The sequence below is a fragment of the Homo sapiens genome, chromosome 12, assembly GCF_000001405.40.
Source record: "Homo sapiens chromosome 12, GRCh38.p14 Primary Assembly".
NCBI classification, from domain to species: domain Eukaryota; kingdom Metazoa; phylum Chordata; class Mammalia; order Primates; family Hominidae; genus Homo; species Homo sapiens.
Genome location: NC_000012.12, coordinates 55,226,712 through 55,298,800, shown reverse-complemented (window position 1 = coordinate 55,298,800; position 72,089 = coordinate 55,226,712). Strand labels below are relative to the sequence as shown.

Sequence of the window (72,089 nt, the reverse complement as noted above, 5' to 3'; positions counted from 1 at the left end):
TGACTATACATTTCTCCAAAACACACACACACACACACACACACACACACACAAATAACAAAGAAGCATTTGAAAATATCTTCAGCATCACAATTATCAGGAAATGCATATCCAAGCAACAATGAGATACCACCTCACATCTGTTAGGATGGCTATCATCAAAAAGCAAAAGATAGTTCCTTTTGCTGTGCAGAAGCTGTTTAATTTAATTAGGTCCCACTTGTCAATTTTTGTTTTTGTTCCAGTTATTTTTGGTGTCTTCATCATTAAATCTTTGCCAGGGCCCATGTCCAAAGTGTTATTTCCTAGGTTATCCTCCAGGGTTTTTATAGTTTTAGGTTTTACATTTAAGTCTTCAATCCATCTTGCGTTGTTTTTAGTATATGGTGTAAGGAAGGGATGTGGTTTCCATCTGCATATGACTAGCCAGTTATCCCAGCACTGACCTAGCAATCCCATTATTGGGTAAATACCCAAAGGAATACAAATTGTTTTACCATAAAGATATATGCATGTGTATGCTCATTGTAGCACTATTCATTATAGCAAAGACATGGAATCAACCTAAATTCCCATCAACGGTAGACTGGATGAAGAAAATGTTGTACATATACACCATGAAATACTACACAGACATAAATACAGAGCAAGATCATGTCCTTTGCAGCAACATGGGTGGAGCTGGAGGTCATCATCCTAAGTGAACTAATGCAGGAACAGAAAACCAAATACCTTGTGTTCTCTTATAACTGGGAGCTAAACATTGAGTACACATGGATGCAAAGAAGGTAACAACAGACACCAATGCCTACTGGAGGGTAGAGGGTAGGGGGAGGGTGAGGATTGAAAAACTCCCTGTTGGGTATTATGTTTATTACCTGGGTGACAAAATAATCTGTACACCAAGCCCCCATGAAATGCAATTCACCTATATAACAAACCTGCAGATGTACCTCTGAACCTAAAATAAATGTTTTCCTTTTAAAATAAAAGATATTGTTCGGGAGAATGTGGAGAAATTAGAACTATTGTACACTGTTGTTGGGAATGGAAAACAGTGCAGTCATGGGGAAAAACATTAAAATGGAGCTATCATAAGATCCAGCAATCCCACTTCTAGGTACACATCCAAAAGAATTGAAACCAGGATCTCAAATTGATATCTGCACTCCCACGTTCAATGCATCATTGTTGATATAGCATGTATAAAATCAACTCTCTTCTCTGTGTCTCCATATATTTCTATTTATATCTATATCTATATATCTATATCTATATCTATATCTGTATCTATATCTATATCTAATATATATCTATCTTATGGGCCAGTGTAGACCTAAGTAGTCTTCTAAATAGCCTGTTAAAAAAGAGGCAAATAATATCGAAATAATTTTAATGGTTAATGAACGAGTTTGAATTTAATGAAAAAGTTCACCTTTTGTGGGTACATCATTTGATGTGCTTTGCCAAATATATATAGTCATGCAATTCCCCCACAATCAAGATACAAAACATTTTCATTATCCTAAAAAGTTCCCTTCGGGAACTTCTGCAGCTAATCTCTTCTGTAGCTAATTTTCTGCCTCTGGAACTACTGATCAAATATCTGTTCCCGTAGTTTAGTCTTTTCCAGAATCATATAAATGAAACCATATAGTACTTTTATATGATTATAAATCATTTGTATCTGTTTCTTTCACTTAGCATACCATTTTTAAGATTCTTGTTTTTTATGTATCAGTAGTTTATTCCGATATATGTGTAAACCAGTTTGAGATGGTCCGATGTTGCCCTGGACAGTGAACTGCTGATGTTACTGTTAAATATCTCATTGATTTTTCTAAATCACTTACAATATTCCTCTGGGATACTTTTTCTTCAGCTAAAGTAGCCTAGAGTGGTGTCTTTTATTGCTGATAATTAGTGCTTCTGTAACACTGACCCCCAGAGAAAAGTTTGTCTTTGTTTTATTTCAATAGATTCCCTTGAGTCTATAGTAAGTAAAAACGATAAAATTGCAGCATTTTATAAATGCACAATTGGTAATATAGAATATCTCTTTCTTGCAATAATTGTTTATCTTTCATCAAATAATTTCTTGATTTTAATTTTCACTTCCCAATCTTATTTTATTTCAAAGAATATATGTCTATCTTGTTTGAGGCTTTGAGTGTTGGCAATCTCAATTGTAATAACAAAATTTCACAAAGTTTAAGTTACTTGGAATGAAAGATAGATGTCCATTAAAATTATTAATATCTGAGTATCAATCTTTATAGTGAGGATGAAGTTGAGGAAATGTGGAAATTCTCTACAGAAACACAATACGTACACATTGCCTCTCCCCACAAAAATCATTGGTAATAAATGTGCCTATTGGATAATAAAATGTGGTCATAAAATGAGTAGAATTGTCACTAATTATGTTAGCATGCATCTCTTCCGTGCACACAGAAAGAAATGAATAATAGATCCAAAAAAGGTAAGTCAACTATAATTTTAACTTAGTCTAAAATCAGAAATTAAGGCAAATGTACAGTAAGTGCAACTCATGGAGTTAAATTTGGCTACTGAATTTTCATGCTTTATAAATGTGTTTTAATAGTACATTAATTTTATAGTTATATACTAATGAGTGTTGTAATCTGTTTTATTCATATACTGTTGCATCAATATAATGAAGTAGACTGACGCATTTAATATAACAGAAAAATATTACAAACTGGGACTAAATAGAATTCTTATATGTAGAAAGGATAGAAAGTAATATGTCTTCAGGGATTTTCAATGGTGTTATAAAGAATATGGAGGAAGTAAAAAATAGCCGAAATTATGTAGCCACACTAATAAAATGACATTTCAAAAAGGTTAATTGAAAAGAAGACACAATTTTTTATTAAAATATATAACTTCTTTATTTTATCATGTTTTCATTTGTTTGTCCCATAAGCTCTTAAACGACTGTTGATTTGAATATAGAAAAGTGCCAATAAAAATAATGTTAATAATATGGTGTATTCTCAATGCAAATAAAATATCAAAACTATTGAAATGAGGATCTTTAACTATTTATTGCATCAGTGCTGCCATAGTCATTGATCAGTACAGGAATTATAATTTAACCCTAAATCCTGGTTTTGAAACATCATCCTCATACTCGTTATAAAAAGACAAACTAATAGTATAATTTGTACAGATATGTTAGAAATAATAGAGAAAAAAATTTAAAATATTAATATGATTTTGTTTAAATTACAAATGCAGAGTAGAGTTCATCTGACAGTGATAAGCTAAAATTCATATTTACCAAAAGTATATATTATTCAAGTTCTGGAAGAAACTTTGTGAGGAATATTATAAAGAGAACTAGTAGATTAGAGCAAATTTTGAATTCACCTATGGTATGTAATTATGTGTCATCTACAATTTCAGGCTGGAGAAACCATTTGCACATGGATAAATTTAAAAAGATATATTTTTTCTGCTTTAGAAATACATATATGTATATATATGTATAAATTTTGTTTTTCCCTTTCTATGTAGATTTGATAAGGATCACAAAAGAGAAATGAAGAACAAATCAATGGAAATAGAGTTCATTCTCCTAGGATTGACAGATGACCCACAGTTGCAAATTGTGATTTTCCTGTTTCTATTTCTCAACTACACCTTGAGCCTGATGGGGAACTTAATCATCATCATCCTCACCCTGCTGGATCCCCGGCTCAAGACGCCAATGTATTTCTTTCTCCGTAATTTCTCCTTTTTGGAAGTAATATTCACAACAGTGTGTATTCCTAGATTCTTGATAACCATTGTGACTAGAGACAAAACCATTTCTTATAATAATTGTGCAACTCAATTATTTTTTATCCTTTTACCGGGAGTTACTGAGTTTTACCTCCTGGCTGCCATGTCCTATGACCGCTACGTTGCCATCTGCAAACCACTGCATTATCCAATCATTATGAGCAGCAAAGTCTGCTACCAACTTGTACTTAGCTCTTGGGTAACTGGATTCTTAATCATATTTCCCCCATTGGTCATGGGACTCAAGCTGGATTTTTGTGCTTCCAAAACTATTGACCACTTTATGTGTGAAACTTCTCCTATTCTGCAGATCTCCTGCACAGATACCCATGTCCTAGAATTGATGTCTTTTACCTTAGCTGTGGTGACACTTGTGGTCACACTGGTATTAGTGATTCTCTCTTACACTTGCATTATTAAGACCATTCTGAAATTCTCTTCTGCACAGCAAAGGAACAAAGCATTTTCCACCTGTACTTCCCACATGATTGTTGTCTCCATGACATACGGTAGCTGTATCTTTATGTATATTAAACCATCTGCAAAAGAAAGAGTGACTGTATCCAAAGGTGTAGCTTTGCTCTATACCTCAATTGCCCCTTTACTAAATCCCTTCATTTATACTCTCAGAAACCAGCAGGTGAAAGAAGTCTTCTGGGATGTATTACAAAAGAATTTGTGTTTTTCTAAAAGACCATTTTAAGAATCTGCTACAAATTACAACTTTACCATAAAAACTGGAAAACGGCCTGGCATGGTGGCTCATGCCTGTAATCACAGCACTTTGGGAGGCTGAGGAGGGTGGTTACCTGAGGTCAGGAGTTCGAGACCAGCCTGGCCAACATGGTGAAACCCCGTCTCTACTTAAAAGTACAAAAATTAGCTGGGCGTGGTGGAGAGTGCCTGTAATCCCAGCTACTCAGGAGTCTGAGGCAAGAGAATAGCTTGAACTCGGGAGGTGGAGGTTGCAGTGAGCCCAGATGGTGCCACTGCACACCAGCTTGGGCGACAAGAGAGAGACTCTGTCTCAAAAAATAAATAAATAAATAAATAAATAAAAATAAATATAAAAAAAGTTGGATTAAGGAATCGAAGAAAGTTAGAGTGGAACTGAGCCATAAAGTTCTTCAAGAGACTATCCTATAACTGATAACTGATAAGGAAGAAAAACTGGAAAACATGTTTTATACATTTATTTTGATCATGTTCTCCCACCTTAAGAGTTATCTCACATAGGGTAGTCTCTTGAAGAACTTTATAGCTCAGTTCCACTCTTACATTATATTCTTTCTCATGAAATGTTTCACACTACTACAATCACTTTCCTCGATTCTTTAATCCAACTTTTAAATAACACCTCTTTATGGCATATCACTTTTCAGAAACCACGACTTTGAATAAAATATGCCTTGTATAAATGTAACTTGGCATATGTAATTTGATAACTAATTCACCATATATTTATTGTAATCTATGTTATTGCAGACATTGTGAAGGATTCAATCGGTACCTTTAAGAAGCTTTCATTGTTTAAAGGACATAAACACATAAACAAAATAGGATCATGCATTGCTTAACAATGGGGATACTTCTGAGAAATGTATCGCTAGGTGATTCTGTTGTACAAACATCCAAGTGTACTTCCAGGAACCTAGGTTGTATAGCTTACTACACACCTATGCCATATAGTATAGCCCTTGTTTCTAGGCTGCAAACTGGTACAGCATGTTACTGTATTAAATACTATAGGCAATTGTAACACAATGGTAAGTATTTATACATCTAAGCATATCTAAACACAGAAAAGGTACAATAAAAATATGGTATTATAATATTATGGGGCCATCATTGTACATGCAGTCTGTCATTGACCAAAATGTTATTACGTGGGACATGACTGTATTGATATACAGCATCTAATTAGTGTTGTAATAAAGATCTACAAAAACATTTATGGGGCAGAGAGGATGGCTTCCATGGAATTTTGGAGATAAGGGAAGCCTTTCAAGAGAAAGTAATAATTATGCTAAAATATGCATAAGGAAAGATGACTGAGATATAAATATATGCAAATAACACAGGTATTAGATAACCGCATGCATTTGGAGAATTAGTATACCTCATTATTAGAAAATGGCTTCAAGATATTCAGTTAGGTTCAGTAAAAGCTTTTCTACACACTCTGGAACACTGCGCAGATCATGCACACTTTTTATGTGTTAGTTTCTCCATATGTAAAGTGGGAGAAATGTATCCCATACCTCATTGCTCAGTAAACATATGCTATTAGAACTATTTACCACTCAATAAAAGATAGCACTTACATTTTTGAACAATTCAAAAATGTGGTACAACTAATATTTTTGTGTGCTGATGAAAGTAAAGTCAACAATAAGTTTGAGGAGGTTGAAGGGTGAAAGCACAAAGGGCCCTGTTTGCCAGGATAGTATTTCGGACTTAAATCTATCATATCAATAATTTTCAAAGGTTTGACTGTCAAGAATCACCCAGATCAGGGGTGTCCAATCTTTTGGCTTTCCTGGGCCACAGTGGAAGAAGAAGAATTGTCTTGGGCCACACATAAAACACACTAACACTAATGACAGCTGATGAAGTTTAAAATAATCACAAAAACATCTCACAATGTTCTAAGAAAGTTTACAAATTGATGTTGGGCCACATTCAAAGCTGTCCTGTGCCACATATGGCCCATGGGCTGTGAGTTGGACAAGCTTGACCTAGATATTTTGTAAATGTAATTTCGAGTTATCATTTTTACTGCTTCTGAGTCAGTATTTCTGGGATAGAGTTAATGTAGCCTATGTTTAATATGCACCCCAGGAGGCTGGGTGCGGTGGCTCACACTTGTAATCCCAGTACTTTGGGAGGCTGAGGTGGGTGGATCACGAGGTCAGGAGTTCAAGACCAGCCTGGCCAACATGGTGAAATCCCGTCTGTACTAAAAAATACAAAAAAATTAGCTGGGCTTGGTGGTGGACACCTGTAATCCCAGCTACTCAGGAGGCTGAGGCAGATAATTGCTTGAACCCGGGAGGTGGAGGTTGCAGTGAGCTGAGATCACACCACTGCACTCCAGCCTGGGTGACAAAGTGAGACTCCCATCTCAAAAAAAAAAAAAAAAAAAGCACCCCAGGTTATTGTAGATAACCTGCATGTTAAATGTCAAGTAAAGGCTACAATCTCATTGACATTTCCAACTAGACAGAAGTCATTGAAAGTGTATTTAAGATGAAAAATTTAATGTTAACTTCTTGTTTTTAGGGAGATTACTCTTGGAAATGATATGGAATATGGGGTGTCTTATTATCAGGGTGCAGGTGAGGGGGCCTTTGTTTTAAACTATTTATAAATTTTAAATCTTAGTGTATAAATGTGACAGTGGGACTAGAATACAGGTAAAGAGTCAAAGATATTTACAAGAAAGAAATTAGATATTTTAATAAACTTTTGGATTGTGAGTATAATTCAATGGGAGGGTTTGGGTTTAATTCTCTATTTTCACTCCCAACCACATATACAGTAAATGATTTTAAGGAAGTTCATTTTACTCCACAGCATACAGCAATTCTGACTATTGCATTTTGGTTTTGAATTAAGATAATCCTTTCATGTCCTTCAGATAAACAATTTGCCCACAAGTTTTAATCTTATTATATTCATGCATCTGGATAAAAACAGTGTGGGGAGAGATAAGGAGAGAGAGAAAGAGAAGAGAGTGTGAGAGAGACACAGAGGGAGAGAGAGAGAGAGAGATTTGATCCCAACTAAACGAGATTTATTTTTTTCAGGAGTTCTGAAACAACCTAATACTTAGACATTAATTCTTCTCATTCTGTATACAAATCTCATCTCCACTTTCTGAAAATCTAGACTATATCTTCATAATATAAAATTGTAGTATCACTTGATTTTCAGTCTGAAAGTATCCTTCCATGTATTCATTTATCTCTGAGGAAACTCAGGACCCATGATCTCAGATAGCTTTCCTCAGATAATGTAATTGGTTAATGGTGTAAGACTTTCATCCCCAGGACCATAATTGTGTCATTTTCATCACCATTTTCATCTTTTTTTGTCATTGTCATCATTGTCATCATTGTCATGATCACATATCTAAGACATTCAAATGTATGAACAGAACTGATTTATATTTCTTATTGACGTAGGAATGTTATTATCATCTTTATTCATTCTCTGGTTTCCTGTATGTAGACAAAAGCAGGCAAAAGCTATTCTTGTTTACCACAGTACTATATCAAATCTTAGTTTATGTTCAATTCCTTTATTTTACCACTCAGTTTTAATAATGCATTGCTAACAAATTATGAAGTGATAGCTATGATACCATCTTAAGCATGTAGATGACAGTTAATAAAGTATTTTTATGGTTCTGTTTCAATCAAATAGGCACCTTGAAAATTAAGAAAAAATTAAATATTCAGTTGTAATGTTTCTAATGATTCCAAATATAACTTTTTTCATATAACAAATTATCTGTTTTGAAAGGGAATGGTTATTGTACAAAATCAAAATTGCTGAGAATGAAAGCATTAATAGCAGATGATCTGTAATTCTCTCACTCTATCCTTGATGATGCATGAGGTAGTTTTGATTTAGATTAGACCTTGCAAATGCTCAGATAGAATTTACTAGTTGAAAGACAACCAGCTACTTGGGAGGCTGAGCCATGAGAATAGCTTGAATCCGGGAGGTGGAGGCTGCAGTAAGCTGAGATTGCATCACTGCACTCCAGCCTGGGTGACAGAGCAAGATCCTGTCTCAAAAAAAAAAAAAGAAACTGTTAACATAGGCAGTAGTACAGACGAATCTCAAAATAATTAGGCTGGGTGAAAGAAGCCTAGTCAAAAAGAATACTGCATTATTCTATTCCTATAACATTCTAGAAAATGTGATAGTAAATAGAAATGTAATCTACAGTGACATAAAGCAGGTAAGTGATTCCTGAAGTATAGTGACAGAGGTATAGTAAGCAGGGATACAATGTTGCATTAGGAAACTTTTGGTAGTGCTGGATATGTTCAATATTGTACTTGCAGTGATGATTTCAGCTTTATATAATTCTTAGAAAATATAAAATAAGGCTGGGCACTGTGGTTCACACCTGTAATCCCAGCGCTTTGGGAGGCCAAGGTGGGTAGATCATTTGAGGCCAGGGGTTTGAGACCAGCCTGGGCAACATGGCAAACCCAGTCTTTACTAAAAACAGAAAAATTAGCCGGGTGTGGTAGTGCACGCCTGTAATCCCAGCTACTTCAGAGGCTGAGGCAGGAGAATCACTTGAACCTGGGAGGCGGAGGTTGCAGTTCATGCACGTTGAGATTGTGTCACTGCACTCTAGCCTGGGCAACAGAGCGAGATTCTGTCTCAAAAAAAAAAAAAAAAAGAAAGAAAGAAAATATAAAATATTTTACACGTGTCGAAGCTTATATTGTATACTTTAAATCTATGCAGTTTCTTCCATACCACCTCAATAAAGCTTTTAAAATGTGTATTGACTCAAAATGAATCACTTTGCTGAATAAATACTGCATATAATAAATATGTGCTTTTTGTATATAAGACCCAATGGTTTTATAAAATTGTTATGAAAACAAATCTAGAGTTGTTCCTTATCAACACAATGCCATTAAAACCACTGGTTAATATAAGGTTTATCTCAAAGTCTTTTTCTCAATTCTAGTTCCTTTTCTACATAGCAAATTTATGTTAAGTAATTCTGATCATGGGAAATAATGCAGTCTTCTCCTTGAGCAGCACTAGTGTGGGTCAGCACATTCAATCATTCAGCAAGCTTCCAGCCAGGAAAAGAACAATTTCTTTGTGTAGGTATTTCAACTTGGCTTCAGGAAGGTAATCGAACCACATTTTTTCTTTTCTCTATCCCACTCCTCTCGTTTCTGGTTTTAAGATCAATACTTCCAGCTCTTTGTAAGCATGACATAAATGCATCTACTTCCAGTTGTTGGTGACAGTCTTTAGAATGGCATACAATGCCTTATATTTTGAACGTTTATAGCAATTCATGAGCAATATGAAATTCTCATTTAATATCCAAATTTGCAAGCTACTTTTATTTATTACCAAAATTGTGATTACTAGTATTATCACTGAATGATTCCGAGACTCTTAAATTATTAAAAATGTTTTTTTTTCCATGTTCTACTCCTAGAGTCCTATTTTCCATTTCTTCTGAAAGCTTCATCTTTAGGTATTTCACACCCCACTACCCCTGAAAACAACATTATTGTTTTGATGATTAAAAGAGTAATCCTGCATTGAAACATTGTATTCATTTATAAGGGTCTCACTATTAAAATTAGTTAAAGTATAACTACAGAGAATGTTAAAAAGTCTGCCTGGCTGGGCCCCGTGGCTCACACCTGTAATCCCAGCACTTTGGGAGTCTGAGGCAGGTGGATTGCCTGAGGTCAGGAGTTTGAGACCAGTCTGGCCAACATGGTGAAACCCCGTCTTTACTAAAAATATACACAAAAAATTAGCCGGGCGTGGTGGCTTGCGCCTGTGATCGCAGCTACTCAAGAAGCTGAGGCAGGGGAATTGCTTGAACCAGGGAGGTGGAGGTTGCAGCGAGCCGAGATACCACCACTACACTCCAGCCTGGGTGACAGGGCGAGACTCCATCTTAAAAAAAAAAAAAAAGAAAAGAAAAAAGAAAAAAGAAAAAAAGAAGTCCGCCTATAGTCTGTAATCAGTGAAACTATAAACACTTAATTGGGGATAAATTGAATCCAAATTTGGATTCAACTGTAAAAACGGCAACCCATTTTGGCCTCCTTTTTACTGTGGAGAACTTTTTTTTGCTTATTAAGCTTTCGCTCCAACCTCACCCTTGTGTCCACACTTATTAATTTTCTTGGTTGTGAGACAATGAGCTCGGATAACACTTCAGACAATGAGACCATTGACCCTAGATCATTTCAATTTCTCCTAGCATGTCTCCAACACTGATATCACTCTTTGGGTAGAGCCAGTGATAGAAGCAATGATTTGATATTTCTGAAACCATGGCTTTGGTTCTTTCAAAGAAGCTACTTTGAATTCTATGTTGCCAACTGAATACCACATATGTCTCTTTTTTTTCAACTTTTATTTTAGGTTTAAGGGTACATGTGCAGGTCTGTTACATGAGTGAATTGCATGTTGCTGAGGTTTGGGGTACAAATGATCCCATCACCCAGGTAGTGAGCATAGTATTTGATAGGTCATTTTTTAACCATCACTTCCCTTTCCCTCTCTAGTAGTCCCTAGTAGCTATTGTTCCCATCTTTATGTCCATGTGTACCCAATGTTTACCTCCCACTTGTAAGTGAGAATATGCAGTATTCGGTTTTCAGTTTCTGCATTAATTTATTTAGGATAATGGCCTGCAGCTGCATCCATGTGGCTGCAAAAGACATGATTTAATTCTTTTTTTATGATTGTGCAGTATTCCCGTATTTGACCTTTTTCATTGTTCTGTAAATGCAGAGGAGATACCGGGAGGCCATTTTTCAGAATCCCCTGATCAGTATAGTTCTATCTCAAAGTTTTTCAGTGAGAGTACTTTGCTCAAAATTTGGAAGTTGTAAGAGAAGCAGAGGCTGTTATTTTCCAGAGGTATTTATAGTCAAACCGGAGAGCAAGGTGAGATCCATAGTAACTTCTCATTAACTGTTTGAGAACTACATACTTTACTGCTAAGACTATTGGTTAGAACTTTCTCAAAAATTACTGAAAGTCACTGCCATTTCCCACTGAGCTTTCCTGAATCATTCTCTGTAGGGCTTGGAGCTGAAATCTCTAGTTCTAGTTTCCTCAAGCTTCATCTCTGGTTCTCAGACTTTTGCTTCCCTTCCATTCTTCAAAAGAAGGTTGAGTCTTGGAGCCTACTGCATACAAAAGAGTATAAGTTAATTTGGGGTTGAAATGGGTCACTAAAATGAGCAAGCAAATGAGGAATTGAGATCCTCCATGTGTATCCTTTTTCTTTTCCTTTAGAGACAATTTTTGAAGCTCCACTGCATTGGAGAATAGGATTGAGAAGTAGAGTCACCAAGACATAGGGCAAAAATTCCTTCCAATTAACTCCCATTTGTTGGATCAGCTTATTTCTAAAAGACATTATAGGAAGATAGAGGCCTTCAGGGATTGGCAATTCAGAATATGGAATGTAATCAGGTTTCACACTGATCAAACTAAATGGTTCAGTTATGTGAAGATATTCTTCAGAGAATAAAAATACCAAAGTATGGGATAAAGGAGATAATGCTGGCTGTCACAAAAGGACACTAGATATTCTGCCAAATTCTATCAACAAAAAGGAATTAACTATGAATGCATGCAATAGCATGAATGAAACTCAAAAAATATTATCCTGAGCAAAAGCAGCCATACATAAAGTTCACACGGTATGCCCTCTTTTGTAAGAAATTCCAGGCTGAGTACCATGGTTCATGCTTGTAATGCCAACACTTTGAGAGGCAGAGGCAGGAGGATTGCTTGAGCTCAGGAATTTAAGACCAACCTGGGCAACACAGCAAGACCTCACCTCTACAAAAATTAAAAAATTAGCTGGGTGTGATGGTGTGCACCTGTAGTCCCAGCTACTTGGGAGGTTGAGGTGGGAGGATTGCTTGAGCTCCGGAGTTTGAGGCTGTAGTGAACCATAATTATGCCACTCCACTCCAGCCTCTGAGACACTGTCTTAAAATATATATATATAAAATAAAGAAATTTCAGAAAAGACAAAACACATCTGTAGTGACTGAAAGAACACCAGTGAACACCTCAATCCAGTGACAGATGGGGTTAGAGGTGGGAGATGGAGAATGACTGGAAAGAGGCAAAGGAAACTATTTAATATGTTGTAAATGTTTTCTGTATTTTTACATGAATATGAATATTTGTCCAAATGCATTGTTTTATGTATGCTATTGTATAAAAGATATACTTAATTAATTTGGTAAAAATTTACACAAGCAGAATTGATTAGAAAGCTTTTAGTTTATGAATTATTTAAAATACATGAAAAGTTTCCCAAACTCAAATATAAGTAAATTATACCTTGAATTTATTTCATGGGTTACTATCACATGTAGACTTCAGAGATTATAAGACAACATAAACAATTTGAACCAGGGCCTTAAGTTAAATTATTAATTAATTAATTAATTTATTTATGTTTGAGATGGAGTCTCACTCTGTCGCTGAGGCTGGAGTGCAATGGCACGATCTTGGCTCACTGCAACCTACGCCTTCTGCGTTCAAGCGATTCTCCTGCCTCAGCCTCCCAAGTAGCTAGGATTACAGGCGTATGCCACCACGCCCGGCTAAGTTTTGTCTTTTTTAGTAGAGGTGGGGTTTCACCATATCAGGCTGGTCTCAAACTCCTGACCTCAGATGATCCACCTGCCTCAGCCTCCCAAAGTGCTGGGATTACAGGCATGAGCCACTGCACCTGGCCCAGTTAAATTATTTTTATCCCCCCAAACAACTGAAAATGTTTACAAATATCATATTCTTAATATTCTTTTTTTTTCACATGGCACATGTATACATATGCAACAAACCTGCACGTTGTGCACATGTACCCTAGAACTTAAAGTATAACAAAATATATATATAAAAAATTTTTAATATTCTTAATCATTGTAACTCTCCAGGTGAACCTTCTACAGTAGACTAATTTATTTGCATATTTTATACTCTGATTACAGCATCCTAGAACCTTTAATTTTTTTCTTCATCTTTCAAGGTCCATCATAAGCAATGATCTCTTGGGGGGCTACTTTGATCTTTAAAATTAATCAGATTTTCTACCTCGTTTTTATCACAGCATCAATTACATAATATAATAATTATCAGATTCTGTGTTTTTGACTGTCTTAGGAACGCAAAATACTTAAGAGCAGATACAATATTTAGCAATTAACACACATATTGAAGTAATTGTCTCAGTATATCTAGCAATATTCACTGGTACAAAACACTCAGTATATAAAACTATTATTTATGGAAGAGCTATTTCTAGGCACAGAGGAAATTTAATATTCTGGATTGAAGAAGGTAGTTTATCACTAGAGAGTAGGAAGAGCTACTCAGAAAGAACAACACAGAGGGCTACAGAGAACATAGAGATGTAGTAAACCGAATATGATATTATTCAAGTGGAGAAATGGAATAACTCTGAACGAAGGTAATTTATTGAAGACTGCATTCAATTTTCCCATCCATGTTCCAACAGTATATTATTTATATTCAAATTTTGCCTTGTTTTAAAAATAGCAAAATCTTTGAAGCATGTCCTTGAGAGCTTCTTTCACCTTCTGGTTCCTTAGAGTGTGAAAGGGTTGAGTAAAGGGGCAACAGAGATATTGAGTACAGATACTCCTTTAGTTAAAGTCACCCTTTCTTTTGCTGATGGTTTCATATACATAAAGATACAACTCCCATAAGTAATAGAGACAACAATCATGTGTGAAGAACAAGTGGAAAAAGCCTTGGTGTGTTGTTGAACAGAAGGGAATTTTAGAATGGTTTTGATGATGTATGTGTAGGAGAGGATCACTAACAACAATGTGGTGATGAGTGTCAGCACAGCTAAGATAAAAGCCATTAATTCTATGAAACTTGTATCTGTGCAAGAAATCTGTAGAATAGGAGAAGTGTCACATAAGAAGTGATCAATAGTTTGGAAGCACAGAAATCCAGCTTGAGTCCCAAGACCAAAAGGGGAAAGATGATTACGAATCCAGCTACCCAAGAGATGATTACAAGTTGGTAGCACGCTTTGCTGCTCATAATGATTGGATAATGCAGTGGTTTGCAGATGGCAATGTAGCAGTCATAGGACATGGCAGCCAGGAGGTAAAACTCAGTAACTCCTAATAAAAGAAAGAAGAATAATTGAATTGCACAAGCATCGTAGGAAATTGTCTTGTCTCCAGTCAGAATGCTTGTCGAGAATCGTGTAATGCAAACAGTTGTGAATGAAATTTCTAAGAAGGAGAAATTTCGGAGGAAAAAATACATTGGAGTCTTGAGCCATGGATCCAGCAGGCTGAGGAGGATAATGGTTAAGTTCCCCATCAGGCTCAGGACATAATTAAAAAATAGAAACAAAAAAATCACAATCTGTAGTAGGGGGTCGTTTGTCAGTCCAAGCAGAGTGAACACTATCCCCATTGATTGGTTCTTCATTTTTCTTTTGTCCTGTGAAATCTGCAGAAAATAAAAACTAATACCACAAGTAAGAAAATACATTACTTCATTCTCAACCATAGAAAATTTCGTATTTAGAAAATTACCCTTGTGCAGATATTTTCACAAATCAACTTAGAGTTCATAAAAATGAACATATCCTCCAATTCATCAGTCATGTTTATAAGAATGTTGAGAGATTCTTCTCTTGTCCAGAGTTAAATAAGTCCTACTTGCCACGTTACTGAAGGCTTTTCAGTCATTTGAAATAAGTTTCATACTTTGGTTAGTGTTAACTTTTGATTCATCTTTCAAGCACTTTATCCCAAAAGGCAGTTTAAATGTTTAGTAGGTTGAAATTTCTGAATTTAGCTAACATCTCAAGTAACTTGTTACTTAAGAGATTCATTTATTCATCAAGTTCCATTTTATATTTATTCATTGATATATGTTTATCCATCATCAAGTTCAATTTTATATTTTATTTACTTAGTTTTTGTGTTTCCATTCCTACAGTTTTTCTAGCTCCACTTACGTGCCTATTCGTACTTTATCAATTGCCTTTAGATTGACCACTTTTCCAGTAAGTCATTAACAGTGCCTCAATTCTGTATGACAGAGATATATCCAACAGAAAAACTAAAACTAGTCTTTCTATATTTTATCTTCCATTTTTCTTTAATCTATTTATAATGGTTTCTTATTTCTTTCTTTTGCAAATACAGTAAGAAGCTATATATTGTTTTATTTTCAATGTAAAATGATTTTAAGTACTAGTTGCAGGTCTTCTTACTGACTAGTATTGCAGTTATGTTCCATAGTAACTGATTATAATTTATTTTTCGTTAATTATTTTTGCTAAAGAAAGGCTGCTTCGTCTTAGCCAATTTTCAGAATTCCTGGGCAATATTCAAAAGGGCGTTTTTTCCATTTTCTGGCTTCCTTTTATAACATGCAAGCTATAATAAAAAAATCAAATATCATGCAAGTTATTTTTTTGATTAAGATATTTAATTATTTCTCTGCTTTTTTACATAGCTTAATATTCTTTTATTTATATATATTCATTTAAAATTACTGAATCCCTATAAAACCTTTGTTTTTAATTAAGGAATCCTTAGAATCTTTGTTTTAAACAATGATTGCTCTCTAGTAATCTTAATTTGTGTGTCTTTCATAAATAATAAGTTAATGCATGCATAATAGTACTTGCAATGTAAAAATATTTCTATTTTTGTTATCTCTTGGGTTTTTCATTAGTCACTCCTTTTCTAGTATAACAAAATTTACATGTAGTTTATTTGTATATGTATTATAATACATATTTTACATATAACTACATATTATTACATGTAATGTAATAAATAGAAATTTACTTTTTTCATGTATTATCTGTGAAATTTTTATGATGTGGTAGACTAAGTATAATTAGTGAAGATTTTTTTAAAATTTCATCATTGTTCTACTGATCAAAATCTGGGCTTTGTTAAACACAATAGCTATCTTTAATCTTAAGCTGGATGTAAGTGTGTTTGTAGATTTTCTCAACATGTAAATAGCTGCTTTCTAATTTCCTCTATGATTCATTCAATGCAACTACAAGCTCATAGAGATAGATTAAAAAATTAATTAGAGTAACAAACCTGCACATTCTGCACATGTACCCCAAAACTTAAAATAAAAGCTGAAGAAAAAAAATTAGACTTATTTGTATTTTTAAAAAATGTATTCTATTACATTATATATAAGATAAATAGAGGTAAAAATATGAAAATATAGCTGAAGAAGTAAAAATTTCTTATATATAATAGAAATATATATTAGGAATTTTAAATATATATATAAATATATATAATAATATATATTTAATGTCTATATTAGAAAGTTTTCTTCTTCATCAGAAGGAATAAAGCAAATAGGACAATTTAAGGGCAAATTTAATTCCCTGACTTGGATTTCCAAAGTTGTGCCCTAACTTTTGTTGCACAAAAAGATAAGTTAAAAATGGTGTTACCTTACACAGGGTATATTGGATTTGTTTTTATATTATGGTACATGATAGAATGCAAAGGCTAACTAAATTAAGGATATTTATAATCATTTCAATACACTGTCCCATTATTAAAGAGATATTAAATACCTAGTTTTCTTCAGAAGGATCCATGTAAAGATAAAATGAGACAATATTTTGTTTAAATATTTTCCACTTTCACTTAAGTTCATATTCACTACACATCTCAGGATTCAGACACACACGCAAAATTCCAATGTATCTCTATCATTCTCTACAGTCTGGTTAAATTTCTAAAAGTTTTCATTAATACTTAACTAGACTTGTTACACCAAAGATGAAAGCCTAGGAAAAAGAACAACTTAAAGAAAGACTTTAAGTAGAGAAATGTCACGTATCCCATTAAGCTAGAGGTATTTTTATCTTTTTGCTCAGTAAAGACACAAGGGAATCTATTGAAACTACAAAACAAAAGAAAATAGAGAAAAAATTCCTTAGAGACTGCTGTTCAAAAAGTTTATTTATGCATATAACAATCTATACTGTCTGTTTTTAAAATCTAGGCAATATGCAACAAAACATCAATTGTTCTCACTGTCATGAGGCAACGTGAGAAAATCTGCTGGGCTAGTTTTTTCAAACAAAAAGATCTTTCTGTTACTTTCACTAAAAAAAAAGAAATTCAAAACAAGTGTACAGCAGGCTTGAATATTGCAAACAAATTCAAACTTAAAATGAGGTTTCAATTGTGTACTGGCAGGACACTGGGTATGCAAGGGTAATGGGTTTGATTATTTTTAAAAGTGTCCTTTTTATAAATTTGGAAAAAATCAATAGTATTGCATTTGGTTTGTGACATGCAGGTGCAGGATAATTTGAATATCTGAAGCCCATGAACCGTATTAATATAAAGACTATACTCAAAATGAGTAAAAAGGATTGGTAGTGTATATTGTCTTTGTAACCAAGCTCTAAAAGGTATTAAACAAAGCCCTAAGGACCACAAAACATGACTCAAAACAAATGTCATCAAAAACAAATCCAAATGACTAGTTACTAATGTTTAGTCATGAAAAAAATGCTCACTGTCATCCATTCTTAAGAAAGCATCAGGTCTACTATAGAAATTCAGAGTTGAAAAACAGTCCAGACCTACTACTCTTATACATGAAATACATCAGAACAATTCCTTGGGAAAACAAAAATAAAAACAAATTTGTTCTTTCTTAACCAGCCTTTGAACATTTGTCAAAAAATCAGTTATCTATATATAATAGGTGTGCTGTGTTTCTGTACTCTATTCTGTTCCATTAATCTACTTGTTTAAATTAGGGCAATGCTACATTGTACCATTATTCCAAGTATTAATATCAGATAGTTTTAATGTTCCAACTTTATTATTTTCTTCCAAAGATGTTTGACAATTTCAGGTCTTTTGCACATTTCCATATGAATTTAAGAATCAGTTTGTCAACTTCTCCAAAAAAAAGCTCTAGGAGTTTTGATTGATATTGCATTGAACCTATAGATCAATTTCGGAAGAATAGACAATTGAAAAATATTCAGCATTTTGACCCATGAACACACTCTATTGCTTAATTTTTTAAGGTCTTCTTAATTTATTTTGACAATGTTATGTAGTTTTCAGTGTACACATCACATACATCTTTTGTCAAATTTGTCTCTAAATATGTTGGGCTTTAAAATTTAAGATGGTATTTGACTTTTTTTAAATTTAGAGTAGGCAGGAATATGATTAATTTTTGGATTGATACTATATCTTACAAACTCTCTATACTCATTTACTAAATCTAGTACAATTTTTATAGATTTCATTGGATTTTCTACTTTCATGATGATGCTGTCTGCAAATAAAAATAGTTTTATTTCTTATTTTTCAATCTGGCTATCTTTTATTTATTTTTCTAGACTTATGTCAGTGGCTAGAACTCCCAGTATCTTGTTGAATAGAAATGAGGAGAGTGAATATCCTTGTCTTTTTCCTGATCTTAGTGGGAAAGCTATCAGGTTTTTCATTTTGTTTTGTATTTTGAGATTCATTCTCCTGTCACCCACAGTGGAGTGCAGTAGTGTGATCATGGCTTGGCTCACTGCAGCCTCGACTTCCTGGACTAAAGTGGTCCTCCTACCTCAGCTTCCCAAGTAGCTGAGACCACAGGAGCATGCCACCATGCCAAGTTAATTTTGTTTTTATTATTTGTAGAGATGGGAGTCTATGTTGCCCAGGCTGGTCTCGAACTCCTGGGCTCAAGCAGTCCTCCTGCCTCAGCTTTCCAAAGTGCTGGAATTGCAGGCGTGAGACACCATGCCTGGCCGCATTCAGTTTTTTTGCTTCAATGTTAGCTGTAAATTATTTGGATGCCCTTCATCATATTGAGGCAGTTCCCTTCTATGCCTAGCTTGCTTGGAGTTTTTCTTAGCAATAAATATTGAATCTTATCAAATTATTTATCTATGACTCTTTAAATAAATTTTTAGTTTTTTTAACACACCGTAAATTGCATTAGTTTTTTCCTAATGTTAAACTAAACAGTGCATTCTTGAGATAAACCTCACTTTGGTCATTATATATTATCATGTTTATATATTAATATTATTAAATACATTTTGATTGTTTTTCAGAATTTTTGTATGTATACTTATGAGGAATATTAACTGTGGTTGTATGTTTTTAATGTGTTTGTCCATTTTTGGTGTCAGAGTAATGCTGCCTGAAGATAAATTGGAAAATATTTCCTCCTCTTCAGGTTTTTAGAAGAATTTGTATGTAATTGATATTTTTAAAAATTTGTTGCATAACTTACCAGGAAAGCTATCCAGTCCTAGATCTTTTTTTTTCTATGTGAAGCTTTTAAAATACAAATCAATTACTTTAACAGATATAAGACTATTCAACTTATGTATTTCTTTTTGGGTGACCTTTGGCATTTAGGGTTTTTCAATGATTTTGTCCATTTCATCTAAATTGTCTATTATTTAGCATAAAGTTGTTCATAGTATCTCAACATTCTTTTTTTTTTCCTCGAGACGGAGTCTCGCTCTGTCACTCAGGCCATAGTGCAGTGGCATGATCTCGGTTCACTGCAAGCTCTGCCTCTTGGGTTCACGCCATTCTCCTGCCTCAGCCTCCCAAGTAGCTGGGATTACAGGCACACGCCACCACACCCAGCTAATGGCTAATTTTTTGTATTTTTTAGTAGAGACGGGGTTTCACCGTGTTAGCCAGGACAGTCTCGATCTCCTGACCTCGTGATCCGCCCGCCTCGGCCTCCCAAAGTGCTGAGATTACAGGCGTGAGCCACTGTGCCTGGCCTCAACATTCTTTTAATATCTGTAGGATATGTAGTAATGTCATCTTTCTCAATTCTAAAATTAGTAATTTTTCATTTTTCCCTGATCATTCTAACTAGAGCTATATCAATTATATTTACCACCTCAAAGAATTGGATTTTGCCTTCATTGTTCTTTATTATTGTTGGTTTTTGTTTTTAATTTGCTTTATTTGTTTGCTTTTTGTCTTATGGAATTCTATTCTGCTGATTCAGTGGATATAGGATATTATTATCTATGACTGTTTAAGTAAATTTTTAGTTTTTATATCAGCTAACAGTGCTGAAATAAGTGGATATTCATATGACACAAAATAACCATTAAAGGATTTTGGTTTATTCTAAGAGAATTCATACTTCATTATAAAAAAAGAAAAATAATTTAAAGGAGTTTAATAATGAAATAAATAACCAATTTTATTTTCATAAAGATTGCACTAAAAGTAGGTGATGTCATGAAAGAAAAGAAGATATTGAAAAAGAATGAGAAATGAAGACGAATAAAGTAAAAGTTTTTGAAATTTTTACAAATAGATGGCAGAGCTAGATTATATATGACAAATATATCAATAGATACATTGATTGCTATTCATATACCACAAAAAACTTACAAAACTAATATTTGATAAAGTTAGTATTTCAAATAGGTGAACACAGGATGCTTTTTTATAAGTTGTGAAGGTATAATTGGCTACTTGAGAAAGAAAATAAAAATGTTATCCCTCAGATACCTATCCGGCTTTCCTGAGTGCCCTCTCCCTTCCTTCTGATTCAAATGGCACCTTTCCACATCTCCTCTGATGTGGGACAACTTAAGAATTTTTTTGCTGTGTGATAAATCTAATTATTCTGTCTGTCATGTTAGTTGCTGTGACGTAGGCCAAAGTGCTTCCACAGTGCTTCTTTGTAGTTGCCCCAGTGACTGTTCGAGCAGTGGCCTCTTTGTCTCATAAAGTCTGATGATTTTATAAGGGAGAGTTTCCCCACACAAGCTCTCTCTTTGCCTGCTGCCATCCATGTAAGACGTGACTTGCTCCTCCTTGCCTTCCACCCAGATTGTGAGGCCTCCCCAGCCATGAGGAAATGTGAGTCCATTAATCCTTTTTCCTTATAAATTATCAGTCTCATGTATGTCTTTATTAGCCGTGTAAAAATGAACTAACACAAGAAATATAGGAATACAATCAATGTCATTCAGATTTTCAAGAAGAAGATTTGAAAGAAGAAATGCATTGGCATTTTGAGGCAGGGTTCAGCTGGGTGAAGAAGACAATAAGTTCTGCATCATACTCAACATGCACTTGAGAAATTCAAACAGAAAAATCACAGTATATTATCAAAGATCATTTGTCAGTCTAAGCGCAATCAACTTCATCTTCATTAATTGGTTATTATTACCCTTTGGTGAACCTTATCAAAACCACATAATTAAAGCCATCCTGTTGTGAGGTGAAATCTCATTGTGATTTTGATTTACATTTAGTGATGTTGAGCACCTTTACATTACCTTTTATTCATCTTTATGTCTTCCCTGCAGAAATATCTATTCAAGTCCTTTGCCCTTTTTTGTTTTTTGTTTTTGGCTGTTGAGTTGTAGGAGTTTCTTATACACTTTGGAAATAAATCCCATATCAGATATAAGGTTTGAAAATATTGTATCTATTTCTGTAGATTGCCTTTCACTGTGTTGATTGTTTCCTTTTCTGTACAGATGCTTTTAATTTAATGTAGTACCACTTGCCTACTTTTGCTTTTGTTGCCTATGATTTTGATGTCATGTCTATGAAATCATTAACAAGACCAATGTCACAAAGTTTTCTCAAGCATATGGTTTCTTTTGGGAGTTTTATGGTTTCAGGTCTTAGATTTACATCTTTAACCCATCTTGAGTTGACTTGTGTGTATGGTGTAAGATAGAGGTCTAATTTTATTCTTTTGCATGTGACTATTCTGTTTTCCCTGTACTATTGGAGATACCACCTTACACGTCTTAGGATGGTTGTCATAAAAAATTTAAAAAGATAACAAGTGTTGGCAACTTTGTGGAGAAATCAGAACCCTTACACGCAGTTGGTGGGAATATAAAATGGTACAACATCTATGGCAAATAGCATGGAGGTTCCTCAAAAAATTAAAAATAGGACTACTGCATAATCCAGCAATCCCATTTCTGGTCATATATATGTAAGAATTAAAATTAGGATCTCAAAGTGATGTCTACACTCCCATGTTATTTGCAGCATTATTTACAATAGCTGAGATATGAAGTTGACCCAAATGCTCATTGACAGACAAATAGGTACAGAAAAGGTGCTTTATACATACAATGTAATATTATTATTTAAAAAGAAGAAAATTCCGCCCTTTGCAACAATATGGATACACCTGGAAGATATCATGCTAAGTAAAATAATCTAGTCATGGAAAGACAATTACTACATGATTCCACATATATGAGTTATCTACAATAGCCAAACTCACTGAAATAGATAATAGAATGGTGGTTGATAAAAATTAAGAGTAGGGGAAAATGAGGAGTTGTTCAATTTTCATAAATTAAACAGTTATGCAAGATGAATAAAGTTCTAAAGATCTTCTGTACAACATAGTGACTATAGTTAACATGGTATGGTGCCCTTAAAGTTCATTAAAAAGGTAGAGTTTGTGTTGTGTTATTACCACATATACACAACCACACGTGAATAATGCAAAAAGACACAACAAAACTTTTGGATGTGATGGTTATATTTATTACTTGATTTTGGGGATGGTATTACAGTTGTCTGTCTATGTCCAAACTCATCAAATTTTATACATTAAATGTACTTTTCATGAAGTATCTGACACTATTCTGTTTAATTTGTGAAAACATGATTGAAATAATATCAAAATAATTATAACATTTATAATTTTACTCACTTTATTCAATTTTTAGAGGAAAATACTGAATCCTCATGATTTTATTGGAAAGGATTACAACCAAAGGTTTATAAATGAAACTTGTAACTCTGTAAATATTTTCTACCCCCATACAAGTTCAGTCACCTAAAAAATTCAGGATGCGGGTGTTTAAAAAAATCTATTGGAAAAGTCTAATTTATGCAATAATTATTATAGCTTTTTTCTTTTGTAAAAATAAAAACAAAAAAATACAGAGAAACTCAATATGAGATTAATATTACCTAAAACTTAGAAACTATATTATAATTTCCAAGCAATTTGATATTATAGTAAAGATGTAAGAGAAGAATGTTTTGGGACATATAAAGAAATGTCATGGTGCCAAAACACTTTCTCATTTTTTCACACTAAAACTTAAAGGAATCAACCAAAATACAAAGAATAAAGGAAAATAATATTTCTTGAGACTAGCATTGAGAAAAAGTAATTACCATTCTGTACACTGCTTTTAATGAAGGTTGAGAAGTCACAGCTTTCTCAAAAGAGCATTGTGAATGATTAAAAATTACAAATAAGGTAACGAAAACATCAACTGTCTGAAATTCTGGGCATTTTGTGAATTCACCAGCTGGGCTGTAGCCCAGGTAGGCAACTTTCTCTATTCACTCCTCCACCTCCCCACATTATTCAGCATTTTAGGAAGTGATTAATAAAAATGATTTTGCAATAAATTGTCTTAAGTGACAGTGCAGTCTGTTTACTGGTAAGTGTTATTTGTGTCCTCATTTGTAATGTATTTGATTAATAATGAAATTGCGCACCTTTAAAAAATATGGAGTGATCTCTGTGTTTTTGTTTTTAAAAGTATGGGCTGATGAGGGATATCTACATATTTGAGGAAATCTAATTGATAGGGGTACAAAATTATATAACTTGAAATAATTGAAAATTATTTTATTTTTTATCCCTAGAAAAAAACACAGCCCACTTCCACCCTTTAATTTGGGCAACCATTTAAACCCTATGTCATTCTTTAGTCATGCCTTTTATTAAAAAGGGAAACTATTTACAAAGACCATACTTTGATGTATTGGATACAGATCCATATAGCATTTTCACTAGTGCTGAATACAAAAGTGCACTGCTCAATGAACAACTATATAAAACTTAAAACAGGCTTATTGAGGTACTGTACATATACCATACAATCCACACATTTAAAGTGTACAATCCAAAGGCATTTAGTATGTTCACAGATATACGAACAGTCAATCTTAGAACATTTTCATCGCCTCAAAAGTAACTGTATACCACTTAGCTATCATGACCCTGTATCATCATATGAGCCTGCTCTATGCAATGATCTCATAAGTCCTACAAAAAGACAAAGAGATGAGACAAAATATTTAAGGCAGACAAAGTAGCATAAGCAAAAGTAAAAAGAATGGCTCAATCATGATTTAGTTAGAAAAAATAGAGTTCTATTTAGTAATCGCTTATAAACCCCTAAACTAGTAAAAAGAAAAGTGGCCTTACCTCCTAGAGTTTTCTAATCTAGCACATTCAGGTAATAGTGAAGTAATAGATTATAAAATGTTTTTCATTTATACAAATCTTGCTAGTGGCAACATTAATACAAATGCACAGTGATACGCTACATAAACTAGAATTTTATCATATCAAACCATTGATTTGTTCCATTCAACAATCATACATACCATCTATCCATCCAACATGCACTGTGAAAGAACACACACAAAAAAATCACATTATAAAATCAAGATAACACGGACAAATAAATGCAATTATATTTACTTTTGTTAAATATTATAACATAAATATCAATAATTTTAAAACTTTCAAATCTAAGTAATTATTGTTTTTTATTTATAATATTTCACCATTATCTACAGGTTAAAAATGTAAAAGGAGGTAAAAAGACTAACTCCTTAATAGGTAGGTTAACTGCTTTCTTTAATAAGTTATATACACAGATTCAGGCAGCTCTTCTGTACTTCAATACTTAAACTAAAAATCCTGGTGAACAGGAAAAATTGATATTTCATTCTTTCCCTAAGCACTTTATTCTACCCCAAAATATGATCAGCTTAAATGATTGTCTTAGAAATATTATTTTAAAATAATTTATTGCATGTTAGGAAAGCTTATCAAATAACTTTTTATACAATTTACTTATATTAAATATTGCATACTTTCCTAAATATGACACACAGTGCAATATGGAAATTAATCATCTCTTTAAGCCATAAAAAACTTATGCCTTCTGTGCATTACAGGAAAATATGAAATACAAACAAATAATTCTCAGAATAACTGAGATCCAAGAACATCATCTCCTAGGGAATTACCATATTGGATCTTACAAAAATGGTCTCTATGGACATAAACACACACACACACGCACACACACACTTTTACTTCTTGTAACTATGCCCCCAGAGAATTCAATATACATTGATTGTCCACCACACATTCTTCTTTTGAAATCCCAGATACATAGTTAAGGAAGGATGTTTTAACTGAGTATGAAAAGTGAATGTGAGATGGAAAACATAGCCTCTTGAAGACCAATTGCCCTAGAGCTGAATGTGCTATATTATAAATACCTATTTCCTTTTTGTTTATTCACTTAACAATATATCCAATCAAACACTCCATATCAATTTATGGAGATATCCCAAAATATTTTATAGCTGCATAGTCCTTCTTTGTGAGAATGTACAAAGTTTCTTTTGTGATTCCATAAGAATTTTAGAATAGTTTTTCTACTTCCATGAAAAATACCTTTAGAATTTTGATAAAGACATCATTGAATCTATTTGTTGCTTTGAGTATTGTGGACATTTATACAATATGAATTCTTTCAATCCATGAGCAGGAGATATCTTTTTATTTATTTGTCTCTTCTTTAGCTTCTATTATCAACGTTTTATAGTATTCAGTGTACAGATCTTTCAAAAATCTACAACACACACAAAAACCGACTGAAAATGGATAAAGACCTAAATGAAAAATCTTAAATCTTAAATTTCTAGAAGAAAACATAGGAGAAAAGCACTTTTATATTGGCCTTGGCAATATTATTTTTAGATATGACACCAAAAGCACAGCCAACAAAAGCAAAACTAGACAAGAGGGATCTAATTAAACTAAACAACTTCTGTACCACAAAAGAAACAATTTACAAAATGAAAAGACAACCTACAGAATAGGAAAAATATTTGAAACTATATATTGATAAGGGGTTAATATAAAAAATCTATAAAGAAATGTAACTTGATAGTAAGAAAACAATTTAAAAACGAGCAAAAGACTTGAATAGACATTTCTAATAAGACATAAACATGACCAATATGTATATGAAAAGGTATTCAGCATCACTAATCATCAGGTAAATGTAAAACCAAACACCAATGATACATTACCTCACACCTGTTAAGATGTCTACTATCAAAAAGACAAGAGACAACAAGTGTCAGTGAAGGTTTGGAGAAAAGAGAACCCTTGTACATTGTTTGTGGGAATGTACATTGGTGCAAACGTTATAAAAACCTGTAGGGAGGATATTCAACAATTTAAAAGTAGAATTACCACATGATCCAGCATTCTCTTTTCTGGGTATATAACAAAAGGAGCTAAAATAAACACCTCATATAAATATCTACACTCTCATGTTCATTGCCACACTATTCATAATAGGTAAGATACGGAAGCAGCCTAAGTGAATATGGATGGATGAATGGATAAGGAAATTTGTTACACACACACACACACACACACACACACACACACACAGAGAAATAATACTGTCATTTTGTGATGACATGGAGAAGCCTAGAGGACATTATGCTAAGTGAAATTAGCCAGACACAGAAAGAAAAATACTGCATGATATTATTAATACTTACTATGGAATAGAACAGTGGTTACCAGGGATGGTGAGGGTAAGGAAACGGAGAAATGTAGGTCAAAGGGTACCAACTTGCAGTTGTGTAGAATGAATAAGTCTAGAGGTCTAATGGACAGCAGGACCATGGTTAATAATATTGTAATATATATTGAAAATTTGTGAAGACAGTAGATTTTAGGTGGTCTTACCACAAACAAGAGATAACTGTGAAAGGTGATGTATATTTTAATTTTCTTACCTTTAGTAATCACTTAACTATGTATATGTATAAAAACATTATGTTGTATATCTTTAATATATAAAATAAAAATAAATTTTTAAAAATACTTCTTATTTAATAATGCTACCTCGATTAATTTCACTTCTCTAATAGCAGTGGCTAATTATGGTTAATTAGCCATTGTTACAATTGTTAACTAAAACTTATAGGAAATTACTTTTTTAGATTAAGCTTTGCACTAGGCCCCAACAGACCACACTACTAAATCAGACTGTAGTCATTCATGCTAAAGATCCAAATCAACAAAGGGAAACTAAGTTGTTACTTGACTTTATGAAATCAGGAGAGAGAGTAACAGCCAGTTTTCCAAATAGCCCAGGTTTAATCTTCAATTGACATGATAATTAAGTTCCCTCTGTTTTAATCTTTACAACCAAAAGTAACATGAAGTAACCTTATGTTAGTCAGTCAGTAATCTTTCTACTGTTCTGTCTCCTGCCCCCAACTTACAAGGAAAGGCTTTGAAACGACCAATCTGCTTTCTGTTCTTTGTTTCTGTTTTTTTCAGCCCTTTTTCTGTTTAGAAAGCCAATCTTCTCCACTGGACTCATTGGAACATGTATTCTGTTTTATGAAATGAAGTATTGCCAGATTCTAGAATTGCAATAAAGCCAATTGAGATCTTTGAACTAAATTTTTACTCCATGATAAATAGAAGTGGATATAGAAGATATTCTTTCCTTGTTTGCCATTTTAGTGAAAATGTATCAACTATTTGCACAATCTATAAAAATCTAGTTTTAATATAAGGGCGTGTGTCTGTGTGTGTGTGTGTCAGTGCACACTTGTTATAAAAATATAACCAATTTACATTTTCTTTATTGCTTTCTATTCATCAGAAATAATTTTTCAAACTGTTAAGACCCTTTTAAGCTTCTGTGGGAATAATAATATGAGTTTTAGTTTATGTCTAGTAATAAGTTCTCTTTGGTTTATTTTATTTATTTTGTTGTTGAAGTTTTTACTAAAATTTTATTTAGAATTTTGGCAGGCACATCTATGTTATATATTGATCTCTGAGATTTTTTTGTTGTTTTTGCACTGTCTTTGTCAGTTTACAAATAAATAATATACACGATCCATTTTTCAACAAGCTACTTTGGGTCAGTTTTAATGTTCTTGAGCTATCATTCTTGACTTTATTCGTTTAATACTTTTATTTTGCATTGTTGTGTGTTCTAAGTATATTTCAAGCTTCTCTTGAACTGTATTACTCACTTTTCTGTTGAAAATTTGGCTGTCAATGTTACTGTTCTTAATGAGAATTTTTCTGACAAAGATCTCTGTGTATGTTACGTTAAAAGTAGTTTCACTATACTCTTTTTAGGTGTAGTGTTGTATTAGTCTGTTTTCATGCTGCTGATAAAGACATACGCAAGACTGGGCAATTTACAAAAGAAAGAGGTTTAATGGACTTACAGTTCCACATGGCTGGGAAGGCCTTACAATCATGGTGTAAGACAAGGAGGAGAAAGTCAAGTCTTAAATGGCAGCAGGCAGAAAGAGAGAGAGAGAGGTTGTGCAGGGAAACTCCTCCTTATAAAATCATCAGATCTCATGAGACTTATTCACTATCATGAGAACAGCATGGGAAAGACCTGCCTCCATAATTCAATTACCTCCCACTAGGTCCCTCCCACAATAAGTGGGAATTCAAGATGAGATTTGGGTGGGGACACAGCCAAACAATATCATTCTGCCCCTGGCCCCTCCCAAATCTCATGTCCTCCCATTTCAAAACAAATCATGCCTTCTCAACAGTCCCCCAAAGTCTTAACTCATTTCAGCATTAACTCAAAAGTCCACAGCCCAAAGTCTTATCTGAGACAAAGTAAGTCCCTTAAAACTATGAGCCTGTAAAACCAAAGCAAGATAGTTACTTCCTAGACACAATGGGGGTACAGGCATTGTGTAAATACAGCTGCTCCAAATGGGAGAAATTGGCCAAAACAAAGGGGATACAGCACCCTTGCAAGTTTGAAATCCAGCAAGGGAGTCAAATCTTAAAGCTCCAAAATGGTTTTCTTTGACTCCATATCTCAAATCTGGGTCATGCTGATGCAAGAGGTGGGTTCCCATGGTCTTGGGCAGCTCCACCCCTGTGGCTTTACAGGGTACAGCCTCTCTCACGGCTGCTTTCACAGGCTGGCATTGAGTGTCTGTGGTTTTTCCAGGTGAATGGTGCAAGCTGTTGGTGGATCTACCATTCTGGAGTCCGGAGGATGCTGGCCCACTTCTCACAGCTCCACTAGGCAGTGCCCCAGTAAGGACTCTGCAGGGGGTGCTCCCACAAAACATTTCCCTTCCACACTGCCCTACAGAGGTTCTTCATGAGGGCCTCACCCCTGTAGCAAACTTCTGCCTGGACATCCAGGCATTTCCATACATCCTCTGAAATCTAGGCAGAGGTCCCAAACCCCAATTCTTGATATTGGTGACTTGCAGGCTCAACATCACATGGAAGCTGCCAAGGCTTGGGGTTTCCACCCTCTGAAGCTACAGCCCGAACTCGCTCTACGTTGGACCCTTTCAGCCATGGCTGAAGCAGCTGGGACACAGGGCACCAAGTCCCTAGGCTGCACACAACATGGGGACCCTGGGCCCAGCCCACAAAACCACTTTTTCCCCCTAGGCCTCCAGGCCTTTGATGTGAGGGACTGCCATGAAGACCCCTGACATGCCCTGGAGACATTTTCCCCATTGTTTTGGGGATTAAAATTCAGCTCCTCATTACTTACGCAAATTTCGGCCAGCTTGAATTTCTCCCCAGAAAATGGAATTTTCTTTTCTATTGCATTGTCAGGCTGCAAATTTTCCAAACTTTTGTGCTCTCTTTCCCTTATAAAGCTGAATGCCTTTAAAAGCACCCAAGTCACATCTTGAATGCTTTGCTGCTTAGAAATTTCTTCTGCCAGATACCATAAATGATCTCTCTTTGCTAAAACATAACAAGACTTACCTTTGCTCCAGTTCCCAGCAAGTTCCTCATCTCCATCTGAGACCACCGCAGCCTGGTCTTTATTGTCTGTATCACTGTCAGCATTTTGGGCAAAGGTGTCGAACAAGTCTCTAGGAAGTTCCAAACTTTCCCACATTTTCCTGTCTTCTTCTGAGCCCTCCAAACTGTTCCAACCCCTGCCTGTTACCTAGTTCCAAAGTCCCTTCCACATTTTCAGGTATCTTTTTCAGCAGTTCCCCACTCTACTTGTACCAATTTACTGCATTAGTCTGCTTTCACACTGCTAATAAAGACATGTCCAAGACTGGGCAATTTACAAAAGAAAGAGGTTTAACGGACTCACAGTTCTACGTGGCTGGGGAGGCCTCACAATCATGGCAGAAGGCAAGGAGGAGCAAGTCACATCTTACATGGATGGCAGCAGGCAAATAGAGAGAGGGAGAGCTTGTGCAGGGAAACTCCTTCTTACAAAACCATCAGATCTCGTGACTTATTCACTACTGTGAGAACAGCACAGAAAAGACCTGCCCCATGATTCAATTACCTCCCACCAGGTACCTCGATAAATACATGGGAATTAAAGATGAGATTCGAGTGGAGACACAGCCAAACCATATCAAGTGTTGATTGATAAATTTAATATTTAGGAATCATTCAGAGGAGAATGCAGCCAAGGAGATGAGAAAGAACCACTAATAAGCCTATGTAGAAAACCAGATAATATTTCATTAAACCTAGACAAAGAAATTACATCAAATAGAAGGCACTGATCAACTGAGATTCATTATCATCACTAAATAGATGATTCATGAATTTGGAAAAAGAAGGATTGGTGAATTACAGGCTAAAAATTGAGAAGAGATTGAGATTGAGAATGAGAAGAGAATGTGAATTTGAAAAGTAAGGATAACAATAATAGCCATAGGTAGCCATAGGTAGGCAATGGTGCTTTCCAAATCAATATTACAAAACAAGCAAGAAGTATCTTTTAGAAGTAGAATATTCCAAGTATTTGATTACAATAGAAACCTTGATTCAGCTTTGAGTAAATAATACCATAAATATAAAGCAAAAAAAAAAAGTAAAAAAATAAGAAAAGAAAGCATCTGTAACTAAACTTTTTAAATCGTTACCAACTAATGAAAATTAGTATCTATTTGTTACAAGTTACAATATCTGACTATAGGTATTCTAACATATTTGAGGAAAAGAGACATGAAGGATAGGCAATATATTCTAAAATATAAAAAAATACATTTTGAGGCCGGGCGCGGTGGCTCACGCCTGTAATCCCAGCACTTTGGGAGGCCGAGGCGGGCGGATCACGAGGTCAGGAGATCGAGACCATCCTGGCTAACACGGTGAAACCCCGTCTCTACTAAAAATACAAAAAATTAGCTGGGCGAGGTGGCGGGCGCCTGTAGTCCCAGCTACTCAGGAGGCTGAGGCAGGAGAATGGCGTGAACCCCAGGGGGCGGAGGCTGCAGTGAGCCGAGATTGCGCCACTGCACTCCAGCCTGGGCGACAGCGAGACTCCGTCTCAAAAAAAAAAAAAAAAAATACATTTTGAAATATTCAGTAACAGTTCAGGCTCTGCTGAGAACTTCTTTTTATGAGAAATGTCCTAAAATGTTAAAAGATTCTAATCATAGATTACAGCTAATGTGACTTAGCCTTAAATTATTTTTAACTTACTAAGAAATTTACTCATTAAGAAATTTACAAATAAAATTTATTCTGGAGAGGAAAGCATTTTATATTACTGTTTAATTGATCAAATTTTGAGCTATTTCTTGAAACAAAACATGAAAGTTTTGACAGTTTTCCTTTGAATAGCAAATGAATGTCTTTTAAGTATATGTATTTTAATTTGGAAATATTAATGTGATGGATTAACCAAACATGTCTGCATATAAAGTTAGTTGGAGAAGCACATATCTATTATAATTTATTGTGAAACGAACTAAGTAAAATAAGTAATTTGATGGCTAAGTCAACTGGCAGACTAGAATGACCTTTGTAGGATAGTTGCTATTGAGTCGCTAAACAAAAATTAAATGGTACAAAAAGGTTGCACAGAGAATTGAATGATTAACTCTGCCTTGTAAAGACAGTTAATGTTCTTAAGAAAGGTAACACAAGGTATTAGGAGGCAAAAGAGTGTGGAAGCTTTATGTGAGGATCCTTACCAACCAGGGAAAAGTAATACCACTAATTATCCTTTTAGTCTTTATCCTGGAGTGCTCAGTATGCAAAGAAAATAAATGTCCTCTAATGCATAGCTCAGAAAGGACAGAAGATTAAAGTTTAAAAGACAACAAAGTCTTCAACTGCATAGTGAAAACTAAGCCTTGCTGAGCTTAAATTTTGACCATGCTTTTTAGCTCCACATCTTTCAAGGCCATCTTAACCTCACTGAGATATCTTTTGATCCTATGCCTAATGCTAATAATAATTTTTATATCACACTGTTATTTCCAGAATTGGTCAATCAGATAGAATATCAAGCAGTCCCTGTCATTTAGTGAGTAGTACACAAGATAAAGGTCTTATTTTAATACCACAGTTTGTACATCACCTGAGAAGAAAAGCTGAAAGCATTTTAGCATAAAGCATTTCAACATTTCAGGTAGAAGCTCTCTCAAGAAGTAAGAAGTACCTGTATTTAAAAAGCTGTGTTACAAGCTGAAGACCAATAATTTAAAACAAAACAAAAAGAGACACTATTAATAAACTACCTGGAGATTAATAATTCAGAGGCCAGTGGTAGTGATTCTAATAGGTATAATGTAAGTGATATGTCATAAACCAACTGAAGCACCAGAGATGGCAGATGATATAACTAATCCACCTGGAAAGGGAAGAAGTCAGGAGGAATGGGGAAGTTTTGCTTTAAGTGTACTAGATCTTTATTAAGAGTTACAGAGCATTCACTTTCTAAAGTAGATGACAGAAAATTTAAAACATATAAACTATTTCAGAATAACTCAGGAACAAATTAGTGATTTAACTTGGGCAAGATATTTTAAGCAAACTGATCCTCCTTGGCACATAACAGTAAAAACTAATCAGAAGATTGAGAGAGCCTTAGGATTTGCTTTTATTAGATTGCGTCAAAATGTTGTATGTATATTTTTCATTTCCTGTGCTCTTAAAATTTCTAAAAGTTTGGCTGGGCATGGCAGATCACACCTGTAATCCCAGCCCTTTGGGAGGCTGAGGTGGGCAGATCACTTGAGGTCAGGAGTTCAAGACCAGCCTGGCCAACATGGTGAAACCCCATCTATTAAAAATACAAAAATTAGCCGGGTGTGGTGGTGCGCACCTGCAGTCCTAGCTACTAGGTAGGCTGAGGCAAAGAATAGCTTGGGCCCCAAAGGAGGATCCTGCAGTGAGATCATGCCATTATACTCCACCCTGGGTGATAGAGTGAGACTCCATCTCAAAAAAAAAAGAAAATCTAAAAGTTAACTAACACTATAGGAAATGGAAATGGAAAAGTAAGTATACTTAAATGACAGAAGAAAATTAATCAATGTTTAAATAACCCCTTTTCCTAAAATCATATTTATAATCCAAATATCTTTCAAGGCCTAATTCATTTTATAATTTCTACAAACACTTGTGTAATTGTCCAGTTAATTACATACTATATGTATTTTTCTCCCTGACTATATTTTGTTCTTCCCCTGTAGATGTTATTATTTAAACATATTTTCTTCCAATCAAGATCCACAATTTTTAAAATATGAAATAAAAAATAATGTGGCCTAATACACAAACATTTATGAAAAAAATCGTGAAATAGGATGTGTATCTGTGAAAATATTTTCTATTTTTTTATTTAAAAATATTCTGGTCATCACACAGAAATTAATTTCTAATCGAATCTGACCTATAGCTAGAAAATCTCCTTAAGAGACAGTTTTAATTCTTCTGTTATCCTGGTCTCACTGATTGGAACTATATCTATGTATGCATATGTCTATATCTATGTATACCATTCATATATATATATTTGATATATATATTAGAAAATACATTCTGAAAAAATAACTACATTGAGTTCACATTGATCTTATTTAATAATCATTCACAAATCATTTGCAGTTAGCTTCAGAGCATCCCAAGTGAGGCAAAGAGAGTTTTGAGAGGTATGAAAATATGAATTAAATATTCTATTTTAAAAATAAACCAATACAATAATGCATTGTCTCTCAACCATAACTTAAACTGTTTGTAAATATAGCTTCTCATAGAAACAAAATAACTAGATTCTGTAGAATATGTTTTAAAATAAAAATTACATACATTAATATACATTTTTAAATTATTCTCAACACTTATGATCAAATATGTTATAATTGTCTTTTAATTTCCTTAAATAGAATATATACCAATAAGTTAGTAGTTTGACAAAATATAAATAAATATTAGTTTTAATTTGGTTATAATTAATCACAGGTAAAAGAAAATATAATAACCTTTGCATTGCATGATACATCAAATGAAATTTAAATAAAATAATACTTAATAGTCTTGGTTAACTGGAATGCTTAAAAGTCAAATGAGATATAGTGAAAAATTTAGCTCAATTTCTTTCAGATGTCTAAATAAAAAATAAGATAGAAATAAAAACTACCTATCATAAAATAGTGAAAGAAAATTAGCTTCTCTAAAACAAAAAATTTTATGAAAAAGTTTGAAAAGACATGAAGATAAATATCAAAGCAATAGAAAGAAAAAGAGAGAGAACTGTGTCATGGAAGCTACTACTGTACTACAATGACATTATTTGAGACTCCTTTCTTCATTACCTTTATATAATACAATTGAATGTTCATTTCCTTGAGAAAGAGACAATCCTGTACCTTACACGCAATGAAGGCTTTTTTCACTTGTTGGTTTCTTAAGGTACAGATGAAAGGGTTCAAAAGTGGAGCAACAGAGGTATTGAGCACCGAAATTCCCTTTGAAAAAGATATCTTTTGTTTGACCAATGGCTTAACATACATGAAGATGCAGCTGCCATAAGAAAGGGATATCACAATCATGTGAGAAGAACATGTGGAAAAAGCCTTTTTCTTCTCACTGGTTGAAGGGATTTTTAGAATTGTCAGGGCAATGTAAGTATATGATATTATCACCATTACCAATGTGACTAAGAGTGTCACCAACGCTGAAATTAATCCCATCCTCTCCAGGAGCTGCGTGTCTGTGCAAGAAATCTGCAGGAGTGGAGTAGTGTCACAGTAGAAATGATCAACGACGTTGGAGGCACAGAAGTCAAGATTTAGGCCTAATGGGAGTGTGGAAAGATGATGAGAAAACCAGCAAGCCAACACCCAAGCACAAGATGCATGCAGATTTTGCTGCTCATGATGGTGGTGTAATGCAGAGGCTTACAGATGGCCACATAGCGGTTGTAGGACATGGCTGCCAGCAAGTAAAATTCTGACCCTCCAAGTAGGAAGGCAAAAAACACTTGAGTGACACAACTGTTATAGGAAATGCTTTTGTCCCCAGTTGCCATAGTAACTAACAATTTAGGGATGCATGTAGTAGTATAGGAAATTTCTAAGAAGGAAAAATTCCGAAGGAAAAAATACATGGGAGTCTTAAGGTGAATATCCACCAGGGTGAGTGTGATGATAATCAGATTGCCAGTGATGCTCAGCACATAGGTGAGAAGCAGGAAGATAAACAACACAACTTTCAATTCTGGGTTATCAGTCAAACCTGCTAGGATGAACACCGTCATTCTGGTATGGTTTCTCATTACTATCCTCTGAATTTTATCAGCTCTGTATAGAAAAAAGTAATAATTATCTTTACAGAAAAATAACAGTGATCACAGTGTTTAAGCTAAAGTTAGCAAAGTGAGGTTTCAGATACAGCAATACGATGTTCATTAATATTTTCAAGAAGCTTATGACAGGAAGAATAATAGTTTGTGTTTCCAGAGGATTTGGATAGAGAACTAAAACTTTGCTACCCAAGAATAATCTACATTCTGATAGTAATTGCTCGTTTATTTTATGTGAATTAATTACAGAGAAATTAAAAGAACTTAAAGGATAGAAAATGCTTTTTCTTTCTTGATAATATGCAAGAATTTGGATGGCACACCACTTTTTGCTCAAAGAAGTTTAATTGAAGAAAAATTTTTAAATTTTGCATATAAAACCCCAAATGATACCTGTCATTAGAAGTACATGTGACCATATTTTGCATTTAACATGCACACACACATACACACACACAAACACACACAAATCTAACCATCACTGATAACCAGTGCCAGTATACCTTTATCATTTTACTCAACTAATCAAACTCAAATGCTTGATTACTGTCTCATTAACTTTCATTTCTAATAAGATCCAGTTTCAGATCAGTGAAAATGAGGCACAGGGAATGATTTCATTCACTATTCTTTTTAGTGTTTCCATCACCTTAATCTCCGTTGGTACCTACCCAAGCTTTCCCATACTGAACCTCAATACCAAATCAGCAGTAACAGTCTAATAATGTTAGCAAGCCACTGCAGTTTTCCTCTGAGGTTTCGCTCTTGAGAATGGACCAGATAAAGTGAAAAGTGGGATATAGGAAAACAGAAGCAGAGAGAAATACATAAATATGGGTTTAGGAAATTGTATGTTGTGAAAGAAGTAAAGACAAAGCTGTATGAAAAGCTAGAGAGACAAGAAAGATTTTAGAGATAGGGTAACGAGATAGAGGAAAGAATTAAAAGAAGATTAAAATAGGTAAGTTAATAAAAATTATAAGGGTGAAATTTTTAGTAATGAAATTTCTCTGTGTTTTTGTTCTACATACTCACATTTCTTCTTTGTGTAAAATAGAGATTGAAAACATGAACAATTTTGAGTTCAGCATGGCCTTGAAAAAGGAATATTTGGTAAATTACAAATGCATAATGAATCATTGAAGAGTGTTGACACAAAATTTTAGGAGGCATATAATGATATTCAAATATCCAGATAATATGGAATTAAAGAGATAATAATAATAGTTAGCACTTTTCTACATCCGGTATATGTGATGAGTGAGACAGTGAGATCAAGAAACAAAATTGTTCAGGTTTACACAGCTAGCAAATTTGAGATCCAGTATTAAGATTGAGTTTATTTTCCAAAATGTCTTCTGGTACACAAGCAATTGTATACCAGCTATAGTGCATTTCTTAAAACAAAGCAATTAATGATATATCTAGGGAAAATTTTCTTCCTGGGCATTTTAATCACCAAACACATGAAATAAGTCTTTGTGATGTGCATGACATTATATAGGACTATGTTTTCTGTTGTGAAAATATCAATTTAATTATTTCCAATCACAGAAGCATACATTACTAAGAAGGCAGACACATGAGTAAAAATAAACATATGAAAACAAGTCAAAGCTGTTTCCAATAATATCTAGAGAAGTTTGCAGGAGGTAATTTGGATTCTAAGATAGGTCTTAGAGGGAGATAAGGAAATAAGACGAGTTATTCCTAGCAAAGGGAAAGCCTGAACAGAAACAAAGGGAAGGGCACATGCATGACTTCATTAGAAACAACGAGTAGCATTCTGCTATTAAAACCGTGCGTGTTAATAATGCAGGCATACGTGAGTGAAATGAAATGACTGTTATTTTTCCCTGGACATTGCTTTCACATTCATATAATTATGAACCAATCTGTCACAAAATTTTTCTTGTTTATACAAATTGCCGTAGAAGCCATCATTGTAGGAATCCATATATCTAAAACACCTAAATCAGAGTTTTGTCATGTTAGACCATTCCTTTGACCAACTTCAACCATCATACATATCAACTATTCCCCAACAGCACTGTAAAAATCATGAAACTCACTGTATAAAACCAAGAGAAGTCAGGCCTATGAATGCAATTTAAAGGTTAAAAAAAGGAAAGATTAAACTTTAATGGTAAAATAAGAACAAACCTTAATCACAACTTGTCTGAAAGGAAATATTTCCTTTAGCTTTTAGAAACATTAATTATTTTTATCTTTTTGAGTTATATTTCTTCAAAATTTTAAAATAAAAACATTTATATGAAACATGCAAAAAATTATTAAAGATATAGACAGATTTATTTAGACAAAAGCATCTCTGCTTTAACATTTAACTCTTTTATCATTATGCTGAATCAAGCATATTGATACTACATTTCTCTCTGAATGAATCTCTCTATCCCATAATCTATGATGATTATTTCTCACCTATAAATAGCAATCTTGGAAATGCCTTGTTTAGCTATTTTATTGCAGTTAGACTAGTGCATTAAAATTCCTCTTAACTGTATGTTAATTATTTATGTATTGAATGTTTTCCTAAGTAGTATTACACACAGTGCCACATAAAATTAATCAACTCTTGATCCCTTGGAGTTTTTATGCTTTCTGTGCCCTGAAGAAAAATAAAGATTATGAAGGATTCTCAGGAAAATATCAGATCCAAGAACACCATTTCCCAAAGGATGACTACTTCATATGTTATTCACATGTTCTCTCAAGGCACTAAATAACTTTAAAAACAAAATACCTACTTAAAAATAACTACATTAAACAAACAGTGTCTCAAGAGAAATCAGTGTAGATTGCCCCAATATGTGTTTGTCCTCCCATCTCTATGTTTTGAAATCCCAGATATATAGATGAGGATTTGGAAGCATTATATAGTATCATATAATGTTTTAACATTCAATATTCATCAAAGTGTATTTTTAAATATGATACTCTTTCTCAAGGGAAGTGGGGATATTTTGTGCATTAACCACAAAGAATAAAAAATGTACTGGGCCTTGTTTTTCTTGTTTAAAAGGTTGAAGCTTGAAGCTAAGTATACTTAGTGCTTATAAACATTCTTTACCTTAATTGAAATATTACATTAAACATTGACAGACATAAAAAAGAAAACTATTATTTTATGCGAGACTAAAAGGTGGGAATATAAAATGGAGAACGTAGCCTGTCATAGACAAAATCCACCTCAAGCTAAATGCACATCATTAATTCATCAGGTACAACTGAACATTTTATGTCCTATATAAATTTGACTTTCTTTTCTGCAAGTTATACTTTCTGCAGTCCTTGGGATATTGTCTAGTGGTCTGAAACACATTTCATTATAGATAACCATTTTCCACTTCTTCCATATTAATAGAAGTTTCCATGTCTTTGCCTTTGGTACAATTTATGGTAACCTTGTGGATAAATTCTGGCCAAAGGATGGAAACATAGATAGTTTGTGCAATTTCCCGGAATCATCCTTCATGTTCTTGTCAGCATCTCTTTTCCCCTAAAGGTGGAGGACAATGTAGAGGAGGCCCTAATGTGCACACAATGCACCCAATTCACAAATGGGGGACCCCAACTATATTAAATTCCCAGTCTTTTTAGAGACTACTTGCAAAGCTGCCTAACTTTTTCCCACTAGAAGACAATACTCTGGTCAGTAAAAAAGAAAGACACCTCTCAAAGGTGGGCACAACAATGTAGAAGACCAATTCGGAAAGTGTAAGTTTATGTAAAATAGGTGAAGGGTGAGAATCAATCAAAGAAAAGTGCGCCCAATGGGAAGATAGGTTCTCAATTCAGTTCAAGGATTTAACTTGTAGCTTGGCCTTCAGGCATTAAACTGTCTTCTGCTTGGAGGTGAGGTTTCACTGTGGACGTGCCCCTATCTGCCTAAGCATTTGACTACCTCCTGTCACTATCAAGTTACATGCAGATGGTGTAATAGTACCTTATTGTCACTATCAAGTGACATGCAGGTGGTGTAACAGTACCTCCTGTCACTATCAAGTGACATGCAGGTGGTGTAATAGTACCTTATTGTCTCTGTTATCCTGACAGAGCCATCTCTGTCTGGTAAAGGATGGAAGATGCAGCAGTCCATCAAAATTAAGGCTCTTGTGGCAGACGTAGAGTGGAAGTTTTCTTCTGGAGGAAAGGGCCCAGGATACTTCTTAAAGGCAAAGATTACTAATACCTCTCTCCATGGCCCCTGAGTATACAAGGTGTTTTCTCCTCATATGCCAGCTTTTTCTCTACCTATACTTCCTTCAAATCTGGGTTCTACATTCCTGTAGCTATAGCTTCACCTTTTTTTTTCTCCCAATCATAGCCGACTCATATTCAGATCTTTCATCTAGAAGAGTCAGGTAAATGAAGAAAAACGAAATTTTTTTTAAATTTCAACAAGTATCAAACTCTAATTTCTTAGGCCCCCTTGTGTCCAAATTACCACCTGGAAGGTATGGCACCAGCCTTATCTAGATTTGATCTTAGGGAAAAGAAAGGTACATCATTCTTTGAATGACTGAGGTGGAATTTTGAATTTTCAAAGTAAGTCTGTATAATTCCCAACCACTTTTATCTTGATCATTACCCTGGAAGAAGATGAGTAGTCAAGTCTGGGAACAGCTGCATTCAATGACCATACTGCTTTACCTAGGTGCATGGATCAGGAAGAGATGAGGAGGCAGAGGCTATTAGTCCTTTGCTGAATAGCTTGGACAATAAAAGTTGTCAAACTGTAGATGCTCTGAGGATCTAAAGACATGACACAGATAATGTCAAAGATCACAGTTGTGTGCCATAGTCAACTTATCAGTAACCTAAAACAGCATCTACCCGGTGAGGCACTACCAATAGACCCAAGGTAGTCAAGTTGCCAAAAGCAGGAGGAGGCAACATTCCTTGCAATATGGCCTACCCCAGCATGAGAAAAGCAAGTCAACTTTTGACAGGAGCTGCAAATATGCCATGCAATGATAGCATCTGCATTAGAAACATAGAGCCAAACTCTATCAGCAGCCTGATTCTAGTTATTTTTCTTATGAGAAAATGGTGTTAAAAACCAAGATCTGGGCACTGGGTGTGCTTATTGCTACTGGGCTGTTTTTGCTTCTAGACACTCTCAGGTGACAGAGCAAGGAAATATAGGTGTTTATATTAACCTACGCCTAGACACACAATGATAAATATTTTATAGTATCAATCTGTATATATATTAAATTAAACTTTAGTTTATACCGTCACCATGTTTAAAATGCCATCACGAGTCATTCCTTATCAGTAATCTCCCAATGCAGCAGTGAGATACTGGCTTCCATCATCTGCCATCCACTTGCTCAATCATTCAGTTCCAGTATGTATGTGTATTGGGAGAAAACTTTATTAACTTCACTGTATTGGTTATGTATAGTTCCTTTTGACGTTAGTCTTACTGACTCCACTTATTTCTCTTAGGTCAGCAACTTTTTACACTATGCCCTTCAGTGAGGTTGTGTCACACATTTGTAATATAGCTAAATTCTTCCACATTCTATTGTGATATCCCAGATTTTTTTTTAATTTTCACACATTAGAAGCATTCTTTGTATTGTAAAGTTCTACTGGTTTTGACAACTGCACGGTGTTATGTTATTGCAGGATCTGGCCAGCAGTCCGCAATGCAATGAGGGGCTCTTTCTTTATTCCCAGGCAGATTGGCAGGTCGAGAAATAATAGACACACACAAGACAGTGAAAGCTGGGTCCAGGGGGGTCACCGCCTTCTAGTCCCGCGATGCCACTAATGCACTGGATATACCAGCATTTATTATTAAGTTTAGTGAGGGCGGGGCAGGTTAGTGAGGGATTTAGGGTCTTTTGATTATGAGGTGAGATGGTCACATGGGGATGAAGTAGTTCTTTAACATAACATCTGTATGCAGAAGTACAGTATACAGAGATAAGAGTTTACAATATAGTGTGTGCATCAGTAATTTCTAACAGAGCCTTAAAACAGAAACACAGTCTTTCCATAACCTATGATTAGCAAGTTATTAATCAGCAGTAACAGTTGCAGCAAAAGCTGGTTACAAACAATCCATAGAAACAGGAGGTGAAGCTAGACAACCGGTTAGACCGGAAAATATCAGAAGGGAGTATGCCTTACCCCCAAAGAGGCCTAGAAGAGCTGTGGCAAGATGAGGGCGTTTATAGCCCTATCTTATCCATATGAACAGGTGCCCCCCCAATGCGTCCATTTATAGGCTCTACACAAGGGTCCCATTCCATTCCCAGAGCTATGAACATCTGCTTTTCTGGGACAGGAATCTTGGTGATGTGAAACCTCCCTGACTGCATGTCCGTTCGTAGGCTCTCTGCAGGGGGAAGCACATCATGTGCTGTTGGCTCATTCTGGCAGTCCAACCTGGCATTGTCTTTACACAATCCTGCATGCAATTTTGTATTTACAATAATCAGGAGCATTTCACCTTTTATTCCATAGCAATAGTTTCAGGGGGTCTCCCTACATTATGTATTCATCTTTACATTACTATATAGAATAATTTTACTACCCTAACCAAAGATTCCCTATGCTTCCTCGTTTAATCCTTACTCCAACAAAGTCCTGGCAACCACTGATATGTTACTTTCTCTATAAATTTATCTCTACCAGAATATTATATAAATGAAATTAAATAATTTATAGCCTTTTAAGTCTGCCTAGTTTCATTGAGAAATATGCATTTAAAATTCTTCTCTGTCATTGTTCAACTCCCACTTATGAGTGAGAACATGCGGTGTTTGGTTTTCTGTTCTTGTGTTAGTTTGCTGAGAATGATAGTTTCCAGCATCATCCATGTCCCTGCAAAGGATATGAACTCATCGTTTTTTATGGATGTATATTTTATAGTGTTCCATGGTGTATATGTACCACATTTTCTTTATCCAACCTATCATTGATGGGCATTTGGGTTGGTTCCAAGTCTTTGCTATTGCTAATAGTGCCACAATAAACATATGTGTGCATGTGTCTTTATAGTAGAATGATTTATAATCCTTTGGGTATATACCCAGTAATGGGATTGCTGGGTCAAATGGTATTTCTAGTTCTAGATCCTTGAGGAATCACCACACTGTCTTCCACAATGGTTGAACTAATTTATACTCCCACCAACAGTGTAAAAGTGTTCCTACTTCTCCACATCCTCACCAACATCTGTTGTTTCCTCGTTCCCTTTGCCTCCCAGTCCCCAGGGGGTGCAATGCAGAGGGGGCTCCATGGGTAGAGCAGACACAATCAGTCTGTAACACAACTGTGAAATCCTGAACTTAGGGAACCCCCACTATTTTAAAGAGATAGCTAGAAAACCTGCCCAACCTGGCCACCCTGGGAGACATCTATTTTATAATCCTAGTCAGGAAGCAAATCTCCCTTCTGCCCTGGAGGGAGGTATTATTTCGATCTTTCAAGGCTGAATGATATTAAAACAACTTTGTAAAAAAAAATCCAGACCAAGCATAATATTAAATGTGTAGAAATGCCATGGAGAATTGCAACCTAACAGTGATAACTGATATATTTGGTACTACAAGTGGTTGCATGAAATAGATCCTTAAGAAGGGTAATTTATAATTAGTTAATATCATCTTGAAAGGTCTGAGAAGTGCTGCAACCATAAGAAAATGGAATATTACAAGTCTATGGCATCAAATATTATCACTTGGAAAGAAGCTTATATTTAAGGCTGAGCTTTCTCAAAGTAGATGTATAAGGTAAAGAGCACTGTGCTAAGCATGTGAAATACAAGTACTGCACATGCTATAAGGCTATAACATGGTAAGATCCATATTGAGGATCTTAAAGAAAGAAAATTACAAGGTTGTATCCTTTAATTATTATCTTGAATTATACAATAATCAGCAAATCATGAAGTTCCCATGACTGTCCTAAATAAATTTATCTCTTAAATCCTCATGTCACTTGGTGCTGAAAACAAAGGTAGGCTCTGATCTCGCAGTTTATTATACAGCAATATTGGTTAAATTTACATCCTTCCCAGATATCTTTTGTGAAAGTTAATTGATTGGAAATCTGAAAGGATCCCAACTGGGAATTACATATATGTGTGTATGTATTTCATATATGTAAATATAAATCTAAAACTTAGAGGAATTGCAATATGGAACAGCTTTATTGTATGCAATTTACTTACATACCCCTTAGCTATGTAACTGGAGAATACCCAGAGGAAAATCTTTTGGCAAGATATTAAAATATTCACAAGGGTATTTGCTAGCAGCTTTAAAAAGTATTGTAACCACTGGTTTGAAATGAAGATGGAAGATGCTTTTGTTAAAATGAACTCCCTGATTTCAGTGGACATGATGGATCATGGAAAGTCAGAGGCTATGTAATAGCACTTAACTGATATGAGCATATTCAGTGTGGTTACTTATTGGTCAGTATGGCCGAAGTAGTTATCAATATTGCATGATGCACTTTAGTAGTGAACAACAGATTATGAAGTTCCTAGGACTAAAATAAACAGGCAGCTCATTAGGTTTCTAACTGGTCCATATAATTGAAAGAACTCTAGGATAAGTGAAAGGAAGAATGAATTAGCCATCATAATGGAGTTAAAGCTCCTTATTCAATTACAGACTTCAATCCTTTCATAGAACCAGAACCCATGAAGAAAGTTGTCTTTGCAAAACTGTCATGCATATTAATATCCAAATCTTCCGCTAGTGTCCTTCAATAGATATGTGGTCCTTTCCCAAGAAAATCGTACAGTGAAATCAATGAAACATGGATTTTTCAGAGGTTATTCCACCTCATTTCTGAGCTAAGCTTAATTACAATGACTATAAAATGCCAGTGTGTTTACTTATAAGAGTGGAAGAAATTGGAGTCAGAGACATTTTCCTGATAAGTTATGATTATGTGCTAGTCTGTTTTACAGTGAACCTAGTGCATGTGCAAAGTTGTCCTGTGCATACAGTTAAAACACATATATTCAGGGCCAAGTGGAAAACCATATGGTCTCCCTCACTAAGAGATAATAAACAGACAGCATCATTATATCCTTGGAAAAGCTTCAAAGCTAGTGCCACCATCAAAGACTTAAAAAACAAAGATGCAGGAGTGGTGACTTAATCCACATACCCATTGAACTCAACTGTCTGCCTCTCCTAACACAGATAAATTTTAGCAGATGATAATGAACCCATAAGTTAAATTAGGTAGTAAATTCAATTGCAACTGTCTTTTCAGTTATGGCCCATTTACTAGAATAAATCAAAAATAATTCTGGCACTAAATATCCAGTTATTGATTTTGGGAATGAATGTTTATGGATTAATAGATAATACAAGAATTTATTGGCACAACCTGCAAATAAAATGGTATACCTTTGTACTCTAGCCCTTTGCCATCATTTATTCCACAGGCCAGCAAACCATAGCCCACAGGCCAAGGATTGTTTTGGTACAGACTTCCACCTGAGATCCTGAGATGTATTTTACATTTTTAAAGGGTTGTTAGAAGAGAAAGGAGAAGGAAGGGGAGGTGGAGAAGAAAAAAAAGGAAGAGAAGCAAATCAGAAATGTATGATGATATGCTAAGTAATAATTTAAAAACTTGTATCAGATACAGAATCAGAATTTCTTATGTAAAGTATTTTAAAAGACACATTGAAGAGAATTATGGAATTTTATTTTATAAGTAGACATAGCCTAGTTTTCCCTTCCCTATGACAACAGGTCTCCATCAGTAATATGTTTTCTTGAAGATATCACCCCCTTACTCTGTTCCAAAACAGATGGTGTTTTAAAAATATGGGAAAAAGTAACCCATTATCAAAAGAAAGTTGAATTAAAAGAGAAATTTGGAAATTGACTGTTTGAAATTCTTTCCACGATTTTTGTTACTGGAAATTATTTAAACTCATTAAATATAAAAATACTCATCTACTCATTAGAAAACTTGAAAACATAATCATTTTAATATTTTAAAACATTTGTGTGCTTTTAGAAAATTACATAAAAATGCAAAATCAAGACAGCTGATTAACATTAATGTAGTCAATTTCAAAAAAAAAAGCATATTTGAATGGGATTGAAGAATAATTATTGTGATTTCCAGTTCATTTAAAATGGATCCACATTATTGTGAAGCATTAACTTTGCACTACAACAACCCACATAACTAAGTACAAGGTAAAATAAACTGTAATAAGACTTGCAGTTCATTTCACACAATAATTACATAAGTATTTGCAAGTATAATAAAGTATGCTGAATTAAAATGAAACTAATATTTGTACCATAAGTAAAATTAAAAGTTATACTGTAAAGTTATATTATTAAAATATATTGATCATTTTGTATAATTTCCTTTATTAATTCCTATTTTTCTATTAAAATTTCAAAATATTTTATACTATTGTTTATATATAAATTATAAACTGATAAATGTGCATGTACCATGAAAAATATACATATATTTACTAATTGAATGTTTGATAAACACCAGTTGCACACTTACACTTATAAAAAGAAAAGCAAGTCCATAATTTTTGAGAACACAGTAATCTTAATATTTGAAGGTAGCATTTATTTTTCTTATAAGCAATTTTTTCTCAAGCTCCATGTCATTAGTACCCTAAATATTTTCTCATATGACATAATTTCTAAATTTATGATAATATTGACTATTCTTTTACTTCAAAAGATTTTTAAAGGATAAAACTAAACAGAATTTTTGAGATATGTATGATACAATGGGACTTTATTGTATCATACAATTGAATTATCTCTTCAATGCTCATAAACACTCCATATTTATAGTAAACTTGTAGTTTTCTAACACCTAATTTTTTTTTCATATTGCCTGTCATCAAGTCCAATCTATTAATTATTTTATAGTAGACATCCTTAATCTAGGCTTACATTTTTATATTAAGCCCTATCAAATGCCACATTTTAATCTTATTTTATAGATGAACATATTAACTTCACTCATCTCCTGTCATTTGCTGCCTTATTTATTTTATTTATTCCTTACTAGGCACCGGCTTGGATGAAGAGAATGTAGAAAACTATGAGATTTAGAGTTCGTTGCAAGAAATAAATATAGTTAATTACATGTGCTATGATAAGCACCATCTAGAGTTGACTACAAACACTACAAAATTTGAGTATGAAGTGACTAACATATACTTGTCGACCAGCCTTCCACAGAAGTCTCCATGTTAATTAACTTTAACTGATTGAAGTTTTGCAAGCTAACAGAGATTTGGGCAATGGGCAGGCATTCAATATACGTGACAGCACACAAGTTTTGCAATATACTTAGTTGTTTAGTGTGGTTACATCATAGAAGTACTAGTTGGAAGAGATAAGAAACCAAACTGGACAGGCCAGGTTATGCAAATATTTGGGGAATTTTGTCATTATTTTGCAGGCAACGGAGAACCATCAATAATGTATTAGTAGAGTGGTGGCATGACTGATTTGTATTTTAGAAAGTATCCTACTAGCAATGTGGAGGATGAGTTAGAGATCAAAGGCAGGAAGGCTATGTAATAGACAATTGACATACCTTGAGTCTAGCTTGTCTTAATACTTACTCAGTATATATTAGGTTGGTACAAAAGGAATTGTGATTTCACCATTACTTTTAGTGGTGAAATTAAATTTTAATGGTGAAATTTTAATTACTTTTAATGGTGAAACTGCAATTCCTTTTGCGCCAACCTAATACTGGTGAAAAACAGTTGGTTATTTTTTTCCTTTTCACTTCCAGAAAAATGAATATTAGAAATGAGTTAAACAGGTGAACAAATGAGATTTTAATATTTTTTAGAATCCTAGCACAATTTAAAAATTTTAAGTGCCTATAATGGACCCTGATCTCTGGTATTTACACAATAAATCAGATTGCTAGTGATTTATTTCAAATTAAGTAAAAAATGATCTTCACTAATCTTTTCCCATCGTAACTTAGGCCTAGGGTTTCTTTCCTTTTGCTTTTTCTGTTATCTACTTACAAACAACCTAGAAATAGAAAAAAATCCATCTATTCTAAGTAGTTAAGTCTACTAAGTATATTTCTGAATTTCACAAAATTGTCAATAATTCATTTTTGGATTAAAAAAGGGGAGAAAAAGTTTTTAATATACATTCAATGATTTATGGATTTACCTATATATTAGACTTTAAAAAGAGCTGAGCTTAGAGTTCATGTATAAAGAATAAGTTTTAAAAGTAAGCAATGTAATACTTAGAAATATAAAATAAATATGTTACATATTTGCATTTGGCAACAACTTAAATTGTGGAGAAGAGTGTTCAGAAGAAAATCTGAGATATTCCAGATCAGACTTTTTGTCAGATTCCAAACATTTTGAGTCAACTTTTCTTGAGTGTCGTTATTATCTATAAAGTATAATTATTTGTGTATAAACCATCATTCTCAGCAAGCTATCGCAAGGACAAAAAACCAAACACCGCATGTTGTCACTCATAGGTGGGAATTGAACAATAAGAACACCTGGACACAGGAAGGCGAACATCACACACCGGGGCCTGCTGTGAGGTGGGGGGAGAGGGGAGGGATAGCATTAGGAGATATACCTAATGTAAATGACAAGTTAATGGGTGCAGCACACCAACATGGCACATGTATACATATGTTAACAAACCTGCACGTTGTGCACATGTACCCTAGAACTTAAAGTATAATAATAAAAAAAAACTTAAATTCCTGATGCAAAGAAAGCCAAATAGTGAAAGTTAAAGAATACTCCCTAGATATTTATTTTCTATTTTCAAATAAAATGTTCTTAAAGTATTGCAGTATTATAAAAACCATTTACACATACATGACCACTATTGAAAAGTCTATTTGAATCTTCTCAGCTTCTCAGTGCCCTGTTAATATTTATTTAGATATATATATATTTAAAGCTTCTCACTAATGCTTGTAAAATTCAAATAAAATTTCTTGCTAGCCTGGGGATATGACAAAGTTATATACACTTGGAAATACATTAAGATAAAATGTATATAATAATTTTATAAGTCAGAAAAATAAATCCTTCCAGTCAGAATTATTCATAAGGTTATCAGTTACCTTATGTGGAAACTAAATCATAGACAAATATTTCTTGAGGAAACTGACATTAGTCTTTCAGAAAAAGTTTTCTTGTCTTATAACACTGAGATAGGGTACTATTGAAAGGAAAAGTTTTTAAATACTCTGCACATGATCAGTCATTATATCTAATTTTAATGTTCAAACCACTTAATTTGAAAAATAAGGTACTCTGTGGAGCTGTAAGGTCTTAATTTTATCTATGACATCCATAAATCTATAGAATGTTCTACAAAGGTCTTACTGTTCTTTTGCATTCTAAGTGACTTAAGAGCAGAGAGAGATTTTCACTTCGTTTTGCTAAAAATGTGTAAGCGGTGAGTGGACATGAAGGCATCATTTTTGTCATCCTTGGGTATTTATTTTTGTTGTCATCAACAAATTATTTAATCCTTATGACTTATATTTTTAATCCATAAATGGAGCATATAAATACCTGTCTTACAGAGTTTTGAAGATGGAACTAATAAATTTAATAACATCTGGCACATTGTAAGCAATCAATAAATGCTAGCTGTAAGTTCTATATGATAGCTGCAATAGCAGTAATGCTTTAACCTCTCTGAAGTTTCTTTCATTTATTTCTGAGAGTATACTATATCTCTAAGCCTGGTTAAAAAAAATTGAAGCTATTAAACTGTGTAATTAAAGAAATGCCATTAAATTGATTTGCTTCGAGATTCTACTAAACACTAAGAAAGAAAGCAGATTTCACTTTTGTATCCACCAATAATGCACGCGTTAAGTGATCAAACCTAGGTAGTCTACTGAACTCTATGTAGAATATATGACAAATTGGGTCCTTGAATTCCAGAAGAGTGGAAAAGAGCATGGAAAAACTGAAGTCTCACTTTGTCTTCCTCTGAGAGAATTTTGAGAGGAAATAAAAGAGGCAATAAATAACAGGCAAATGATTTTGACCAAAACCAAGAAATATCTTTTCTATGTGATCTCAGCATGAGGGAGAAATGGCAGTGAAGGTTAGGCTTTGGAGATTAGGAAGGCCATAATGAAAATTATAAGTCAAAAAAGAGGTAATATTATTGAATACAAACATTGAAAAACTTTGCACATACTCCACTCTTCTTGTTTTATTTTACTAATAACCTTAATAATATCGTTAAAGTGATTCATTTCATTGAGAAAAGTTCAATCTTTTTGACTGTGTGCTTAAAAACATCTTTTACTTGTTTGTTTCTCAGTGTATAAATAAAGGGATTCAACATGGGGGCAACAGAAGTGCTGAGCAGAGCTATCCCTTTATTTAATGACACTCTTTCTTTTGCTGAGGGTTTCACATACATGAAGATGCAGCTGCCATAAGAAATGGACACGACCACCATGTGGGAAGAACATGTAGAAAATGCTTTTTTTCTCTGTTGAGAAGAAGGTATTTTCAGAATAGTCCTGATAATATTTGTGTAGGAGAGAATCACTAATACCAGTGTAACCAGGAGCGTCAAAATGGCTGAGAGAAGCATCATTAATTCTATTATGTCAGTGTCTGTGCAAGAGAGCTGCAGTATAGGAGAAACATCACAGAAGAAATGATCTACAGTGTTGGCTGCACAGAAATCAAGCTGGAGACCCATCAGGAGTGGCGGAAAAATTATTAGGAAGCCAGCCATCCATGAAGCAAAGACCAGCAAGCTGCAAACTCTGCTGCTCATGATGGTGGTGTAATGCAGGGGTTTGCAGATGGCCACATAGCGCTCATAGGACATGGCAGCCAGAAGAAAAAATTCAGTTGCCCCCAAGAGAATAGTGAAAAACAGCTGTGCTGCACAATCGTTGTAAGAAATGGTCTTATCACCTGTTGCCATACTAACAAGAAATTTGGGAATGTAGACAGTTGTGAATGAGACTTCTAAAAATGAGAAATTTCGGAGGAAGAAATACATGGGTGTCTTGAGATGCAAATCCAGTAGGGTGAGAGTGATGATGGTTAGATTCCCAGTGATGCTCAACATGTAGGTGAAAAAAAGGAGAAGAAAAATAATCACCTGTAATTGTGGATCATCTGTCAGTCCAAGAAGAATAAAGTTTGCTACTGTTGTATGGTTTCTCATAGTTGATTTCTATTTTTAAAAATAAGAAGAAAAATTAGAACAGAAGAGGAAAGGTCTGCATGAGATACCCATTTTTCTTGAAATCCACCATAAAGACATTGCTACCCACACCCGACCTCCTTTAACAGCAGCCTATAAAAATTAACTTATGTGATTTTTACTCAAAATGTTGCTAAATACATGCAACTTTTTGAGTTTGTTCTGTTTTCTCAATGGCCATAAATGTAAGCATTGCGAAGGGATAATATGTTGCATCGATAAAAGTCATGTCAATATAAAAACAAACACAAGAACTATCATAATATTTCAACTTTTATATTCTGTATTTGAATTTTTTCTGAAGTATTTAAATTATTTTATACCATCTGGTGATTCACTCTTTGCTCAATGAAGTTTTTTTCTGTGTTTGTTAGTCTTTTTTCTAGACTTTGCTATTCATTAATTCAGATTTCAGCTGAGAACTCTGTCTTTTAAGATCAAAGCAAAGTTGATTTAAACATCTCTTGGCTTCCACAGTGGGAATTCAATACCCTCACCAAACTTCTAAAAACTCTCCAAGGTCTCCATCCTCATGACCATTTTTATCTCTGCTTTCCCAATTTTCCTGAAAACTTGAATTTACATTTATCTCACTCACTCTGCTTGTTCTCTTTTCTGTATTTACTCAAGCAGATATAAACTCTATCCTCATACATGATGCTTGTGTTATGTAGTGCATTTGCAGAATATTTGCAGTGACAGAGGAGGGTCCTACAAAACAAACTATTTAAAAATAAAATGTGGCTTGTGCCTGTAATCCCAGCTACTTGGAAGAATGAGGCAGGAAGATTGCTTTGAGACCAGGAATTCAAGGCTTCAGTGAACTATGATCATGCCACTGCACTCCAGCCTGGATGACAGAGCAAGACCATGCCTATAAATAAATCAGTGAAAATCAAATGTTAGCTGGACTTCCCTCGTAATTGTCATTAGTGTCACTGCTCTGCATGTTTCCCCCTGTTGCCATGGCCATCTCTTTTCTTCTGTATCTTATTCACATCCTCTCTCTCTTTTCTAGTTCAGCACATAGCAATTCAAAATTATGTTAACTTTTTTATTTTTCTTGTTTTTCTATCTTTTTCCAGACCATGCTTAGGTCCTCACGTTTATCACCTGACAAGTCTATCATCACCAAGTTTTTCTTAATAATGACAACACTTTCCCCAAGAAGAATATTGTGCCATATGTTAAACTGTATATGAACATTATTACATTGTGTATATTCCAGCTCTGGAGTGAAACACATACACAAGCATTTCCAGTGATTATAAATGATTACAAAATAAATAAAATTTTGTCCTAATCTCTCTTCATTTTCTTTTGTACTTTTCCCCTTCCTTTCCCATTATTTTTGGTTGATCATTTTTCTAAAAATGTATGGTCATTTAAATGTAGTCCATATTCATTAGGAAGTTTTTTAAAATTAAAAATCATAGTTTATATTAAAGCTCAAAAAACACAGGAAAACCTCAATCAACAAAAGATGAGTTATAAGCCAGAGAATGCAGTCAGAAAGTAATTTATATGGACACTGTCCAGCCTAAATTTAAATTATAAAATATAAAAATAACAAGCAAAACAGCAATGAAAAAACTATTATAACCTACTTGACAGCATTAATTTTCTACTGAATACCACAATAAAATGCTTGCTGGGTGATAGTAAAATAGTCATATGTTTCCAACCACCAGTATAGTCCCAAAGGCAACTGCAGCTGTTTTGGCAAGTTATAGGTAAGATAGATTCCTTTGGGATATGAAAAGTAGATTTTACATGAAATGTTTAAATAACATTGAATGCAACATGACTACATATAGGGAAAAATTTTTTCAAGTTCAGGAAAAAAATTATTTTTTCAGTATTATATTTCACAATGTTTACAAAGACTATGAATACTAGAGGCATATGCAATTATAATTACAGAAGGGAAAATGCATTCATTTAATAAAATGCATTCCTGAGATTCAATTGTATGTTGCAAAGAATATTTCATCAAAACTAGGCATCTGCAAGGTGAAAGGTTCAAAGCTTTCTTATAACACACTTAATTTTTTCAGTACAACTTCTCAAATGGTTAGCTTAATGTTTGCTTTGTAAAAAACAAAAACAAAAACAAACTAGTTATAATTTCATGCCATACTGTTTCAATAGCTTTACAAAGAAATTATTTTCTTCCTCTAGCTTCATGCAACAAAGTTAGTATGATTAAAATAAAGACATAATTTTTTCCAAACTTTAATGTATTTAGTAGCAATTTCATTCCCAATTGTCTTTTTTCAGGTAAGTCCCAGCACAGAGGTAATTTTTGAATATTGCATCTTCTTATATTTTTATGTTGCTTTTGTCCATATTTCTCATCCAAAAAATACATTAATGCCAGAAACACTCAGGATGTTTAGGCTTGAAGATTTTATTATGACATTAATCTTACCTAGGTTCATTTCTTCTCATGATTTTTATTAATAAGATGTTCTCTGATTTATGTTGTATTAAATTAAATTTGGAGCATATATCTACCTCTATGTTTATCATATCTCTTCTATATATACATATATGTGTATATATAATCTAGAGAGAAGAAGAACAAAGAGAAGGTTTCTAGCTTGTTGTTCACGCTGAGGTGTTTCTAGTCTATACGAGGAATACGATAGCTTATAGTTTTTAAGACTGGAAGAACTATAATCCTTTTTATACACTGTGCCATTTGTCTCAAGAGGATTAACTAATTTAGTAATTTTATAAAAGAAGGAAACATTTCCCTGAAGACTATTGGACTAGGATGCTGAAGATGTATTAAAATCATTTTATTGAGTGGCAAAAACTCTATAATTCATAAGCTGAAGTTTAAAAACCAGAAAAGAACTACATTTTGAGGTGGCTATATGTTATAAACTATAAGGCAGTTTAAAAATACTTAAGTTGGCTTACATGTTCATAAAAAACACACATTTCAAAAAAGAATAAACTCACTGATCTATAGGGTGAAACAACTTCAGAGCATTACTAAAATTTTGGATTCAGATTAATTCAATAAAGACATAAATAAGACTTATAAAGACTTACATTCCTTAGGTTCACTCTCAATGCTATCTTTTCGGGTGGCAGATTTAGATACAATCAGGTTTAGAATCTAGAGAGCTAGGCTATGTCATCATTAGCAAAGAAAATAGTGTGTGAGGTGACATTAGTATGTCAGGGTCAAAAGTATAAAAAATTGGATTGAAGAGAAATAAGGCCAGTGTTGAGTTTCTCAGGACAGATACATGCAAGTCAAACGTGTTTGCACCTGCTAAGTGTCCACATCCATTCTGTAGGAAAATTTTATTGGTTCTACATAAAAATTTTATTTCAAGTGCATGTACTTTTTAACATTTCCACTGCTAAGTACTTAAATACTAGCTGCCATAGCAGATAAACTTTAAAATTATTAAGGCTTGAACACCACACATTTTTAAACATTTTAATGATGTATAAAATGCAATTATCCTAATTGTACAGTTTGGTCACCTTTCATGTGAATATATCCACGTGAGCAGCATTCAGATGAAAAAACAGAAAGTTAGCAGTATTCCAGAATTCTTGCTCTTCCTCCCTTCTGGTCATTCACCCTTCAAGCCTATCACTATCTTGAATTCCAACAGAACAGATTTGTTTTGCCACTTTTAACAAAATAGAAAGCATTTATTGAAACTTTAAGGTCAAATATGCAGCATGTAGGGCAGCGATTGTGTGCGTTTGTTAGGAGAGGTGAGATGGTGATGTTTAACCCTATGCAGTCATTCGGAGTCTACCTAATTAACACTGACATCTTGAATGTAGATCTACAGCCAGCAGGGCAGGATAAGAAAAAGACAGAGCAATGAATTACTTAGGAGGTTTTTATTGTGAGGCATGGAAGTGATTTTCATAACGTCCATTCACCTTCCATTGGCATGGAATGAATTCAGTTACGTAGCCAAACCTAAATACTAAAATGTTGGGATATCTAGTCTAGATGGGTCCAGCAAGAAAAGTTTTGTGATGAGATAAGCAGTGTCTGCTACAATTTCCATCATTCTAATCCAACCTACAATTTTTTTTTTTTTTGAGACGGAGTCTCGCTCAGTCGCCCAGGCCGGAGTGCAGTGGCGCGACCTCGGCTCACTGCAAGCTCCGCCTCCCGGGTTCACGCCATTCTCCTGCCTCAGCCTCCCGAGTAGCTGGGACTACAGGCGCCCGCCACCATGCCCAGCTAATTTTTTTTGTATTTTTAGTAGAGACGGGGTTTCACCGTGTTAGCCAGGAAGGTCTCTCTCGATCTCCTGACCTCGTGATCCGCCCGCCTCGGCCTCCCAAAGTGCTGGGATCAACCTACTATTAAAACAGAAAAAGTTTCCTCTTCCCCCTCACAGGGCATGCGATGGGGGAGTGGCTCACTTCTTGGGTGTCCCACTGCTGAAACCTCCAGGGGAAGCATGCAGACGGGCAGGTTGTGGGACTCCAACTCCATGGGAATTTCTCGGGGTGAATGTTTCCAGCTGAAGTCCCAATGGGTGAGTATTACAGAGTGCTCTTTTAGTTTAGCTGTCTGTAGGCAACTTGTGTTAGTCAGCTCAATTACACCCTTTGCCTTATCGCAAGGACAGCGGGCTTTCTGTATCCTGGGGTTTCTTGCCTTGGTGTACTGGAAGAATCAGAGGACATGTCGGCTTGGAGAATGAGTGCAAGGTTTTATTGAGTGGAAGTAGCTCTCAGCAGTGGGGAGCCAGAAGATGATGAAGTGGGAAAGGAGTTTTCCTCTGGAGTAGGGCCGCTCATCGGCCTGGGCTTTAGCTCCAGTCACCCCGGCCAAACTCCATGTCGTTCCACTGGTAGATGGTCTGCCGGTCTGCTGGCATCTGTCAGTGTGCTCTTCCACCAGCGTGCTCCCTTTGATGTCCTCTCTTGATGTCTAGCCACCTGTGTCTTCTTCCACTGATGTGTTCCTCCTCACTTCTTGGATGCCCCACTACTCAAACCTCTAGGGGGAGCATGCAGACGGGCTTTCTGTATCCTGGGGTTTCTGGCCTTGGTGTACTGGAAGAATCAGAGGACATGTTGGCTTGGAGAATAATTGCAAGGTTTTATTGATTGGAAATAGCTCTCAGCAGATGGGGGAGCCAGAAGGGTGATGAAGTGGGAAAGTGGTTGTCCCTTGGAGTCGGGCTGCTCATTGGCCAGGGCTCTCCTCCAACCACCCCGGCCAAACTCCATGTCGTTCCACTGGTCGATGGTCTGCCAGTCTGCGGGCGTCGGTTAGTGTGCTTTTCCACTGACATGCTCCCTTTGACATTCTCTGGATGTCTAGCTGCTGTGTCTTTTTCCACTGATGTGTTCCTCCTGATGTCCAGTCAATTGTGTGCCTGCCCCCTAGAGTCTCAGGGGTTTTATAGGCACAAGATAGGGGTGTGGTGGACCAGGGTGGTCTTGGGAAATGCAACATTTGGGCAGGAAAACAGAAATGCCAGTCTTCACTTAGGTCCATGGGTACAGGCCTGGGGGTGGAGCCTTAGCCAGGGACCACGCCCTTCCCTTCCCAGCACTTTCCTGCTCCCCTTTTGTATCACTCCTACCTCCCACCCGTACTTAATAACCTGTAGTAGCCTTATAAATACTTTTTTGCTTTCTTCCATTATTGAATCGATTTTCTATGGAGAATCTAAAATTATGTTTCCTAAAATTTAATTCAGATTATGCCACTTTTGTACTAAAATTAGGTCATGAAATATATTTGAAATGCAGATTATGACTGGCCAGCAAAACATCCCATGGCATAGCCCCTCACTACCCCATTTAACTTCATGTCCTTCCACTCTTTCCCTATTTGCTATGTTATTCATTAGAACATGGACTTTCTTTCCATTCCTCAAGCTCTTTGTCACCTCTCCTTCTTACCTTCACCCCTGCTCCACCTCCAAATTCTAGGCCTAAGATTAAATATCATCTCCATAAAAATATCAGTTTGAGAAGAAGAGCATATGTGAGGAGAAATGTCCAATCTTTAAAATCTTTATTTCAGACTTTGGTTCTTCTGAATACAGTCAATATTTGTTTTTAAATATCATTTCTTCATAATCCTTTTTCTCCTAGTTCTACAAAATTATAAGTGCTTCAGAGCTGAGAATATGTTCATTGTATTGTTCATCTTTAATACTTAAGATATGGAATATCCCTGACACTAAACACAAATTGAATAAATATGTGTTTAGCAATAAAAAGGTTGAATTATTTGGATATGAAAATAGTTGCAGGTTACTCTGAGATTCTGAACAAGAAGAAATAAGATATAAGGCACTGTCACTGACTAAGAGAGCATAGGAAGAGGAAGTCTTGGCAGTAAGCATGGAGGAAAATTGGAGGAGTTGGACTGTAATGAGAAGCTAATTTTTAAACATTCAATTCAGGAATTCATCTGTATACAAATCCTCTGATATAACTCTTCTCAAATTTTGAATAAAATAACCAACACTAAAAAAAAGACAGTAATTCAAATTTGTGCAACTCTGAAAGCATTTGAATATAGTATTAAAATGTTTTAAAATATGAAAAATGCATCCAATTTTTATGCACTGAGCAGCAGACACTCATGATTGAATGAAATAATCTTCAATTTCTCTTTAGTTTCCTTTTTTGTCTTAGAAAAATTGAATACACTGCCAAGAAAACTGCTCATTATGACTAAGGAATTTTGTGCGAGCGAAGTAACTTAATAACTGTGTTATTTCTCCTCCCTAAATATTATTTCAGTAGGTTTATTATTTTGTTGTTATTAATACCGAGTTCAAAAAGTCAAACATTTTATAACTCTGTTAATGAAAATTAGTAGCCGTCTGCTCCAGTCCTCATCCTCCATAACTCCTACTCCCAGAGACTTCCACTGTTAGCTTTTATCTTCCTTTTCTATCCAGTACTATTTCTTAAATGATATTTTCAGTTGTAGTTTAGTTATTGGCTTTTAAGTATGAAAGACGAACATTTGATTTCTTACACTTAGCCCTCCTATACACATTTCTTTTTTCTCTGTCTTTTCATTTTATTTTTTGTAATAATTTTATTATAATTGTCAGTAAAATTATATTCTAATTTGTTATTTTGACAACGTAATTTTTTTCCTAGTTGAGCCACACCTTACCCTTATTCTGTTTCTTTATTCATCAATGTTTTGTTTCCACTGGGCCTAATTAAAATAATTGCATCGATATTTATGCGCTCTTCAGCGTTCCTTCTCCAGGCTAGCCAACAGAAGAACAGATATACCCTCGATAGATTCAAATACATTAAGCGAACCCTCACTTTTTTTTTTTCCTCATCAGCATCAGTCCTGGAGTTATTTCTCTGCCAAGCCATTACAGCTAGTTGATTTCTGGGGCTGACGCACAACTTTTGTACTGAAATGGATGTTTCCATAATCATGGAAACTATATTCACCTTTCTCCTGTTTCCATGTGTTGACACAAATGGAGTTTTTAAGCTTCCTCATATTAGGATTCTCTCTTTGAAGAAAGCAATTACAAATTATCAGTGATAAATTCAGAAGCACTGAAATAGGAACAAAAATAAATTTTGTTTAGAATGAGAATCATAACAAGTCACAAATTAAATTAAGATATTAAAATAATAAAATCCAGAAAAAATATTAAATGCCAGTTATATTTCTCTGATACTTTTTCCCTTACATTTTTGACTATATTACTTGATGATACTCCACAGTTCTGGGTTTTTGTTAACTAATTATTTTAAATGTTAAATTCAGTGACATTTAGTACATTTACGATGTTCTGCCAGCACTATCTATGTTAAGTTCTAAAACATTCTGAATATCCCTAAAGAAGAATGGTATGCATTAAGCAGCCATTCTCCATCTCTTTTCCCCTCAGCCCCTGGGTCATATCTGTCTGCTTTCTGTCACTATGTATTAACCTATTTTGGATATTTTACATATACGCAATCAGGTATCTACCTGATTTCAATTATCCAGGTATATACCTAGGAGTTAAATTGCTATATTATATGGTAATTCTAACTTTTTAAGGAATTGCACAACTATTTTCTCCAGTGGCTATACCATTTTTCATTCCCACCAACAATGTACAAGCATTTCAATTTCTCACATCCTCCCCAACACTTATTCCTACTTCCCCCGCCCCACCCCAGGCTTTTTTTGTTTTTTGTTTTTTGGTATACTCATCCTAGTGGGTTTGAAATGGTTTTGATTTGTATTGCCATAATGACTTAGATGATGAGCATCTTTGCATGTCTTTCTGGCATGGCCTGGGAAAGGTGGTAGTGGTTCTGGACTGACCTGTAGTGACCTGTGATGCCATGCCATGAGGGACATTCACGACTTCATTCCAGAGCTGCTGCCAAAATGCCTGGTGCCACAGCCCATGGGGGACTGTCTTCGAGGACTGCCCCGCCTGCCTTGCGGGCAGTGTCCGCGGGACTGTGTTCGTGGTGCTTAGGTTCAATATCACGTCTTCCGTGTGCTGCCTTATTTCCTGCTTCGAAAATGTATTCACGTGGAAATCCAGTGGACCAAGATTCTGCAGGGGCCTTGCCAGATGGTTCCATAACCGTAGAGTCTAAATACTATTCATTACAGAAATTAATACTTCAGTTGAAAGAAGTACTGATGATTTTTCAAAACAAATGAACCATTGTAGTTTACACAGAACCATATTGTAGAGGTTTGTCGTTAGCACTTATTTTTGCATGTTGACTACCTAATAAACTGTAAATGTAAAACAAAAATGTCTTTCTTGGTCATTTGGAGAAATGTCTCTACAAATTCTTTGCAGATTTAAAAAAATAGGCTGTTGATTCTTTGTTGCTGAATTGTAATCGTTGTTTAAATATTCCATATACTAGAACCTATTGTTCCCATTCTGTCAGTTGTCTTTTCACTCTTCATAACTTCAAGGTCATGAAGATTTACCCTGTATTTTTTTTCTAAGTGTTTTATAGTTTTGACTCTTACATTTAGGTCATTGATACATGTTGGGTTACTTTTTGTATACAGTGTGAAATAGGAATCTATCTTCATTCTTTTGCATGTAGCTGCCCAATTGTCCCAGCATTTTTTCTTGAAGAGACTATTCTCTCCTCATTCAATGGTCTTCATATTCTTGTAAACAATTAATTTTAGCCATAGATGTATGGGCTTATTTCTGGATTCCATCCCAGAAAAAGTCTATTTCATTTTTTGTTATACCTATTCTTATGCCAGTACCACATTTTTTAAGTTATTGATGAAGATTTGTAGTAAGTTTAGAAAGTGAAAAGTGTGTCCTCCCACCTGCTTCTACTTTTTAATGGTTGTTTTGACTACTCAGGATTCATTGCACTTCCACATAAATTTAAAGGTTGGCTTTTCCATTTCTGAAAACAATGCCCTTGGAATTTGATAGAGAATGCACTGAATCTGCAAATCGTTTGCACAGCATTGGAATCTTACCAACCCATGAACATGGGATGTCTGTCTACTTATTTAGACCTTTAACTCCATTCAGCAATGCTTTTAGTTTACAGTACACAAGTATTTCACCTTCTTGGTTAAATTTATGCCTAGGCATTTGGTTGTTTTTGATGGTACTGTTAATTGAATTGTTTTCTTCATTTCCTTTTCATATTAGTCACATTTATGTATAGAAATACACATTATTTTTATGGACTGATTTTGTATTCTACAATGTTGCTGGATTTTTTTCAGCTTTAATATTTTTGAGTGGATTCTTTAGGATTTTCTGTCTGTAATATTATGTGTTCTGAAAATAGGGATAGCTTTATTTCTTTTCTGATACAAATGTCTTTTTTTTCTTTTATTTTCCCCAATTGTCCTAGCCAGAATTTCCAGTACAACGATGAATAACAGTGGCGAAAGGGTGCATCCTTTCTTATTCCTGATCTTTGGGGAAAGTCTCTTAGTCTTTCACAATCGAATAGATTTTTGTTGTGGGTTTGTCATGAATGCTGTTTGTCAGATTGAGGAAATTACTTCCTATTCCTAGTTTGTCATGCTTTGCATCATGAAAGTGTTTGAATTTTGCAAATACTTTACCCGCATTAATTGATATGATCACTTGTTTCACCCTTTCATTCTGCAATGTGGTGTATTATATTGATTGATTTTCTTTTTTTTTTTTCCTTTAACTTTTATTTAAGGTTCAGTGGTACATATGCAGGTTTGTTTTGTAGGTAAACTTGCTTCACGGGGGTTTGTTGTACAGATTATTTCATCAGCCAGGTAAATAAGCATAGTATTCAATAGGTATTTTTTCTGATCCTCTCCCTCCTCCAGCTGTCCACCTTTAAGTAGGCCCCAGTGTCTTTTCCCCTCTTTGTGTCCAAGTGTTATCATTTAGCTACGAGTTATAAGTGAGAACATGCAGTATTTGGTTTTCTGTTCCTGCATTAGTTTGCTTAGGATAATGGCCTCCAGCTTCATCAGTGTTGCTGCAAAGGACATGATCTCATTCCTTTTTATGGCTGCATAGTATTCCATGGTGTATATGTACCACATTTGCTTTATCCAGTCTACCATTGATGGGTTGATTCCATGTCTTTGCTATCGTGAATAGTGCTGCAATGAACATATGCATGCATGTGTCTTTATGGTGGAATGATTTATATTCCTTTGGGTATATACCCAGTAATGGGATTGCTGGATCGAAGGATAATTCTGTTTTTAGTTCTTTCAGGAATTGCCATATTGCCTTCCACAGTGGCCGAACTAATTTACACTCCCATTAGCCATGAATAAGCATTCCCTTTTCCCCACGTTAAGCCATCATTGCATTCTTAAGAGTCATTCCATTTTGTCATAATACATAACCCTTCTAATATGCTGCTGGGTTTGTTTTGCTTGTTTTCTGTTGAGGATTTTTATATCTACATTCAGAAAAATATAGGTATGAGGACTCCTTTCACTGTATTCCATAAGATTTGATATGTGTTTGTTTTTATTTGTCCCCAAGTTCCTAATTTCCCTTGTAACTTCATCCTTAACACATTGATAGTGTGTTATTTAATTTCTACAAATTTGTTAATTTTTAAATTTTTCTCTCATTAATTTCTAGTTTCATTCCATTGTGGTTTAATAAAATACGTCATATGATTTGAATTTTTAAGTTCCTATTGAAATTTGTTTTGTGGCCTAACATATGGTCTCTTCTAGAGTACATTGTATATACACCTGAGAAAAATGTACATTCTACTGTTTTGGGGTGGACAATTCTCTATATGTTCTAGATCTAGTTAGTTTATAGTGTTTTTCAAATTCCCTATTTCCTTACTAGATCTAATTTGTTCTGACAATTCACTGAAAGTGATGTTTTGAAGTTTTCAACTATTATTGTATATCTGTTACTACCTTTAGCATTGTAAAGGTTTTATTTACATATTTGGGGCCCTTCTCTTAGGTTAGTATATGTGTATAATTGTTATATCTTCCTAATTGGTTAATACTTTGACCCTTATAAAACATTTTTACTTAAAGTTAATTTTTATACTATTAGGATATCTATCCCAGCTCTAATTTGGTTATTATTTTCATAGAATAATTTTTTCTATCCTTTCACTTTCCATCTATCCATGACTTTGAATCTAAATTGAGCCACTCTGAGTATAAAATTAAATCATATTTTAAATACATTCTGCCTATCTTTGCATTTTCATTGGAAAGTTTATTCCATTTGCTTCAAAAGTAAATACTGGTACGAAAGGGATAATCTCTGATATTTTGTTATTGTTTTTGCATGAGTTTTAATTTTTTTGTTTCTCTATTCTTTCATTACTGCTATCTTTCTGTTCAATTGATTTTCTGTAGTATATTTTTATTTCTTTCTCATTTCCTATGCTATTATATTTTTATTTATTTACTTAATGGTGACCCTGGGGATTAAGATTAATATCTTAAATTTATAACAATATATTTTGCATTTATACAATGTTAGTTTCAATTGTATACAAAAATATACTTCTATACAGCTCCAATTTCTTTCTCTTATATTGTTGTTACAAATCACAACTTTATATATTGGAAACCCAATAACACAGATTTATAACTATTGTTTTGTACATTTGTCTTTTAAGTCATGTAGGAGAAAAGTAGAGTTTAAAACCAAAAATATAATAATACTGACTTTTGTGTTTACCAATGTAGTTAACTTTATCAGTGTCCTTTATTTCTTCATCTGGCTTTGAGTTGCTTATGAGTATCCTTTTATTTCAGCCCAAAACACTACCTTTAGCATTTTTTGTAAGGCATGTCCACTAGCAAAAAACTCTCTCAGTTTTTGTTTATCTGGGAATATCTTATTTTTCATTGATTTTTGGAAGATTTTTTGCCAGCTGTAGAATTCTTGGCTGATAGATTTGCTTGTTTTTTATTTTAGCTCTTTAAATATATCATCCCACTAACTTCTGGCTTCCATGGCTTCTGATGATAAATCAGCTATTAATCTTATTGAGGATGTCTTCCGTATGTCTTATTTCTCTCTTGCTGCTTTCAAGGTTCTCTTTTTGTCTTTGGCTTTTGACAGTTTGATTATCATGTGTCTCTGTGGATCTCAGATTTATCTTTGTAGTTTGTTGAGCTTTTGGAATGTGTCATTTCATGTATTTTATCAAGTTAGAAAGTTTGGGGGCATTATTTTTTGAAACGTCCTTTCTGCCCCTGACTAGAATTGTATCACTATTTTAGGTAATCTTTCAAGAAAACAGTAAAATTCTTCTTGAAAGCAATTTCTTCACTGAGATGGCTAGAGAGACTTAGAAATAAACATGATGGCAAACTGCATAAATATATATTTTAAAAAGCAACCTATGATGGGGCAGATAAGAATGATGCACACATGTTGCAAGGTGAGAAATAGGTTAATGAGAGCCACATCCTCAACCTCTGTAGTATGAAGGCAAGAAATTATATCTGCACCAAAAACTTAGGAATTAGTAATACCTGAACATTAACTAAAACTATAGAGATATATGCCAAAAGAACCAATCAAAATTTTAATTGGCTATCTAAGAAAAGGTAAAAGAATCACAGCTGTTTTTCATAGTAAATATTATTAAATATTTTGCATTATTTACATGGATAACTTGAATAAAATTTTTAAAAATAAAATACATAATGTAAAATAAAAACAACTCTCTCAAACTATAAGTACTCCCAATCATGATGTTCTCTGCTCACTACCAAAGGATTTTTCTATCAATTTAGTGTAATGGAATATGCGAGGATGTGCCAAAATGTATTTCATCATATTGAAAATTGAGAGGAAAATGTTTATTTTATTGTATCTTTAAATGATAAATTATCATTATCCCCACCAAAGTGGAACATTTATTACAGTCGATGAACCTTCTTGACACATTGTTACTACCCAAAAGTCCATAGTTATACTAGGGTTCACTCTTGGTGTTGTACATTCTATTGGTCTGGACAAATGTATGACATGCATTCACATGACATGTATTCAATATAATAGTATTATATGGAGTAGTTTCACTGCTCTAAAATCCTCTGTCTTCCACCCATTCATCTTCCCCTCCCTGCACCGCTCTTTTTATTACGTCCATAGTTTTGTCTTTTCCAGAATGTCATATCACTGGAATCATATAGGATGTAGCTCTTTTGGATTGATTTCTTTCTTAGTTATATGCATTTAAGTTTTCTCTATATCTTTTCATGGCTTGATAGCTTACCTCTTTTCAGTGATGAATAGTATTTTGTGGTCTAGATGTATTACAGTTTCTTTATCTATAAACTTACTGAAAGACATCTTGGTTGTTTCAAAGTTTTGGCAATTATAAAACAATTGATATAACTATTGTATGCAAGTTTGGTGTGGACATAAGTTCTCAGCTTTTTTTGTGTAAACATCAAGCAACATGATTGCTGCTGAATCATATAATAAGAGAATGTTTAGTTTTGTAGAAAACCACCATTCTGTCTTCCAAAGTGACTATACCATTTTGCATTCCCATTGGCAATAAATGAAGGTTTCAGTTGCTTTTTATTCTTTTCAACATTTGGTGTTATCAGTATTTTGAAATTTGGTCATTCTAATATGTGTGTAGTGACATTTCATTGTTGTTTTAATTTGCGTATCCCTTATTACATACAATTTTGAGTATCTTTTCATATGCTTTTTTACCATCTGTATATCTTCTTTGGTGAGAAGTCTGTTCAGGCCTTTAGCTCATTGTGTAATTGGGTTGCTGATTTCTCTAATTTTTGTTTTTAAGTGTTCTTTGCATATTTTGGATAACAGTCTTTTATTGGAAATATATTTTGGAAATATTTTCTCCCAGTCTGAAACTTCTCTTTCACTCTCTTGACCGTGTCTCTCACAGAGAAGGACCTTTAATTTTAATAAAGTACAGCTTATCACTTCTTTCTTTCTTTCATGAATGTGTCTTTGATGTCATATCTAAAAAGTCATTGCCATACCCAAGGTCATCTAGATTTTCTCCTATGTTATCGTCAAAGTGTTTTGTTTTGCGTTTACATACAGGTCTGTGATACATTTTGAGTTATTTTTTGTGAAGAGTGTAATGTGCATGTGAGCCCAGTTTCTTCTTTAGAATGCTATAATCTGAACGTTTGTCTTACCCCAAATTCATATTGTAAAATGGTAATCCCTGAGGTGATGATACTGGGATGTGGGGCCTTTTGAAAGGTGACTAGGTCATGAGTAAGGGCAGCACTCTAATGAATGAGGTTAGTGCCCTTATAAAACAGACTCCAGAGAGCTCGTCTGCCTCTTCCACCATGTAAGCTAACAGTGAGAAAGTGGCTTTTCATGAGGAAGTGAGCCGTTACCAGACATCAAATCTGCTGGCACCTTGATCTTGGACCTCCAAGATTCCAGAACTCTGAGAAATAAACTCTGTTGTTTATAAACCACCTAGTTTATGGTATTTTGTTATAATAGCCCAAAAAGACTAAGACACAGCATAATTTGTTGAAAAGGCTATTTCTTTATTGTATTGCCTTTTCTCCTTTGCCAAAGATCAGTTAACTATATTTATGTGGCTCTATTTCTATATTGTATCCCATTGATCTATTTGTCTATTCCTTCACTAGTATTAAGCTCTCTTTATTACTGTAGCTTTGTAGCAAGTCTTGAAGTCAGGTGGTGTCAATCCTCAAACTTTGTTCTTATCCTTCAATTTTTTTCTTGATTATTCTGGGTCTGCTGCCACTCCATATAAACTTTAAAGTTAGTTTGTCATTATCTACAAGATAACTTGCTGGAATTTTGATGGTAAATGCATTGAATCTATAGATAAAGTTGGGAAAAACTGACATCTTGACACTAGTGAGTCTTTCAATCCATTAACATGGAAGTTCTCTCGCTTTCTTTAGTTCTTTGATTTCTTTCAATGGAGTTTTATAATTTTTCTCATATACTTCTTGGGCATATTTTGTTACATTTATACTTAACTATTTCATTTTAGGGAGTACTAATGTAAATGGGTTGTTTTTAACTTCAAATTCTACATGTTCATTGCTGGTATATAGTAAAATGACTGACTTTTGTGTATTAACCTTGTAGCTTGTAAACTTGCTGTAATCACTTAGTTCAAAGAGATTTTTTGTTGATTCTTTTGTCTTGTCTACATGGGCAATCATGTCATCAGAGAAAATATACAGTTATATAGCTTCCTTTCCAATCACTATAGCTTTTATTTTCTATTATTGTATTAGCTAAAATGGGATTTTTTCCCTTTATTTTAGATAATCCTAACTTAAATTTTCTTATATTATTTTGAGGGTGTTACCTTCTATTTTCTCTGTTCACAGATGCTGAAATTTTTAGTTTTCAGGTGCTGAACTCCCTGGATTACTCTATTTTTCTTCTTCTTTTTTTAGTCTTTTAAAAAATCTTGTTCTAGTTTATAAAACTTTTCACCTTTATATTCATAACTATTTATTAAACTTTTAACTAATAAATACACAATTTTCAAAAGTTCTCTTAATACTTCTGTATGTTATTTTTATGCCCCTTTATTCTTATTTCATGAAGGTGAGGTAGGTTCTTATATTTCTGAAACTATTACTGGTTTTTGAAGAGCCCTTCCTTCTACTCCCTGTCTTCTATTGATGTTTCTTAAGTTTCCTTTTTCATTTATGTATTTTGGTATCTATTTTTGTGTTATAAATTTTCTCAAATTCTGGTTTATATTTAAGTGTGAGGGGGGAAATACTCTCTGAAGCTCTGTGTATACTGAAAATGCTCATTAGGTAGAGTGCTGTACTTCAGGGTTATCCAGCTTTTCTACAGTATTTTCTTTCAGATTGCTAAGTTTCTCCAGAAATAAATCTTCTAGATTTCAGCCTTTAAAGTAACAGCCTATTGCCTGCTAATGTTCTGGATCTGAGTGGCAGAAGAATCTGGGATTCTCACCAATCAGTACATATCCTTCCAGTTAATTCTCCGGCTTTTAGTGAAGCACTTCTTCCTCCACACCATCTCTAAACTGTGACATTTCTGTCTGATTCCAGAGTCCCTCCAGCGTTGTGCTCGAATGAGGAAGCAAAAGTTGCTGGCAAGAGTAAAAGTTATTTCTCAGATGGAAAAAATTCTAACTAATTCATTTATATACAAACTTTCAAGCCTTCCTTAGAAATCATTTTCCTTGTGGCCTTCTCATGTGTGTTTGACCTTGGAAATCTGCTTACTTCTAGGATTTCTCTACCAGTTTAGTTTCTCTGATAATTCCGTTATCACCTACCCATCTTTCAGCTTCCAAGTTTTTATTTTGTTATCTCTTCTACCACTCTTTTTTCTTATTGATTTATAACTTTTATTGTTTTTATTTCATTTGAAGTAGCATTTTCAGAGGAGAAAAAAAAATGTCTGGGTTTGACTTGCCCTAATTGTTTTTCTATCAATTCCTAAGAAACTCTAAAAAAGGAAAGAGGGAAAGACAGAGTGTAAAATAAATTTCTTTACACAGTGAAGTTGTTAACTGGAGCGAAGGGAGGATGACAGACAAAAATTGTGGTAGCTATACTAACTAAAATTAATTATTATTGTTATTATCATTATGGATTGAATATCTCTTATACAAAATGCTTGGGGCCAGAAGTATTTTAAATTTTAGATTTTTTTTTCAGATTTTGGAATACTTGCATATATATAGTGAGATATCCTGGGGACAGGACCCAAGTGTAAACATGAAATTCATCTATGTCATATACACCTTATAAACATAGCCTAAAGTTAATTTTATGCAACACTTTTAATAATTTTGTGCATGAAACATAGCACAAAACATCTCCTATCTTATGTTTTGCAGGATAAGAATGAAATTTATTAGAGTTTATCAAGGGAATCAATCACTCTGAGCATACAAGATATTGCATAGTAATTTTTTAAAGAAAAGGAAAAAAGATACTTTCCATAGAGAATCATAGTAACTGCAATTGGAACTTTAAGTCAATAAAAGTACCATGCCAATTCTCATTAGATACTTTAGCCTGGGGCAGTGAGGATATGTGTAAACAGAGAAGCGAGATTGAAATTTAAAAAAAGGAAAAAACACTTCTATGTTCTGGTTTATCTTTACTTCCCCTTCATAAAAAAAATTTTCCAGTTAGGGTGACATGTGTAAGCAAAATCAATGTAAAATTCTACAGATGGATTCAATGACGTTTCATTCAATACTACTTCAAACGTCATTAGGAGCATCATCATATATGCTGTCATTTCAACTGCTTCCCATTCTCCATACTCTAATTTCATGTATAGAAGCCTGTCGTCTATGACTGACTCCACTACTTCTCTAGCCTCTGAAATATATTTGATGTTCTTTCTCTCTTGTCTCACAAAACCAATGAATTAGCAAATAGCTCCTTTGTGGTTTCTCTTTCATTCTTCCCTACATGTTCCATCTCTCCCCTAGCACTGGAATATGGGCTTAACACCTCACACTAGCTGTATTACACTAATATCCTGGTTGATCTCTCTGAATCAAACCTGTGCTTTGTACCTCCCATCATTCTTGTTCCTCCAATTTTAATGCTGTCATTACTCTGCTTGAAAATGACCTCTTTACCTACATACTATTTCAAATTCATTAACTGCCTCCAGCTCCTTCTATGTTATGGCATAAATATACCTGTCAAGTCTTTTTTGCCAATAGTTAACTTTGAACATTTTGGCATCTATACCTGGTGAACCTCCAGTCCTCTGAACATAATGTATGCATTCTCAATTCAAGGTATTTTTTCAGGATACCTTCCACACCGCATTAACTGTAGCAGGACGAGAACAAAAACCATATATATGAATTATTTTTCACCAGCTAGAGTCAGGTTTCTTTTCAGCAAATGAACTAAACTTGTTTAATAAGAAAAAATAAAGTGATTCTTGACAGAAGATTAAGTCCCGACAATATGGGTTTAAAAAGTGATTGACGAATGTATCTATAGTAGGAAATGAATCAGAAACTGACAATAAAACGTTAATATTCCTGTCTTCAGTTTCCTCACCTGTAAAGTGTAGATCATATTAGCCCTAACCTCAAAGTTTACCATGGTAAATAACTTTAGGACAGAGATTGCCATATACTCAGCAATGTACATATATTAATTTTTCATATTATTCTCCCCTGAGCTTGCTTTCACATGCTGGTTGAATTCAGTAGTGAAGGATTTATCAGCCTTTCAGCTGTGCTGGTAAGTAAGTATAAGTCAAAAGAATGGATATAAAGCCTATTTTTAGCAATTGCCAATTTCCCCAATGAAGCATTATGAGCAATAGAGACAGATATTCAGATATTCTGTCTCCATTGCATATTTTCCACAAACAGCCAGTGTTGGGGCACTATCATTTTTTCTTTTTCTACAGTTTTAAAATATAGTACAGAGTAAGTATTATTTATAGTTATTTTACTCATTTTTGATCATAAACCTCACTAAGTAATGTTTTCTTTCCTAAAAGGAAATTTATAAGGACTATAAATCACTACTGAGAGTAGTGATATATAAGAGCTAATGGAGTTAGAAGTATTGCCTAGCTGAGGCAATCATTGATTTGGAGATCAATGTAGTATTTGGATCCAGAAGGTAAGTGGAAATGTCAGTTGATAAGCCATATAAAGGAGTTCAAGTAAAAGCTAGAAAAATATTGGAGAGTTGAGGACAAAGTTAATTTTCAGAAATAGACAGATTAAGGCAAGACAGAAGGTAAGTGGAAATCTCAGTTGATAAGCCATATAAAGGAGTTCAAGTAAAAGCTAGAAAAATATTGGAAAGTCGAGGACAAAGTTAATTTTCAGAGATAGACAGATTAAGGCAAGATTTCACTAAGGCAAGCACCCAAAATTTCAGTTAGAAAGGAGACATAAGTTCAAGAAATCTATTGCACAACACGATGACTGCTGTTAATAAAAATGTATTGAAAATTGCTAAGAGAGTAGATATTGTGTTCTCACGAAAAAGTATGTGAGGTAATGTATATGTTAATTAGCTTAGTCATTGCACATTGTATACATATCTCAAAACACCATAAATATATGCAATGTTTGTCAATTTAAAAAAATCTTAAAAAGAAAAAATTGTTCTGTGCTTTGAGAGGCTGGTGAAAAATGCACAGGACTGAAAACTTAGAGATACCGCAAATTTTAACACTTTTATTCTTTGAACTCTTCAGGAGGAATCACTTCTCTGAACCTGATGACCCTTGAAATAGTTTCTTTAACTGTTAAAGCTCTGATAAGATTTTTAATGCTCAGAATAGCTACTGAAATGTCTGGCATCCACATAGAATTGTGGCACCAGAGAGCTTATGTATTTCTAATGGAAAAGAAAATTTAAAATACTTCACTTTAAATTTAAATGGAAATAATTTGAACTGAATTGATAGTAAATTTGAACCAATAAATACGCAAGATATTATTCATTTCATGCAGGAAAAAAAAAAAAAAAGAAAGGCAAGTACCAGATCCAGATCTGTTATGGCTTCTCTGCACCAGACTTCATAGTGGGAACAATTTCAGTTATTGAGTCAAGGATGAGTCTGACAGATGTGATTCTTAACTTATTATTTGGAGTGCATCTTTTACCACTTAGCCATTTCTATGTAACAAATCTCCACTAAACATAGTGTATTCAAGCAATAATTATTTGTAATTGTTCTTGAGTTGTAAGTTGGCTAGGCAGATATGCTGGATTCTGAACTAGGTTCCTCCACATTTTTGGGAATCAGCTAGCTGTAAGCTGATCTAGAATGGACTCTTTTGGGATAATTCAACACTGCTTCAAAACATCTCTCTTTTTCCAGCATGCTGGCCTTGGCTTGTTCTCATGAGAATCACGTGTGTGCCAGAGAGAGAGAGAGAATATGCATGCATGGTTTCTTGACCCTTACACTCTGAATGGTGCAATATTCCTTCTGTCACATTCATTTTGCAAAAACAAGTCACACATCTAGACTAGATTCAAGAGATAAGGAAATTGACACAATCCTGATGAGAGGCACTCCTGAGTCACATCATAAAGGGCATGG

At 34.3% G+C, this 72,089-nt stretch overlaps 2 protein-coding genes and 2 pseudogenes across 2 annotated transcripts; 1 reads left to right on the top strand and 3 right to left on the bottom strand.

Annotated features, from left to right (window-relative positions):
• The first annotated feature begins 2,231 nt into the window (after nucleotides 1-2,231).
• On the top strand, nucleotides 2,232-4,813 carry OR6C6 (olfactory receptor family 6 subfamily C member 6). The gene is made up of 2 exons (NM_001005493.2): nucleotides 2,232-2,482; nucleotides 3,544-4,813. Exon 2 carries the CDS (start codon nucleotides 3,569-3,571, stop codon nucleotides 4,511-4,513), a length of 945 nt encoding a protein of 314 aa, NP_001005493.1. The 5' UTR covers nucleotides 2,232-2,482; nucleotides 3,544-3,568; the 3' UTR covers nucleotides 4,514-4,813.
• OR6C72P (olfactory receptor family 6 subfamily C member 72 pseudogene) lies at nucleotides 14,118-15,051 on the bottom strand (annotated as a pseudogene).
• OR6C69P (olfactory receptor family 6 subfamily C member 69 pseudogene) lies at nucleotides 35,367-36,262 on the bottom strand (annotated as a pseudogene).
• Nucleotides 42,176-54,192, bottom strand: OR6C74 (olfactory receptor family 6 subfamily C member 74). The gene is made up of 2 exons (NM_001005490.2): nucleotides 53,984-54,192; nucleotides 42,176-51,522 (listed from the first exon to the last, which is right to left on the bottom strand). Exon 2 carries the CDS (start codon nucleotides 51,511-51,513, stop codon nucleotides 50,575-50,577), a length of 939 nt encoding a protein of 312 aa, NP_001005490.1. The 5' UTR covers nucleotides 51,514-51,522; nucleotides 53,984-54,192; the 3' UTR covers nucleotides 42,176-50,574.
• Nucleotides 54,193-72,089: the final 17,897 nt, after the last annotated feature.

Coding starts and splice junctions, on each gene's coding strand:
- OR6C6 (NM_001005493.2), top strand. CDS start 3,569: ATGAAGAACAAATCAATGGAAATAGAGTTCATTCTCCTAGGATTGACA.
- OR6C74 (NM_001005490.2), bottom strand. CDS start 51,513: ATGAGAAACCATACAACAGTAGCAAACTTTATTCTTCTTGGACTGACA.